This window comes from Temnothorax americanus, unplaced genomic scaffold (assembly GCF_048541705.1).
Source record: "Temnothorax americanus isolate GAGA-0224 unplaced genomic scaffold, ASM4854170v1 Scaffold141, whole genome shotgun sequence".
NCBI lineage: Eukaryota > Metazoa > Arthropoda > Insecta > Hymenoptera > Formicidae > Temnothorax > Temnothorax americanus.
The window spans coordinates 204,928-275,551 of NW_027509277.1; the positions used below are offsets into that span (position 1 = coordinate 204,928).

Below are 70,624 nucleotides of genomic sequence, written 5' to 3' on the forward strand. Positions count from 1 at the left end.
AAGCTTCCTCATTACACTTATTTAATGTTACTTTTATAGTTTCTTCAAAATCTAACTGATTATTACTTAATTTCTTTTCAAGATAATCAATATCACAAATCTTTTCTTTATAGTTTTTTTTACTTTGACGTTTTGCACGTATATAAGCTGCTTTAGCTTCTTTATCTTTCACCACTGCTAGTGGCGCCACTTTGATTGGAAGACTATGTGAATCTTGAGGGAAATGTTCAATTATATTAGTTTCTAATATTTTTATCAGATGCGAACGCATTAAGCTGTAATCATATTTTACCTTTTCTGGTTTAATATTAAATAATAGTGAAACCGCAAAAGCTATTGCAAAAACTCCGCAATCGTTATAATTTAGTTGATGTTGCACAGTAGGGAATTTGACAGGATGTTGCTCAAAGTCGTATGTTGGAAATAATCTTCTCAAGAATTTCTCATGATTTTTGTGCAATGTTCTTTTATTTTGTGAATCATAGATATATATATTTTTTATATCGTAATAGCTACATACCCAATGTCCATCTGTTTGTAATGGATTTGATGAACTGTGCAATATTTGTATATGTTTTCTATCTTGTGGTATAGGATGAATTGTTTTAGGCAATTGTATTCGCCATGTTTCGACAGGTCTATAATCTGAACAATTTCGTAGAAGATTGTGAAAATGTTCCATGTGTGTGTCCGTCAGCCATTCGCCGCGAACAATTATATTTCTATCTGTAGGTATTAAAGTAATGTATTTTTTTGTATGCAAAGACATATAATTTCTTGTATTTTCCAAATGTCCTATGTAAGATTTCCTCTTAGTCGCGCGACGTTTTTCCAACTTATTCTCATATTCTTTATTTTTAGTAATATTTTCTTCTTGTGCATTTTTTTCATATGAATAACAGCTTTTAACGCGCATAATATTATCTTCGTTGTTGAGGCAAATGGTATTTTTTTTATTACTAATTTTGCAGACAGTATCACTCTCACTATTAATTTTACAGTTAGTATTTTTTTCGCTGTCAAGGTAAACAATATTTTTCTCATAATTAGTTTTGCAGTTCTTAGTATTCATATTATATAATGTGTTATGTTGATAATCATAAGCTTCCTCATTACGCTTGTTTAATATACTTTTATAGGTTCTTCAAAATCTAACTGATTATCACTTAATTTCTTTTCAAGATAATCAATATCACAAATCTTTTCTTTATAGTTTTTTTTACATTGACGTTTTGCATGTATATAAGCTGCTTTAGCTTCTCTATCTTTCACCATTGCTAGTGACGGCACTTTGACTGGAAGACTATGTGAATCTTGAGGGAAATGTTCAATTATATTAGTTTCTAATATTTTTATCAGATGCGAACGCATTAAGCTGTAATCATATTTTACCTTTTCTGGTTTAATATTAAATAATAGTGAAATCGCAAAAGCTATTGAAAAAACTCCGCAATCGTTACAATTTAGTTGATATTGCACAGTAGGGAATTTGACAGGATGTTGCTCAAAGTCGTATGTTGGAAATAATCTTCTCAAGAATTGCTCATGATTTTTGTGCAATGTTCTTTTATTTTGTGAATCATAGATATATATATTTTTTATATCGTAATAGCTACATACCCAATGTCCATCTGTTTGTAATGGATTTGATGAACTGTGCAATATTTGTATATGTTTTCTATCTAGTGGTATAGGATAAATTGTTTCAGGCAATAGTATTCGCCATGTTTCGACAGGTCTATAATCTAAACAATTATGTAGAAGATTGTGAAAATGTTCTATGTGTGCGTCCGTCAGCCATTCGCCGCGAACAATTATATTTCTATCTTCAGGCATTAATTTTAGGTATAAATTAATGTATTTTTTTGAATACACAGACATATTATTTCTTGAAAATAGGATGTTTTTTTATAAATTAATTTTTTGCACTATGTTTATAACTGTAAAAGTGAATTTTTACAAATTCCCTGCTAATGCAGTTTATTTAAAATTATAGCCGTATAAACAGCCAAAATTTAGCGCTGATAGCAGCTAATGTTTGCCAGCGCTTATGGCAGCCGTTATACAGCGCCAGAGAGCAGCCGGATTATATATTTTTTTTGTTTTGAGATACGTGACAGGAGACGCGTCTTCAAAAGTAATCTGCAAGAAAAAAATATATTTACGTAATACAATAATTTATATAATATATTATTTACAATATATATACAATTATAAATACAATCAATTCTACAAACTACGTATTGAATATTTTTGGTTTTAAGGATGTTTTGGAGCACCGTTCCAACCAAAAATATAAATACAGAATATAATATTAAATTTTCATCAACTTCGTAGCATTTTGACAAACTATCCAGAACATCCTTAAACTAGTCTTGAACCAAGGCCGGTATTCATACTCGGTTCTTATATTTAAGACCGTCTTAAGTACAATTTTAAAACGTCATAAATCAATCAAAATTAAATTATAGCATCTTAAGACATTACTTAAGATAGTTAATAAGAATCGACTAAGAATACTGACCTAAAGCCGAAATATTAACCCTCTATGTGTATACGTGGGTCTATAGCGTTCGAATTAAAATAACATCTGCTCGTAACTGTAAAACTAACAAGTCCTTGTTTGGCTTGTCTTTCTGAAAAAAATAGGTAAGAAAAAAGACTCACGGACTCAATAGCGCGATTTTGTAACTTGTTATGCCGAATAAGTCAAATCTTGTATGGACATCTAAGACCCAGGTATGCACTAAATGTTACCTTTTTCTGTTAATAAAATTTAATCAATTATTTATGATAAATATTGTTTTTAGTCAAAACTACGTTCTCTTAAAAGATTTTGACGAATAGTTGCTTTTCCATTTAGTTATGCCAAATAGTATATTGTGCACCAAGGGGAGAAAGCAGCGTTTTTCAGATGAGTGTGAAAAAGCTTTCGACCCGAGGTGCACACGATATTTTTCACAACCTTTACGGAAATGTTCGACTTTTGAATGCCCGTAAAATGTGTGCGTTTGGTGTTCCATTCGTATCGTTAAATAGAAAGAGAAAAATAGAGTGATGTGGGGGCGAAATTCCCCACAACAAAATTAAAATGATAATGGGATTTTATTTAGGGATATTATGTAAATAGATATAATTAGTAATCTCATTATTTAGTGATATTATATTACAATTTTCAGATTGGAAGATTATTTCCTCGATTTTGTATTGCTAATTACTTTACTTTCTGCCCGCTATACGGGGCAAGAACCAATTTTCTTCCCTAGAGAGGTAAGTAAGCCCTGGCGTGAAATTGGCCACTTTTACCCCTCTTTACAGGCATGGAAAGTCGGACTTTTCGTGGAGGTATTGTGAAAATAAAATTTCGGATGGCTTACAAAGCTCAACGGACGAATTTTTTTCTACATATTCTACATATTATATTATAGAAGCTTTTACTGCATCAAATTATCAAAATGATTATAAAATCATCACTTACAATGTAGACAGGTGTTTTGTGAATTTCTTCAAATTTTTTTAAATACTTTAAAGTAAAAAAATAAAAAAAGTAATAATTATTTTCCACTAATTATTAATTTTCAACAGAAATGGGCTATATTTACTAATTTTTTATTTAAGTAATAGTAGTAGTACAGAAGTGGGAGGTACCACCAAGGTCCCTATCGGCCACTAGATCTAACTGATCCTCTGTGCCTTCCCACTCGTTTTCTTTGCTAGGTCTCGAGATACAGTCCTGAACCTTGTACCAGGTTTATCAGATCTGTAACCCTAGCATTTTCTAAATCCTGGGGGGTTAAAAACATACTCCCCCAGGTTTTGTATCTTTTGCATATAAATGCCGGGCATTGGCATATTATATGTACATTGTCTTCTTTCTCGTCTCCGCAAAGGCGACATGCCTTTTGCTCCGCAAGCCCGAGATTAAAAAGGTGTGCTCTGAGTAAGGCAGAGTGACCAGTGAGCAGTCCCAACGCCATTCTCAGTTTCTGTTTACTTAGCGCCAGTAGTTCTTTAGCCCTACCTGGTCTGCTGTCTTTCATCAAAGTCCTGGCCTGGCGGCAGGTTTTTAACTTCTCCCACCTGGCCAGATGTTCCCTTTTCAGGCGACCTTTGATGATTTCTTTGCCTACTGCAAAGGGTATTCCCGTCACCTGGCCGATTGGTGCTTCATTAGCTCCCTTCTTGGCCAGCATGTCTGCGGTTTCATTCCCGGGTATTCCTTGATGCCCAGGCACCCATACTAACGTGACTTTGTTAGATCCGCATAGTCTTTCTAATGCTAGCATGCAATCCCAAACCAATGCTGATTCAGTAGTTGTTTTTGCCAGCGCTTGTATGGCTGCTCTACTATCCGAGCAGATGTTTATCTTCTTTCCCTTTGTATCTTTGTTTAGCAGGTATTCCGTGCACTTTAGGATAGCCAGTATTTCAGCTGTAAAAACATTTGAGTGGCTTCCCACAGGAATACTTTCCCTGTGGTTTTCCTTCGGCCCGTAGAATCCTGCCCCGAAGCAATCATTAATGCCTGACCCATCAGTGAACCATAGGTCCACATTGGGATCCCCGACTCCCTTTAGGTCAGACCAGTCTTTTCTAGTTGGTATTCGTATTTTGAAGTGCTTCACCAACTGGTATTTTTTAAGAATTCTATCTTGTTTTGAAGTGAAAGGGTGTTTCTGGAACAGGTTGAGCCTTGTGTGTCCCAATCCTGTATTTCTCCATTCTCCCTGACACTTTAGTCTGTATGCTGTGTTCATTGCTGAGTTTACCACGGCCAGGTCCAGTGGAGGCACACAGAGTGCAATTTCTAGCGCCTCTGTGGGGGTAGTCCTCATAGCCCCTACTGCAGCCCTTAGGTAGCTACCTTGTAGGCTTTTCAGAAGGTTCTTTGCTTCCACTTTCTCTGTTCTGGGCCACCAGATCACAGATGCATAAAGTAGTCTCGGTAACAGTACCGCTTTGTACAACCATAGTGCTATGGGAGCTTTGATGCCCCAAGACTTTCCCATGGCTCTTCTGCACATCCACATGCATGTGTAGAATTTTTTCCTGCTCTCTGCAATGTGTACTTTCCAGTTAAGTTTGGTATCTATATGTAGTCCCAAGTATTTAACTGAGGTTGTAAAGGGGATTACCTTCCCCCAGAGCTTAAGAGGCTCAATGGGTTCTGGTTTGTATTTTCTAGTGAAGACCATTATATTTGTCTTTGATGGATTAACCATCAATCCTTTGGCCTCACACCATTTTTGGACGATCTTTAGGGCATCTTCCATGCGGTCCCTTAGGGTATCTAAGAAGGATCCTGTGATCACTATAGCTACGTCATCCGCATAGCCACAGGTCAGGAACCCCTTCTTTTGTAGTTTCACCAAAAGATCATTGACTACTAGGCACCACAGCAGAGGGGACAAAACCCCACCCTGCGGGCACCCCTTGCTTGGTTTACCAGTGATACTAATATTACTTTGCGTGACTGTTAGGTTCCTCCCCGCCAGCATATCCTCCACCCAGTCTACTAGCGGTTCCGGGACCCCATGTGCAATCATTGCTTCCTTAATGGCCTTGTTCGAGGTGCTATCAAACGCCCCTACGATGTCCAAGAAGGTTCCAATAGCGTATCCTTTCGCCTCCAGCTGCGTCTCTATCTTGCCTATCAGGTGGTGTAGGGCAGTTTCCGTAGACCTGCCCTCCCTGTAGGCATACTGAGCACTGGCTAGAGGGTGGTCCGCTAATGGTCCATCCTTGAGAAACCTATCAATTAGCCTCTCCAAGGTCTTTAATAGAAAAGAGGTCAAGCTGATGGGTCTATAATCCTTGGCTTTAATGTGTCCATTTCTGCCAGGCTTAGGTATGAAGACCACTCTAGTGGCTCTCCATGCTTGCGGGACATGTCTCAGAGCTATGCTTGCCCTAAAGATTTTAGTCAATGGGCCTACCAGCTCTTCGAGTCCCTCCTGTAGGAGCAGAGGGAGTACGCCGTCCGGTCCCGGAGCCTTATAGGGCTCAAAGGAGCGAACCGCCCACTCCACCGCTTGTGGATAAACTACCTTTGCCGCCAACGTCCAGGCCCTGGGCTTATAAACGGCCCTAGGTTGTCGTTGTTTCTCCGTGGCTGAAGAGGATTTTTGAAATCCCGGGAAGTGAACCTCCATGAGATGATTCAAAGTCTCCTCAGTTGTTTCTGTGAATTCTCCATTAGGGAGCTTGAGACAGCTCCACTGTGGGTCACTCTCTTTGCAGAGGATCTTGCAGAGTCTGGATGCTTCTGGAGCACTCTCAATCCCCTCGCAGTAACTCCTCCACCCCGTTCTTTTGGCGTTGACTATCGCTTTTTTGTAGTCTCGCTGGGCAGCCTTATGCTTTTCCCAGGCTTCCAACGTATTTACATTTTTAGCCCTATTGAAGAGCCTTCTTACCCCGGCCCTGAGCCTCGATAGCTTTGCATTCCACCATGAGGCACCGGCCGAGGCATTTCTTGGCCTCAATGGGCAATTTAGTTCAAAGGATTCCCCGATAGCGTCGCTTACGAAGCTCGCTGCGATCTCCAGGTCCTCCTTTGTATGGAATTTGGTCGGCGCATTTTTTAGCCGACTGACTAAGTCGGCTCTAAAGCCCTCCCAGTTTGTTTTCCTGGGGTTTCTTTCCCACTGTTCATCTTTCTGTAAGTTCACAAGGTCAAAGCGGATCTGTCTGTGGTCGGACCCTGAAGGTTCATTTGAGACCCTCCATCCCGCCACCAGATCCACCACACCCCTCGTGCACAACGTAATGTCTATCACTTCCTGTCTTCTAGAGTCCAGGAAAGTGGGTTCTGTTCCTCTATTTAAGATTTGTAAGTTAGTGCTCATGATGAAGTCAAGTAGGCTTTCCCCCCTTGGGTTTATGTCGGAGCTTCCCCACACCAAATGGTGTGAGTTCGCATCACAGCCCAAGAGGAGCTCTAGTCCCCTTTCCTTCGCATAAGTTACTAGCTCTATCATGTTTCTTTGGGGGGGTAGTTCCTCCGAATCGTGGGGCATGTAAACAGACCCCACTATCAGGTCCCTGACCCCTCCATCGTCTGTATTGAGTTTCAGCCTTACAGCTACTAAATCGCCGTCGCTGAATTGTGGTAATAGACAGGCATCCAGACCTTTCGCCACAATACAGGCTCTTGGTCTTTCTGTGTTGTCTGCTTTGAACAATTTACCACAACCTCCAAGGCCCTTAATGTGTCCTTTGACGAGCCACGGCTCTTGGATGAGGAATAAATGCTTTGTGTGCATCACAGCTGCGCACCTGGCTAGAACCGCCGAGGCGCTTTTGCTGTGATGCAAGTTGATTTGAGTGAAGGGGATATTAGAGCCTGCCATCGATTAGGCAGTCTCCGATCTATCCTCCTTCTTTCCTAACTCCCCCCTGCGGTCCCCCCCAGGCAACCTAACTGTCGCCTGGCTGAGTCCGCAGAAGGGTTTAAAGTTGAGCGCTTTAAGAGCACTCAACGCTCCCTCCCCAATAAGGGCAGCGAAGTGGGTGCTCGTAGCATCCCTACTTTCGCTACCCCTCGCGACCACCCAATCCGCGGCTTGGAGACCCTCATTTTGTCTGTCAAGTAGCTCTATCGCTTTTTTGACAGGCATCTTAGGGTCCTCTACATGCACTACCACTCGATGCCGCCTAGGCAGCTCATCGAGCCGCATCGCACGCAGCCGGACCCCGTTAAGGTCTATTACCGAAGTTAGGCTTCGAAGCCACCCTTCGGTTTCTACATCGGTGCAGTTAAAAATGACTGCACCGTCCCTATCTGAGGTGCCCTTGAAGGTGGGAGCTTTAGTACCCCTCGCAATGCTCAGGATACTTCCCCTCACCTTTTCCTTCAAGAGAGCAACCTCTTGTTCGTTCAGCTTTCGTTCGGGATACTCCATGGGAACCATGGCCACCCTCACTAGGCCGGATGTTATCTGGGCAAAAGTCCTCTGATCTGGAGTGATTTTAGGCCTTTTGCCCAGCTGTGCAATGCTGGGACTGGGTGTGCTCTGTTCCGATCTGGGACGTTTGCCCGTCCCAGCGGAAGCTCGCTCCCCCGTCTCCAGCGCTGCTGCAGAAGCAGAGTTCGGTTCTGGAGCGGGCTTTTCAGCGCCGCTGCTCCCCTCCATCTGCTTCTGTTTTTTGTAGCGGCGACGTGCCGCTCCACTAAATTTTTTCCGGTTTTTACCAGCTTGTGGTTGGGCCTCATTCGGCTCCTTCCCCAAGCTGCCCGGTCTATTTTCCTCAGGTCGCTCGCCACCTGCTAAGGTGGCCACGCCCTGGAGAACCTCCTCGTACTCTAAATTTAATAAATTTGGCATTTTATTCCCACAAGTACCGCGGTCGCGCGATCTCACCCGGGCAGAGCCGCGAATGCCCGGGGCTTGGCTGCCCCCGAAGGGGTTTCTCCCGGAGGTCGCCCGGTTTCCGGGAGGCACCGTTAGTGACGCAGCACCCCCTGCGCCACGCAGCCATCAGCACGGTTGCTCACACCTTGGCTTGGGGGGTTCCTTTTGGTCGGGCGCGCCCGGCTACACCCCTGAGCGGGTGATCCCCGTGCGCGCCCTTAAGCCCCCCCACCCGCCCCAGGGCGGCCACCCGCAGCCCCCGAGAACACCGGGTCCGCCGAGCGGTCCCGTCGTCCCCCGCGTCCCGCGAACCACGAACACCCGCCCCGAGGCTTCGGCAAGGTAGGAACCCATCGGGGGAGAATTTTTTATTTAAATGAATAAAAATTTATTTGTTATTCTCTGATCCATTGACTAATGAATAAAAATGTATTCATTATTCTCGTATCCATTGAATAATGAATAAATTATTCGTTATGCGATTTACTTCGAATAACGAGTGATTATTAATTTTCTACAAATTCCAAATAATAAATAAAAATTAATTTACAATTTATGTTTGTAACATATAATTTAATTAGCAATTCAAATTTGATTTTCTTATTACATTAATTTTATTAATTTAATTTGCCTTATTGATGAGATTAAGAAATATAAAAGATTAAGGTATGCAAAAGAACTATTACATTAAATTATCTATCTTTTTTTATTTTTAATATGTATCTATGTATATATATATATATATATATATATATATATATATATATGTCTACATTTTCGTATGCAACAATGCATAATTTGCCACGTTATCCGTACGATACGGGCACCCGAATTATTCAGGGGTACCCGCGAAACCGGTCCAGTATAGTGCAATTCTGTAACCCGTTATGCATCGTTATGTGTTCATAATAACAGTTGTGCAGGTTTTTAAGGCTGCGTTCCAATATACTAATAAATTAACAGATAAAAATTTTGAACGACGTGTTCTATCAGCAAGCAATATAAAAAAAGATAGTAATAATATATTACATAATATTGTCCTTATTTTGAATCATTCTTATTTTGTAATGATGTATAATATATATATACTATACTTATACTATTATAATTTTCAACCACCCTACATACATACATACATGTGTTGTAGACATATACATAGATACATATTAACATTATTCAATGGATAAAAGAATAACGAATAAATTTTTATTCGTTATTCAATAATAAGGCTCGGACACATAGAAAAACTTAAGCAGTAAAACTGAAGCAGTTAGTAAATCAGCCAATCACAATCAAGAACTTAAGGCACGGCCCTAGCGGTAGCGAATCTATACCGTTGATTTCTTACTGCTTAAGTTTTTCTATGTGCCAAGGGCCAAGGCCCTTACCCGTTGTATACGGGTCTAGACCGGTTTCGCGGATACTTAGATAATTCAAATTTAGGTTAGCTATATACCTACACGACGCGGGTATCCGTACGATACGGCCACCCGAATTATTCAGGGGTACCCACGGAACCGGTCAAGTAGTGCAATTCTGTAACTCGTTATGTGTTCATAATGACAGTTGCACAGGTACCTAAAGTTTAGGGCTGCCGATATTCACTGCCAGTACTAAAAGTTTATCTGTAAATTAATTACGTCACGCACAATATAGATTTTCAGTATTGGCAACGAATATCGGAGCGCAGCCTAGTTTTCGTGTTATAAAAAGAAATAGTTACCCTATTACGGGCCGGATACAGGAAATAGGGAGGCACGATCGCAGGCGCGACTCACCGTTCGCTGGATGTAATTCGTTATGCGGATATCCGTACGATACGGGCACCCAAATTATTCAGAGGTACCCGCGAAACCGGTCCAATAGTGCAATTCTGTAATCCGTTATGAATTGTTATGTGTTCATAATGACAGTTGTGCAGGTTTTTAGGGCTGCGTTCCAATATTAACTGCCAGTACTAAAAATCTATCTGTAAATTACGTCACGCACAATATAAATTTTTAGTATTGACAGCAAATATCGGAACGCAGCCTAATTTTCGTGTTATAAAAAGAAATAGTTACCCTATTACGGGCCGGATATAGACAGGTACGACCGCAGGCGCGACTCACCGTCCGCTGGATGTAATTTGTTATGCGGATATCCGTACGATACGGGCACCCGAATTATTCAGGGGTACCCGCGAAACCGGTCCAGTATAGTGCAATTCTGTAACCCGTTATGCATCGTTATGTGTTCATAATAACAGTTGTGCAGGTTTTTAAGGCTGCGTTCCAATATTCACTGCCAGTATAAAAGTCTATCTGTAAATTACGTCACGCATAATATAAATTTTTAGTATTGACAGCGAATATTGGAACGCTGCCTAGTTTTTGTGTTACAAAAAGAAATAGTTACCCTATTACGGGCCGGATACAGAATATAGACAGGTACGATCGCAGGTGCAACTCACCGTCCGCTGGATATTATTAGCAGACAATTTTACTGGTTTTTTCGCTCTCCCTCAGGTAAGAAGAGACAATTTTACTCACTCACAAAGGTTAATTCACTCACAGAGAAAATGTCACGATATATCGATAACTTGTTGAGTGCGAGAGAGAACTACATTTGTTTAAGAAAACCTTTGTCCGCAATGCGCAACTTGGACACAGATCATTGCATAGGCAAACCTATATACAATATATATGTGTGTGTGTGTGTGTGTGTGTGTGTGTGTGTGTGTGTGTGTGTGTGTGTGTGTGTGGGTGTGGGTGTGGGTGTGGGTGTGGGTGTGGGTGTGGGTGTGGGTGTGGGTGTGGGTGTGGGTGTGGGTGTGGGTGTGGGTGTGGGTGTGGGTGTGGGTGTGTGTGTGGGTGTGGGTGTGGGTGTGGGTGTGGGTGTGGGTGTGGGTGTGGGTGTGTGTGTGTGTGTGTGTGTGTGTGTGTGTGTGTGTGTGTGTGTGTGTGTGTGTGTGTGTGTGTGTGTGTGTGTGTGTGTGTGTGTGTGTGTGTGGGCAATAAAATTAAAACTATAATTATATAAATGCTAATTAGATTTACATAAAATACAAATTAAATACATATTATAATTAATTAATTAAAATATTGTTACCTAAAACATAGCTTGAAGATCTCTCGTTTTCATTAGTAGTAGGATCATCTGTAGTAGAATGATATAATAATATATACGATTATTTTTATTAAATAATTTGTGTGCCTTATGCTTACTCGCTCGATTAAAAATAAATATCTTTACTTGTGTCTTAGAAAAATATGTATCATAATATACACAATCACATGCACTTATTTAGATTATTAAGTATTCTTATTATACGCCCGTCTGTATTCCCGGTTCTGAGTGTCTTTGACCTTAGCAAATTTTTTGCGAATACAGCGAGAGAAGAAAACGTGTACGTATGTACGTTCGATCGCAGTGATGCTAGAGATAAGACGCGAGTCACGCGAGCGACGCGGCCCAAAATGGTCGAAATGGAGATAGAGATGGATAGAGGGGATAAAGTTGGAGGAGAGTGACGTTCAATTAAATTGTACTTTTATAAATATGTTTAACACATGTGTATTTAATATCCATGTAAAACTTACATACATTTAAAAGAGTGGGGAGGCACATAAAAAATCAGTAAGATCTAGGTGCCGTCGGGGGCCCCAGTGGAATCACTCACTTTTCTACTACTACTACATACATTTAGCGAATGTAACTAATAGATTATGCAATACGGTTTCAATAAATCAAATAATCATTTTAAAAACTATATAAAGTAACGCTGGCAACGCAGAAATTATTTTAGATAATGACATTACGGGTAAATAGAAACGACAGTATTATAGATGACGACAGTACGGGTATAAAATTAGGTTTCGTGAATCTTGCAGAGCCTCGCATTGCGTTGATGAGGAATATAAAACCGGTCTACTGTTGACATTTATGGACTGCCCATTTGGTAGTGTTATCGTCAAGGCCATTTTCTAGGTAACACACGTTGCGTCATCGCCGAAACAATAATCATCGGTTTTGCAGGTGTAATTGATTTCCGGGCATATATCGCAATCTTCAGTAATCCGTTCACAGAGCACGAGGCGTGGAGTATACAGAGGAGCGCCAGGGCGAGGAGGTTCGCCATGCCGCCGTCGCGGACGCCTTTCACCTAACGCTGCTATATCGCCCTGTGGAACGGCATCAACAATATAAAAAAACTATCTCTAATATATATATATCTTATATATATATATATATATTATTTTATATATTAATATTCAATTACACATGTATATATTACTATTTTCTTCTAACCTTTATTGTCTGTAATTTCTTCGACCTCGATTTCTTCTACCCCAATTGTAGTGAGCAGATGACAATTGATACAAAAACTGCATGAATCGTTCTTGTTGCCGGCGAACTCCACTCCTTCTTCCTCTATGTCTCTGTAAATCTTTACAATTATAAAATTCATTATATCAAGTACAAATTAAATACAATTATAAAATCATAATTAATTAATTAAAATATTATTACCTGAAACATCGCTCTCGTTTTCAACAATAGGATCATCAGTAGGATGATGAACTGCAAGACCAGAAGTTCCAGGACGATCAACAGTAGAACGAGAAGTTATATGATCAACTGCAGGACGAGAAATTCTAAAATGTTGGGCTGCAGGACGAGAAGTTCTAGCCGTTGTAGGACGATCGACTGCAGGACAAGAAATTGTAGCAAATGCAGGACGAGAAATTGTAGCAACAGCAGGACGAGAAATTGTAGCAACTGCAGGACGAGAAATTGTAGTAACTGCAGGACGAGAAATTGTAGAACGATCAACTGGTTGATTATCACCAACGGGTTGATCACCAACAGAACGGTCATCGACGGGACGATCACCAGCAGAACGGTCATCGACGGGACGATCACCAGCAGAACGGTCATCGACGGGACGATCACCAGCAGAACGGTCATCAGCAAGATCACATTGAGTCATAGGACTCAAATCAAATTTTGTGAAATCGTAGTCCAGTAATTCGTCGACTTCCATCTAAAATTAAGATATTGGTTAGGATGGATCACATTTATCAAAATTTATGTAATTTCTTTACGCGTTTAATACAAATGTACTTACATTTTTCGGTGTCTTTCGCCATCTTCGTCTTTTTATCTTTCCTGTATATATTATCTGTAATGGTAGCACCAAGGTAGCGTAATAATCCGTTTCCGTTTCGACTATAATTACGTTTGCGCGGCTCGATTTACGGTTGGTTTCCGGGCATATATCGCAATAGCACTTCAGTAATCCGTTCACAGTCTCTTAGTCTCTTCGGAGTAATCTTCCTCCTTCGAGTGTTCACTTTGCAGGATTGGATACGGCGCTTTTTCGGACTTTTCGATCTCACTTTCGGCATCGCTACCTTCTTCCGCAATCTCGTTGTCAGTGATTTCGATTTGCAGATGACAATAACTCTCTAACATCTTTTCTTTCGTCTCCGTCACGTCGCTCGTACACTCGATCTGCGTTTGAGGATTACACGTTTTAATGTCGTTTCCGTATCTGCGATCCACTCTGCATTTGGAGTAATTTCCGGAATATCAGGCGCGTGCAAGTTTAAAATGGAATCCAAATTTCCGCCATGGGCAGTACTTGCGCTGGAAATGCTCATGAGACCCAGCAATGGAAGGCATGCATTTTGATTCGACATTATTCTGCTTTGCGTTATATCCTTTGAAGACAATAAAACAGACACCAACGGCTTTGACGGCATTTTCAGGAGTTGCGCCAAAGTCTCTAAAGCTGCATTTATGACATTATGATCAGAATGCCATTTTGTATAGTACAAACACAATTCATAAATATGTAACAAGTTATCTATCTGTTGTGTCTTGCTATCTTGGGGCTCCGAGGGTTTACATATGTAAGGTAAAATCACTCTCAGGCATCCAAAGACGCCTATAACAGTAGAGGAATGATCGTCGGCGTTTCTTCCTGACGTTATTATATCTAGATAAGATAAATATTATTATTAAATGAACGTTTCTGCATCATGCAGCGCGTAATTATTTAGCGCGTACCTAACGTATATACCATCACATAATTTAAAAAGAACTGTGGCTTCCTGCAATTTATGCACGTTGTCAGAATCATATTAGCTGCCGCCCTACGAAAAGCTGCTTGAGGAGAAGAGATATTTTCAAAGAACGCCCTCAGTAAATTCTGAAACAAGATTTAATGTTTTCCCAAGCTCATGGAAGTAGCTCCGGTATAATCATACAACGTCGAGACTCTTACCTTGACATCCTTGTCTGTCATAAATGGTCCTAATACTTTGAAAATTAATGGTAACGACTGCGATAATGTTTCAATCACAGTATCCTCCGACCGATGCGCGATGATCACTATACGCGGGATCAGATTTGCCACGTAAGCTTTACCCCTCGAAGGGCGTATCATGTGACTCAGCAGGCCAAATCTCCAAAGCGCAGCCCTCAGTATGCGTGCAAGTCCGTGTCTTTTTATCTCATTGTAAAGCTCTATCTGGATCTTAACGACGTTACTGTCGACCATCGCCTGGCAAAGAACGTATCAATGATATATCTATCTGCCCAATAGATCGCTCTTAAGTGTTTAATTTCTCCGCATATGCTCGCTTTCGTGCTTCGTCCATGAACATCTACAATCTCCGGTTTAATAACAGGTACAAAATGGGAAGGCGCAAAGTGTCGTACCCTTATAATTTTGTTGAGAGACTCGTCCGCGACCATCCTGACGTCGGATTCCTCATCGTTGCAGAGTGCTGGAAACTTGGGGTTCTGCCTGACAGTTGGCAAGCATACGCCCTCGACGATGATCGCGCAACAGGAGACCTTCTCCTTCCTACTGTTCAAGAGCAAAAACTCATGTTTAAGGAACGATCTCTCTCACGTCGCCGGAGATGATGTGTTTATACCGCTCATACCTCGCGCCGGGATCCGACGGAGCATCCGATTCCCGTAGAGCGTTGAGCGTCTCCACAGCCTTCAGCACCCCGTTCAGGTGAGCCATGCCGGATCCTGGAACGGACCTTTCCTAGCTTCTTCGAGGGGGCCGCCTCAAATAACCGTGCGACCGGTGAATGACATCCTGCCGCTTTTGGCCGCTGGTCTATGACAGATCGTGACGGACACACATCGCAAATACCGCAAACTACCATGCTGCTATATCGCCCTGTGGAACAGCATCAACATATAATAACTATCTCTAATATTACACACAATTCAACACACACGCACGCACGCACGCGCGCGCGCGCACACACACACGCACACACACACACACACACACACACACACACACACACACACACACACACACACACATACACGCGCGCGCGTGTATGTGTGTGTGTACTATAATAAAAAATACTAATATATATATATATATTAGTATTTTTTATATATTAATATTAAAATACACATTTATTACTTTTTTCTTCTTACCTTTATTATCTGTAATTTCCTCAACCTTGATTTTTTCTACCTCAATTGTATTGTGCAGATGACAATTGATATAATAAGAACTGCATAAATCGTTCTTGTTGCCGACGAATTCCACTTCTTCTTCCTCTACGTCTCCATAAATCTTTAAAATTACAACATACAATGTTACTATATTATATGTGATTACATAATAATATAGAATATAATATGTATAAATCTAATTAGCTTTTATAATAATTGCCAATTGCAGTAAAAGTAATATAGTGTTAACATTGCTCTTGCTGTAATTGGTAATAAAGTTGAAACTATAATTATACAAATGCTAATTACATTTATATTACAAAATTCATTATAAAATACAATTTAAATACAATTATAAAATTATAATTAATATTCACTACGATTAATACTCACCGTGATCTTGCACTGCCAAACACTGTATGTCGCACTTCTCTAAATCGCTCATCAAAGACTCATAATATTGTTCGATGCTCTGCGTATTAAGGTTCTTGTCGCTCCAATCACGCGCGATTTCTGTTTTCTTTTTTGCGTTCAACCAAACTAATTCGCCAGTAGCCGATTGTATGAAATCGTGCAGGGTTTCCAAATCGGAAAGCCTCTTATTCGATATGGCAAAAAGCTCAGTGTAGAGCTTTTTCAAAGTACTAAGAACGAAAAGTTATAGGACGATCAACTGCAGGACGAGAAATTGTAGGACGATCAACTGGTTGATTATCAGCAGAGCAACCAACCGATCACACCAGCAGAACGGTCACCAACGGGATCACCAGCAACACAATCACCAACAGGACGATCATCAGCAGGATCACATTGAGAACCACCGCTTCCGCGGACCGCGGGCAACTTGCCGAAACTCGTGTTCTTGCTATACAGGAAAGAGTAGCGAGTTTTTCCGGACGTCAAATCTTTCGTGGAGATGTGTTGGCCGTAGCGATTAAATACGTAGATCTCATTCGAAGGCGGGAACGGAATGCGGAACTCCCCGTTCTCGTCGTGGTTCGGAAGATACGGCTGGAGAGCCAGGATATGAAGACTGCCCTGATCGGCCACGTGCAGGACACCATCCGGCGAAACCGCCAAGGCGGATATCGCGGTGAACTTTGCGTTTGACGAGAGGAGTGTCTCGGTGCTGCTGGTATCGTCCGTGCAGGTGCACGTGTCCATGTCCTTGGTGCTGGGCGTAGTATTAGGTTTGGGTTTTTTTTGCTGAACTGGCTGAAATAGGGTTTTAAAAAAGTACAATAAAGCGTTCTTTTTTTTGAGAAAATGACGTCATTGTTTCTGTTCGTTTTTGCAGTTTTGGGAACGGTACTCACAAAAGTTTTTTGTACTGCCCCCAGGTAGTACACGGGGGCCTTCAATATGGCAGCGTCGGGACGAAAAACGTGGTAGCTTTAATTATGCAATACGGTTTCAATAAATCAAATAATCATTTTAAAAACTATATAAAGTAACGCTGGCAACGCAGAAATTATTTTAGATAATGACATTACGGGTAAATAGAAACGACAGTATTATAGATGACGACAGTACGGGTATAAAATTAGGTTTCGTGAATCTTGCAGAGCCTCGCATTGCGTTGATGAGGAATATGAAACCGGTCTACTGTTGACATTTATGGACTGCCCATTTGGTAGTGCTATCGTCAACGCCATTTTCTAGGTAACACACGTTGCGTCATCGCCGCTCGACGATACTTCGAGCATGTAATGACGTGGTTTTTCAGGCTCGTACTAGCGAAACAATAATCATCGGTTTTGCAGGTGTAATTGATTTTCGGGCATATATCGCAATCTTCAGTAATCCGTTCACAGAGCACGAGGCGTGGAATATACAGAGGAGCGCCAGGGCGAGGAGGTTCGCAATGCCGCCATCGCGGATGCCTTTCACCTAACGCTGCTATATCGCCCTGTGGAACGGCATCAACAATATAAAAAAACTATCTCTAATATTAAATATATATATATATATATATATATATATATCTTATATATATATATATTAATATTTTATATATTAATATTCAATTACACATGTATATATTACTATTTTCTTCTAACCTTTATTGTCTGTAATTTATTCGACCTCGATTTCTTCTACCCCAATTGTAGTGAGCAGATGACAATTGATACAAAAACTGCATGAATCGTTCTTGTTGCCGGCGAACTCCACTCCTTCTTCCTCTATGTCTCTGTAAATCTTTACAATTATAAAATTCATTATATCAAGTACAAATTAAATACAATTATAAAATCATAATTAATTAATTAAAATATTATTACCTGAAACATCGCTCTCGTTTTCAACAATAGGATCATCAGTAGGATGATGAACTGCAAGAATCAACAGTAGAACGAGAAGTTATATGATCAACTGCAGGACGAGAAATTCTAAAATGTTGGGCTGCAGGACGAGAAGTTCTAGCCGTTGTAGGACGATCGACTGCAGGACAAGAAATTGTAGCAACTGCAGGACGAGAAATTGTAGCAACAGCAGGACGAGAAATTGTAGCAACTGCAGGACGAGAAATTGTAGCAACTGCAGGACGAGAAATTGTAGAACGATCAACTGGTTGATTATCACCAACGGGTTGATCACCAACAGAACGGTCATCGACGGGACGATCACCAGCAGAACGGTCATCGACGGGACGATCACCAGCAGAACGGTCATCGACGGGACGATCACCAGCAGAACGGTCATCAGCAAGATCACATTGAGTCATAGGACTCAAATCAAATTTTGTGAAGTCGTAGTCCAGTAATTCGTCGACTTCCATCTAAAATTAAGATATTGGTTAGAGATGGATCACATTTATCAAAATTTATGTAATTTCTTTACGCGTTTAATACAAATGTACTTACATTTTTCGGTGTATCTTTCGCCATCTTCGTCTTTTTATCTTTCCTGTATATATTATCTGTAATGGTAGCACCAAGGTAGCGTAATAATCCGTTTCCGTTTCGACTATAATTACGTTTGCACGGCTCGATTTACGGCGATGTTATAACGTCGGTGTTATATAACTACTGACATTAAAAGTAACGTTTAGACGGCATTTAACGTCAGTAGTTATTAAACATCGATGTTTATAACTTTGCCGTAAATCGGGCTGTGTAAACGTATACTACGTTTACGCGAGCATTACTTCTGTAGTAATTTACGATAATTTGCTCGTTTACGCGGAGTAAATTATCATAAGTTACTACAAAAGGCCGATATCACAGTCTCCGATTAACGTGATTCTCCGGTTTCTAATGCCGGGATTACGATGAATTTAACGTAACGGGACGCGACGGACGCGAAGTAACGTAACGTGAACTTAAGAAATTACGATCGCCGTAACGTGAAGCAGCGTGCATTTCAGAAATGATTTGACAGCTTGGTATGAATAGAAGGTTAAGGTTAAAGTTATCTTTAAATTACGGCGATCGTAATTTCTTAAGTTCACGTTACGTTACTTCGCGTCCGTCACGTCCCGTTACGTTAAATTCATCGTAATCCCGGCATAACTGTCCCCCTAGGAAGAGACGAAGAATGAGTTTAATCGGAGACTGTGATATCGGCCCAAAATCTTGATGTTTACGCGAAGGAATTATCGTAAGTTACTACAGAAGTAACGCTCGCGTAAACGTAGTAATAGTCTATGACGCACTTACAAATAATGTGATAATGTATCCGTTGCAGAAAAGAGTAAGCTGGAGGGACGTGATCACAAAACAAAATCATAAATTTAAAAGAGTGTTTTTTTTCGTAGTGATGTCACAGTTAAAATTTGAATCACGCGATGAGCGACAGTGGCGACACGCGCAACCCATTAGCACGGACGCAAACCATGCGTTACTTACGTCCACGACTACGACTGTCATATGTGCTTTGGCCCATAAAAGGCTTGCGCTATTTTTATTAATATTTAGGGCAGTATTCATAGTTGGATCTTATTTCAAGCTTCTTAAGTAATATCTTAAGTTACTAATACGGTAATTTGATTGGCTGAACGAAGCCAATCTTAAAATTGCTTTTGATCAGACTTAAGACGATCTTAGATATAAGATCCGGCTATGAATATCGCCCTAAATATTAATAAGAATAGCGCAAACCTTTTATTTTTGCGAATGCCGATCACCGCTGTATCTTCTTAAGTCTATTGGTCGCGTTCAGCAGATCAAGCCGCTCAATAGCAGTCGAACGTAATTGGCTCTTACTTTTAGAACTAACCAATCAACGCAGAGTCAACAGTTGTGTCTGCTGAACGTACCCATTGAAACGAAGATGAAGAAAATACTCAAGAGAGGAGCCACGTTTGTATACGCCCAGCGCCGCGCTGAATGGCTCTTCTTTTGTGTGAGTATCCCCTCTATCTCCGTTTCGACTGTTTCGGGCCGCGTCGCCCGCGTCGTCCGTGTCACTCGCGTTTTAACTGTGGCATCACTGCGAAAAAAAAACTTTTAAATTTGTGACGTTTTGTGATCACGTTTGTAAGTGCGTCATGTTTCCACGGCCCGATTTACGGCAAAATTATAACATCGATGTTATAACTACTGACATTAAATGCCGTGTAAACGCTCTTTTAATGTCAGTAGTTAGGCAACTCGTAGTCTTCTTTTTATAACACCCTATTACTATCGTAAGCTAACTTTCTCGACACGTCTACTCTCTACCGCGTTCGCCATGCGAATCAAAACGGACCATTACGGAGTACGGAGAGGTTAGAATCGGGAGTCTGGGCCTCGAAAACGGCGCGGCTCGAGGTCGATTCCTCCGGGAAGATGTCACACTTCGCAACAGCAGAAAGGGGAGACGGCCAATTTCCCCCCCAGTGAAAAAAATACTACGCCCCACCCCAAGACTGACACGTGCCCCTCACGGACATACCACAGCCCCGAAACCCCTCCTCCCCCCAACGCAAATTTAAAACCGCGAAAAACCCTTTTTGGTTTTTCCCGGAGGTTTCCCTTTTCAGGGGGGCCGACGGGCCCCGTTTATTCCTGGCTCCCAAAAGCCTTATCTTCCCCCACGACGAAACGGGATTCCGCTTCCCCCTTTCCCGCCTTCGAATAATTTTCTACTTTTTAAAATCGAAAAGGGCCAAACCCCACCTCCCCCCGAAAGTTTGGGGACGCCGGGGAAAAACTCGCTCCTTTTTTTCCGGGGAAACCCCAAAAACCCCGGTTTCGGCAATTTGGCCCGGGGGTCCCGGAAGCGGGGTTCAAAATTTTTTCCCTGCTGATGACGCCTTTGGGGTGATTGGGTTGGGGGTGACCCCTTTTGGTAAATTCGCTGGTGTGATTTTTGGTTGCTCTGCTGATAACAACCAGTTGACCCCCCCCCATTCCCGTCCTCGGGGAATTTTTCCTATAACTTTTTTTCTTAGTATTTAAAAAGCTCTACCAAAATTTTTTTTCCATAATCGAAAAAGGGGGTTCCCCCATTTGGAAACCCTCCGATTTCAAAAACGGCTACGGGCCCCAATTAAAATTTTGGGAACGAAAAAAAAAAACAAAATCGCGCGAAAATTGGGGGAGCGACAAAACCTTAAACCGGAGCATAAAACATTTTTTAAGTCTTTTTTACGATTTGAAATGCGCATACGGGGTTTGGGGGGGTCCCAAAAATCGGGGTTGAGTATTAACCGTGAAAATTTTTAATTAAATTTTTATTTTGTTTTAAAAATTTTTTTTTATAAAAAATTTTGTAATAAAAATAAAATTAGTTTTTGAAAAATTAAAATTTTCAACTTTATTCCCAAATTTCCCCGCAAGAAAAGGGTTAAAACACAATTACTTTTATTTGAATTTGGGGGCAATTATTTTAAAAGCAATTTTTAGATTTATCATATTATATTCTATATTTTATTAATCACATAAAATAGTAACAGGTTTTTTGTAATTTTTAAAGATTTATGGAGACGGGGGAAAAAAGGGGGAATTCTCGGCAACAAAAACGTTGCAGTTTTTATTTTTTTAATTTTTTCATCTGCACAAACAATGGGTTTTAAAAAAACAAGGTTGGGGAATTACAGATAAAAGGGAAAAAAAAAAAGTAATAAGGTTTTTTGTTAAAAATTTAAAAAAAAATATAAAAAAAAAAAAAAAAAAAATTTATATTTTTTTTTTATTATTTTTTTATTTATTTTTTCCCCCCCACCCCCAAAAAACCCCCCGGGGGTTTTTTGTTGTGTGTGTGTTTGTGTGTGTGTGTTTGGTGTGTGTGTGTTTGTTCGTGTGTGTTCCCCCGGGGCGCCGTCTTGCGTGCGTGTTTTTTAAAATTTTGTGAAAAAATAGAAAAAGTTATTATATTTGGGTGCTGTTCCCAGGCCCATAAGCACCCTGGTTTTTTTGGGGAAAATTTTCGATTTTTCCGGGGACTCTTTCCAAAAACCCCCCCAAAAAACGGATGTTCATTCACCGGTCGCACGGTTATTTGAGGGGGCCCCCTCAAAGGGTGGAAAGGGGCCTTCCGGGGGCCGGCATGGCTCCCAAAAGGTGCTAAGGGGGGGAGACCCAAAATCTACGGGGAATGGAAAAGGGGTCCTTTGGACCCGGGGGCGGGGGATAAAGGGATAAAACACATCATCCCGGGCGACGTAAAAAGAGATCTTCCTTAAAACCCTTAGTTTTTGCTCTTAAAAAAGTGGGGGGAAAAAGGGCCCCCGGGGGGCGATCAGGGGCCGGGGGAAAACTTCCCCCCCCCAACCCGTCGGGGAAACCCCAAATTTCCAAAAACTCGGGAAAAGATGAGAATCCGACCCCAGGATGGTCGCGGACGGTCTCTCAAAAAATTAAAGGGTTTTCGACCCCTTTTTTCGCCTTCCATTTTTTACCTGTTTTAAAAACCCGGGGATTTTTAGTTTTCATGACGAAGCACAAAAACGACAAGGGGAGAAAAAACATTTTTGACGATCTTTTTGGGAAAAGATATATCATTGATCTTTTTTTTGCCGGGTTTTTCGACAGTCTTCTTTTTAAAATCCAGATAGAGCTTTCCCCAAAAATAAAAAAACCCCGGAAAACCCCGCACGAAATGGGGGCTCCTTTTTGGGGGGATTTGGCCTCTGAGTCACTTTTTAAACCCCTTTTGGGGGGAAAAATTAAAGGGGGAAAAACTGACCCCCCGGAAAAAGGGGATAAAAACGCATCTTTTGGAGGATACTTTTGATTAAAAAAATTAAAACGCGGGCTTTTTCCTTAAAATTTTAAAGTATTGGCCCCCCTTTTTACAACCAGGAGGGAAGGGGAAAGGGCTCACGTTGTTAAAATTTCCCCCGGCTACTTTCCCTGAGCTTTGGGGAAAAAATTAAAAACTTGTTTCAGAATTTTCTGGGGGCCTTTTGAAAATATCTTTTTCCCCCTCAGCATTTTTCGTAGGGGGGCCGCTATATTTTCTGAAAACGTCAAAATTGGGGGGGAAGCCCAGTTTTTTTAAAAAAATGTGTGGTAAACCTTTTTGGTACGCGCTAAAAAATTACGCGCTGCCTATGCAAACGTTCTTTAATAAATTTTTTATCTAATATAAACTCAGGAAGAAACGCCGACGACCCCTTTCCCCACTTTAAAAGGGGTTTTTGGGTCCCCGGAGGATTTTCCCCTTTCAATTAAACCCCCGGACCCCCCGATAGCGGACACAAAAAGATAAAACTTGTTAAAATTTTTAAAAAGAATGTTTTTTTTACTATACACTTGGGCCTTTGGGCAAAATGTCATAATGCAGCTTTAGAGACTTTGGCGCAACCTCCTGAAAATGCCGTCAAAAGCCGTTGGTGTCTGTTTTATTGCCTTCAAAGGATATAACGCAAAGCAGAATAATGTCGAATCAAAATGCATGCCTTCCATCGCTGGGTCACATGAGCATTTCCAGCGCAAGTACTGCCCATGGCGGAAATTTGGATTCCATTTTAAACTTGCACGCGCCTGATATTCCGGAAATTACTCCAAATGCAGAGTGGATCGCAGATACGGAAACGACATTAAAACGTGTAATCCTCAAACGCAGATCGAGTGTACGAGCGACGTGACGGAGACGAAAGAAAAGATGTTAGAGAGTTATTGTCATCTGCAAATCGAAATCACTGACAACGAGATTGCGGAAGAAGGTAGCGATGCCGAAAGTGAGATCGAAAAGTCCGAAAAAGCGCCGTATCCAATCCTGCAAAGTGAACACTCGAAGGAGGAAGATTACTCCGAAGAGACTAAGAGACTGTGAACGGATTACTGAAGTGCTATTGCGATATATGCCCGGAAACCAATTATACCTACGAAACCGACGTTATAACATCGCCGTAAATCGAGCCGCGCAAACGTAATTATAGTCGAAACGGAAACGGATTATTACGCTACCTTGGTGCTACCATTACAGATAATATATACAGGAAAGATAAAAAGACGAAGATGGCGAAAGACACCGAAAAATGTAAGTACATTTGTATTAAACGCGTAAAGAAATTACATAAATTTTGATAAATGTGATCCATCCTAACCAATATCTTAATTTTAGATGGAAGTCGACGAATTACTGGACTACGATTTCACAAAATTTGATTTGAGTCCTATGACTCAATGTGATCTTGCTGATGACCGTTCTGCTGGTGATCGTCCCGTCGATGACCGTTCTGCTGGTGATCGTCCCGTCGATGACCGTTCTGCTGGTGATCGTCCCGTCGATGACCGTTCTGTTGGTGATCAACCCGTTGGTGATAATCAACCAGTTGATCGTTCTACAATTTCTCGTCCTGCAGTTACTACAATTTCTCGTCCTGCAGTTGCTACAATTTCTCGTCCTGCTGTTGCTACAATTTCTCGTCCTGCATTTGCTACAATTTCTTGTCCTGCAGTCGATCGTCCTACAACGGCTAGAACTTCTCGTCCTGCAGCCCAACATTTTAGAATTTCTCGTCCTGCAGTTGATCATATAACTTCTCGTTCTACTGTTGATCGTCATGGAACTTCTGGTCCTGCAGTTCATCATCCTACTGATGATCCTATTGTTGAAAACGAGAGCGATGTTTCAGGTAATAATATTTTAATTAATTAATTATGATTTTATAATTGTATTTAATTTGTACTTGATATAATGAATTTTATAATTGTAAAGATTTACAGAGACATAGAGGAAGAAGGAGTGGAGTTCGCCGGCAACAAGAACGATTCATGCAGTTTTTGTATCAATTGTCATCTGCTCACTACAATTGGGGTAGAAGAAATCGAGGTCGAAGAAATTACAGACAATAAAGGTTAGAAGAAAATAGTAATATATACATGTGTAATTGAATATTAATATATAAAATATTAATATATATATATATATAAGATATATATATATATATATATATATATATATAATATTAGAGATAGTTTTTTTATATTGTTGATGCCGTTCCACAGGGCGATATAGCAGCGTTAGGTGAAAGGCGTCCGCGACGGCGGCATGGCGAACCTCCTCGCCCTGGCGCTCCTCTGTATACTCCACGCCTCGTGCTCTGTGAACGGATTACTGAAGATTGCGATATATGCCCGGAAATCAATTACACCTGCAAAACCGATGATTATTGTTTCGGCGATGACGCAACGTGTGTTACCTAGAAAATGGCCTTGACGATAACACTACCAAATGGGCAGTCCATAAATGTCAACAGTAGACCGGTTTTATATTCCTCATCAACGCAATGCGAGGCTCTGCAAGATTCACGAAACCTAATTTTATACCCGTACTGTCGTCATCTATAATACTGTCGTTTCTATTTACCCGTAATGTCATTATCTAAAATAATTTCTGCGTTGCCAGCGTTACTTTATATAGTTTTTAAAATGATTATTTGATTTATTGAAACCGTATTGCATAATCTATTAGTTACATTCGCTAAATGTATGTAGTAGTAGTAGAAAAGTGAGTGATTCCACTGGGGCCCCCGACGGCACCTAGATCTTACTGATCCTTTATGTGCCTCCCCACTCTTTTAAATGTATGTAAGTTTTACATGGATATTAAATACATGTATTAAACATATTTATAAAAGTACAATTTAATTGAACGTCACTCTCCTCCAACTTTATCCCCTCTATCCATTTCTATCTCCATTTCGACCATTTCGGGCCGCGTCGCTCGCGTGACTCGCGTCTTATCTCTAGCATCACTGCGATTGAACGTACATATAATATACACGTTATCTTCTCTCGCTGTATTCGCAAGAAATTTGCTGAATACAAGAATACAGACGGGCGTATAATAAAAATACTTAATAATCTAAATAAATAAGTACATGTGATTTAAATTATGAAACATTTTTCTAAGACAAAAATATATTTATTTTTAATTAAACGAGTAAGCATAAGGCATACAAATTATACATCTAAAATAGTTAATTGTTTTTTTGCAGCAGCATTTTGCTATTTGACTATTAAAAAACTCTGATGTTGATCTGAAACAAAAATATGCAAGCAAATTTTTATTTACTGAAATACGTATGTGATAAATACAAGTATTTTTCTCGATTATTTTATTATATTACCTGTTGGTGATCATCATTTTATTGACAATCGTTCTGCAGCTCGTCCTGTAATTGATCGTGCTACAACTTCTCGTCTTGCAGTTGATCGTCCTATCCTACAACTTCTCGTCCTGCAGTTGATCATCCTACAACTTCTCGTTCTACAGTTGATCGTCCTATAACTTCTCGTCTTGCAATTGATTATTTTACAGCTTCTTGTCCTGCTGCCAATCATCCTATAAATACTAAATAAATTGTATACATGTATAATATAAATATAAATAATTTTAATTACACACACACACACACACACACACACACACACTACGTTTACGCGAACGTTACTTCTGTAGTAATTTACGATAATTCCTTCGCGTAAACGGGATTTTGTAGTAACTTACGATAAATTACTCCGCGTAAACGAGTGAATTATCGTAAGTTACTACAGAAGTAACACTCGCGTAAACGTAGTAACATACACACACACACACACACACTATCTGTCACGTATACTATGTTTACGCGAGCGTTTTACTTCCGTAGTAACTTATACGATAATTCCTCCACGTAAATGGAGATTCTGTAGCAACTTATGATAATTCATCCCGCGTAAACGAGTAATGCCGGGATTACGATGAATTTAACGTAACGGGACGCGACGGACGCGAAGTAACGTAACGTAAACTTAAGAAATTACGATCGCCGTAACGTGAAGCAGCGTGCATTTCAGAAATGATTTGACAGCTTGGTATGAATAGAAGGTTAAGATTAAGGTTATCTTTAAATTACGGCGATCGTAATTTCTTAAGTTCACGTTACGTTACTTCGCGTCCGTCGCGTCCCGTTACGTTAAATTCATCGTAATCCCGGCATAAATTATCGTAAGTTACTACAGAAGTAACGCTCGCGTAAACATACAGTTTGACAACTTTTACAAGGCAGCATATACGTACGTGTTTGTACGATTTTGTAGATACACCTTCCTTCTTAAAGATCTCTCGGCATCAGCTCTTTACGGTCAATACTTATATATATCTCACTATCTGTCACGACGCGGCAACGGTCACGACTATCACACACTTAAGGCTATTCTACAATTGCGTAAGAGTAAGGAGTAAGAGTAAGAGTAAGAAATTGACCAATCACAGTGAGAATTTGAGGAAAATAATCGACTGTGATTGATCAATTTGTTACTCTTACTCTTACTCCTTACTCTTACGCAATTGTAGAATAGCCTTTACACTTATCCTTTTCTAGGTTGTAAAAAACTGTCACGCACTGCGACAGTGCACGAGTGCACTCTCGTGTCAAAAATGGGAAAGTGACACACCAGCCGCCATTTTTGTCCGACGTGGACGTTTCTTAAAAAAAAATTTTCCACATTTGGTCTTTGCATTGCAATATCTTCGCTCGTAGGGCACGTAACGAAAAAAAAAGACTCTTATTTATAAATCAAACCCCAAGCTATCGATCGAACCTACTTAGAAGTTGATCCGTTCACTCGTTATTGAGATCTCAAAATCTCGGATACTCGCAACTCATGCGTTCGCGTAAAAGAGTCACGGTGCGTCTCGCTTCGCGCGTACTTGGCGCGAGACACTACCGTGTCTCTTGATTTTTTACATTTATTTTTATTGTTTTAAAAAATTAAGAGAAAAACGACAAAATAATATAAAATATAAAACTGAGAAATATAAGTTGAAATATATTTCAATGCGTGCATGTGTATTTATAAATTGAAATAATAACTATCATAAACTGTATATCTTTACAAATAATACAATATAATTAAAATGCACACACTACATATGTTGAATGAAGTAAAAACTTACGGTTTTAGCAATTTTAGCATTTCTATCCATGGCTAGCGTTGCGTTTGACGTCTGGATACTACTGAAACATATCACATACATTTTTCATACCCTACATTGATAGAAAAATAAAATATAATATATTTTGCAAAAATATATATATTTTAACAGCAAAATCTATTTTTGTTATTATAAAAATACGTTATTTAGATAGATAGAGATTTAGATAAGTTATTTAGATATATAGAGATTGAGAGAAGAACCTGTTTGTTTCTTCTTGTTGTTCAACAACTTCAATCACTGCTTCATCTTCCTTATCATTTCTTTCTTGTGTATGTTCTTCTGATGCTGTTATCACAAGTGTATTGCTGTAAAAGTTATATTATGGATAGTATTATTATATTTCATACATTATCAAATATTGTTTATATTATTAAATGTATATTATTATTTTATATTATCAAATGTTTTTTATCTTATCTCAAATATATAGTATCATTTTGTATTATAAAATATTGTTCATTATTAAAAAATTTAAATATTATTTAGAAAAAACAATAATGTGCAGTATAAAAAATTTATTACTTACTCTCTTCCAAAAAATATTGTAGGTACAGCATCAGGATGAAGAGAAGCTCTTTTTTGGCCTATTTTGTACCACTTTTCTTCAAAATGCAAGTGGCATAGTCGATAGTTGCGATGACCATATTTTGGGCCCATCACTTGCAAGTCGAGTCTTCCGGATGCATGTATCTATTGCAACCATCTAAAAATGTTATGCCAATTTGTTATTAACATAAAAAATATATTACATATATATAGATAGATTTTAGGGAAATATGAAAATATTGAATTATGTGTGTAGATTCAATATATCTATATAAAATTATATACATGCTTTAAAAAATGATAATTAAAACCAAATTGTACCTATCATGTTCCTTAGGAAATAAAAAAAAGTGTCTTTTCTTCGTACTATTATTGTTGCACTCTTTCGCAACACACCATAAACTTGATTTACGATTCATCTTTTTCGATATTTTTCCTGTCTTCTAAGAAGCAGCACCTGCAACAAAGCTAAGATCAAAAGTGCTTTTTGGAAGAAAATAGAAAATCTGTACAATATTATTTATATACAGATTAACTATTCTTTCTAAGACTAAATATAATTTTTCTTGGTTAACTGTCAATTTTAAGTTTTATTTTTTTCACTCTTTATGTAATTGAACACTGAACACTGAACACTTAATACTAAACACTGAATACTCCTGCTCACTTTCTCTATCTTTCACGTCTAACTTCGATTTCTCGCACACTTCACTTCTGTAAGATGTCTGTTACCGCCAATTTTAACCGCTATATAGGTAAGAGAGAAAGCGCTATAGAAGAAATAGAGAGAGGAAGTGCGACAGAAGATCAGTTCTGTGATTGGTTATCTACTTAGCTTGCGCATGTGCAGTTGAATTTCGTACACGCTGAAATCGGGAGAGTTGCGCTACTGTATATACTGTGCTACAGCGCAGGCACGGGGAACCGGCGTGATCCCGGCAGGTCATCGTTTCCGCCACTGTCGTGCCGGCGAGCAGGGGGGTCCAAACTCCCCTCTTGGAAAAGTGGGGGACACTTTCAACGCCGTCTATGGGTGCGGTCAAAGTCTCACTGCAAATGTTTTGAAGTGTTTCGAGTGCGGTCAATCGAGCACTTCAAAACATTCTAGCAAGAGGTATGACGTCATACATACGTCATAACATTTCGCTGCCAGCTCGCTTCTATCGCTGCTGCCGAAGAGGTAGTGTAGCTGAAGCGTTATGCTTCGAAGCATTGGTAGCGTCACGTTGACCGTATTCATATTTACAAGCGCGGGAAAGTTGTGCAACCTGTGTAAGTTTGTACTGAAGAACAACATGCCACAAATTACATTATACGATTCTCAAAGTCAAAGTATATACACTTTTGATGTTACTGAAGCAGATGCTGAAAGAGCTAATAACGGTAAGAAAAATATTTAATATAAAATAGTAGATATGTGTAGAGAGAGAACTTTCTAACCTATAAACCTATTATTTATTTAACTTATGTTTAATTTTATGCATATAAAAATGCCAAAATTCCTACTTAAGGTTAAAAAAAGTCAAGAAAGGAAATTATAAATTAATTGTATATAAAACTGATGTACATATATGCTTATACAGTCAAAGGTCTAGTTTACACCGCGACTGTTTAGTAGGCGTAGTTGAGAGAATTAATAGATATTTTATATATATAAAATTTGTTTTTTTTCCAGATTTGCTATTTGCAACTTATCTTTTAAAAAAATATGTAGATTCTCAAACTTCTGAGGCTTTAGAGAATCCAATCCAGATTTCTGAATCTTGCCCAAATCCTGTTGCTACAAATATAATTAGTGCAAATGTTGGTGAGTATTAATAGATATCAATTAATATTAAGTTAACATTAAATTATTATAAACTGATATAGAAATTTAGTTATTATAAGATTTACATGCATAAATTTTATGTTACAGCTTCTACTGTTTGTGATGTAGATAATGTCACAAATACAACACAAGCATCTGTACAAGATGATTCTCAAGAGAAAGGTATGACAGGTTTTTGCTATGTATATTTTGGAAATATATTTATGAAAAATGAAAACAAAAAATAATGAGTTTGAAAGTAAATACAAAATGTATTTTTATTTACAGACAGTTTCCGTTGGCTACACGGAGCAATACTTTTACTACTTACAAGTTACACAGATAACGAACATCATCTTAAAAGTGGTAAAACAACACACAAAAAATTTTGAGAACTGGTTTCTTCCGAATTAATTGCGAGTGGCTATAATGTAACTGGCATGCAGTGTAAAAGTAAATTGGCTGGATTAAAAAATACATATAAAAATATCAAAGACCACAATACTAAAAGTGGTAGTAGTAGGCAAGCATGGCGATATTTAGATGTAAGTAGAATAATTATATTTTGTGAGAAATGTCTTTTTGTATTTTTATTAAGAATATTTGTTGTATTTATCATAATTGTTTTTCATTATATAATTAATCAACATTTTTGTAATTCCAGATTATGGATGAAATGTTTACTAAAAAACCATGGGTGAAACCACTTCTTACATTAGACAGTGGAAGTTCAGCTATAGCATCTTCTGATGATGAAATAAAAGATATTGGGTGTGGAACTCGAAAATCCAGTTCACTTCCATCTGAAAACAAACCTCCTAAACGTAAGTGTTAGAAATGTAATGTTTATTTATATTGTATAATAATGTATTATTAAGATCAATGTTTATTATATTTATATATATAGGCAAGAAATATAACACGTTGGAGAAAATGATTGAACATAATGCTGCTACACGGCAAAAAATGCATGAAGAAGCAATGTCACGACAAGATAAACTACTGGATATTTTACAAAAATTTCTTCAGCAGTAATGATATCAATGATTACTTTATTACTTTTATTATATTCCATTTCTTTTAAGTTGCACTGGTACAATGGGATAGTTTTTTTACTGTATAAGTCAAATGCCTTAAAGTTTTTATTTTTCAAAAAAGCTGCAAAAGTGCAATTTGTTTACTTACAGTTTTTATTTTTAAGATATTAAGATGCTAATATCATTATAGGCATAATATATGTATAATATCATAATTTGTGTTCTTAAAGTTTATTATAATTTAATCAAAGAAATTGTGATATTAGATACATAATAATAGTACATATTGCAACTTGTTTAATTGTAATCTTCGCAATAAAAAGTTTTATATCAATAAATTATGGACAAATAAAATTAATTTTTTTAAATTTTTGTATTAATATTAGTCTTACACTAAAAATATAAATTTTTATATGCCTAAGATCCTGAAAAACAACATGCCACAAATTTCGTTATATGATTCTTAAAGTCAAAATATGTACACTCTTGATGTTACTGAAACGGATGCTGAAAAAGCTGGTAACGGTAAAAAAAATATTTGATATAAAAAGGTGTGTATAGAGAGAAAACTTTTTAACGTATAAACCTATTATTTATTAAACCTATGTTTAATTTTATGCATATAAAAATTCTAAAATTCCTACTTAAGGATCTTAATCCTGTATATACATTTATTTTTAACTAAATATAAATTTATAGATAAGAATAATAAAAAATTAAAAATTTATATTAAAAAAAAACGTTTTTTCTAAAGTCTAAAAATTTAGCTACAAATACAGATCTGAAAATATTTTAGTTAGATTAATAATTATGTCCAACGGTTGATTATTGATGACAATACTGGAAAAAGTTTTAACATTCAAGCAAGTTTGAATGTCCTACATAATTATTTTGATAGTCTAAACCATTTTTTTTCAGATCTGTATTTATAGTGTATAAATGCAATTTTTAAGGATAATACTTCATATAATATATTTCTTCTTGTGACAGTTTAAAAAAAACTGTTACTCTTGCTTGTACAATTTACTTCATATATAATACTGTATCATCTAAAAAGACACAATATATGAAAATATATATATGTCATAGTCAAAGCCCGAAACGCAGGTATTCCTAGGATTGACTAGTCAATCCTGGGGAACGACCAAGCGTCTTGGTCAAAGCCCGAAATAAGTTTTGCGTTTCGGCTTTTGACTAGTCAATCCTAGGAATAACTAATATGGCTGGTTAAAGTTAGAAACTAAAGAAAAATCACTTCGGCATTTGACTAGTCAATCCTAGGAATAACTAATACGGCTGGTCAAAGTTAGAAACTAAAGAAAAATTACTTTGGACTTTGACCAGTCAATCCTAGGTGTGGCTTAATTCGGACTGTGTGATTGTTAACAAATAAAATCAAGATTTTTTTACTAAATTAAGTTCTTATTATTAACATAATGTAGCTTTTTATTTAGTCGGGGATCATTATTTGTTAAAAAGTTATTATCAAAAAAAGTTTAAAAAATATAGCAGCTATTTTGAGTATTGAAAGAAATAACTAATATATATGTCGAAATAGTTCACGCATACATTTTTTTTGTTTAGTTTTGTTTAGTTTAGTGACGCGCTTTAAACACTTAAATACTTTTAAAGCGCGTCATCTAACCTATGTCAATTAGTGACGCGCTTTAAACAGTTAAATACTACATACATAAGTTAAATGACGCGCTTTAAAAATATTTAACTGTTTAAAACGCGTCACTAATCTACATATATTAGATGACGCGCTTTAAAAGTATTTAACTGTTTAAAGCACTTTAAATCAATATTTTGCCAAAACTACATTTTTAAACTTAAGGAGAAAAAACTATGTACAAGAGTAAAAAAGTAAATAAAAAACTACATTAAGTTAACAATAAGAACTTAATTTAGTAAAAAAAAATCTTGATTTTATTTGTTAACAGTTACACAGTCCGAATTAAGCCACACCTAGGATTCACTAGTCAAAGTCCGAAGTGATTTTTCTTTAGTTTCTAACTTTGGCTAGCCGTATTAGTTATTCCTAGGATTGACTAGTCAAAAGCCGAAACGCAAAACTTATTTCGGGCTTTGACCAAGACGCTTGGTCGTTCCCCAGGATTGACTAGTCAATCCTAGGAATGCCTGCATTTCGGGCTTTGACTATAACATATACACATGCATATTTATTATTAGAATTACAAATATGAATATACTCTCTCTCTCTCTCTCTCTCTCTCTCTCTCTCTCTCTCTCTCCCTCTGTGCTCAATATACTATATGTTTTATATGTTTAATATACTATATGAACTTATTTTTATATATTTTATATTTTGTTTATATGTGTCTATTCAAATTTGCACATATGTTATTTCTTTTTATTATTGCAGCATTTCTATTACATTCAATAACTTCTCTTGTACTTGTGCTTGTTCTCTGGCTAGAATAAGTCGATCTTCCAACTCCAATTCATCGTTCTGAAGTAAACAAATATTGTGCAGCACACAGCATGCCAATATATGGTAAGGAGCAAACTTTATGTCATTGACTGCCAAGACATGTAGTAGACTTCTCCAGCGTCCTTTTAAATAACCAAATGCTCTTTCTATTACCATTCTAGTAGAAGAATGGCAAAAATTATAATTTTTTTGTTGCTGTGTAAGATGGCCATTATTAGGATAAGGAACTAAAAGATGTTCATGTAAAGCATAAGCAGCATCTCCAATTAAATGTGTATCATTTGGAAATTTAGTTGGATTGTTGATATATTGCTGTAAAGCTAATAACCGAAAAACCCTGGAGTCATGAACTGAACCCACATTGTCAACATAGATATGTGTAAATCGCATTCTATGATCACAAACGGCCTAAAAAAATATATAAATCTTCATATACGTATTGTTAATTTACATAAATGTAATAATATCCTGCAACAAATATGATATGATAATTTCTGAACAAATAATACAATTAATACATATATGATACTTATTAATACATTCGTAATTCGATTGTACAAATTTTTGTGCATGATTTCTAAGTTGGAGTTGCATGTGTGTCACTTTCATACCGAAGTTTCGTGATATCAACGTTTTAGTTAATTTCATTACAGTTAAGAGAAACCTGCCCAGCAAACAAAAAAAGATTGAAAAGAATTAAAACGGGATTGCCAGGAATTCAATTAAGGACTTTTCGAATTCCATTGTGTCCAAAAAAGGGATTGAAATAGTTTCAATATCATGGAATTCTTTATTTTGGAAAGAATTTGTCTTTTTTGAATCTCACCCAATTCCGACACAAAAATATTATACCACTGAATGCCAGGTTAGGGATTGGAAAGTTTCGTCATGAATTCCATTGAATACCATTGATTCCGTTAACGAAATGAATGCCACTAAATGCCAGGTTAGGGATTGGAAAGTTTTGTGATGAATTCCATTGAATACCATTGATTCCGTCAACGAAATGAATACCATTGAATGCCAAACTAGGAATTAAAAATTTCCGTATTGTATTCCATTAAATTCCGTCTATTCTGACAATAAAATGAATACCATTGAATGCCAGGATAGGGATTGAAAAGTGTCCGTGTTGAACTCCATTGAATTCCGACTATTCCGACAATAAAATAAATACCATTGAATCCCAAATTTGGAAATCAATATGTATATATCGAATTTCATTGAATTCCGGCGATATTTACAATAGAACAAATTCCATTTTATTCCAAATTAAGATTGAAAAACGAGTACAATACGTTAAATTCCTAGTTCTATCCCATTGTTATTTGAGTCTATAATATATATTGAATATATCATTCCCTATCACTTACAAAATTGAAAGTCATTCTTATGAATTAATTGCAATTTTAAAAGTTCCGTATTAGTTTAATTCTTGGTAACTTTGGGATAAACAGACTAATGTAAAACATTAAATTTTTTAAATATTCAACAGTCGGTATTGTTACATTAAAATAAAACGTTTTATTTACAAAAATCATATTAGACAATTTTTATTGCAAATATATATACAATTAAGTTGACAATAAAATAAATTATATTATTTTTTGTGTTTCAGCGTACAGCGTGAGCTCGATGAGGAGAATTGTATTCTAATCTACCCTCTCCCAGATAGCACAGAGATTCGAAAAAAAATTCTTTTATATATATATGTATATATATATATATATATATATATATATATATTGTGACGTTACGGCCCGCCGCTTCGTGGCAGCGCCCCGCCGCCGTCACAACGCGCGGAAATTTGCGCCCAGGGACGAGCCAGAGAGGCGAAGACGAGATCTCCAGAGGCCAAAAAGTCGATATCGTTTCCGCGTTTTGACTATTCTCTTATTTTCATGTATAAATTGTAATGCGTGCGGCGCCGGGAGGACCAAGGACCGAGGAGGGGTGGCGAGAGCGGAAGCTACATGGATCACGGGCGGCGAGAGCAACGCGGCGGGCGTGCGGCAAAGGAGGCAGCGATGGACAAAGCCGCCGGTAACGGGGCCCCAGATACCGGGGCAAACCCGACATCAGCAATCTGCCTCCACGAAATATCGGCCCGCGGGGTGACTGATCACCGCCCCGAGGGCAACCGAAGGCACACCGGCCAGAACAAGGTCCAGTCCGCTGCCCAGGGACAAATTGAAGAAGTCGCTACGCCGCCGAGAGACCGTTGCGCGCCCCCGAAGGATCCACCTTACGACGATCCTGCTTAAGGATAACGCGCGAGCTTGCACGCTCGCTCTCGATTGGTTGGCACGCCCCTACGGAAGGGGGTGCCGCATCGACTCCGTTATCGAGCGAATCTAGCGAGACACTCTCTGGTCGTTCGTCGGCGAGTCCGAACGTTTTCTTAAACTACGCGATAGCCGCCCCGAGTCGGGAAAATCTGTTGCGCTGCGACGATCCTCCGTACGAGGTGACGGCGAGGAGCCCTACGAGGAGACATCACATCGGTGAGGTTGCCCGCAGTAATTAATCGCAAAATGTAACGCCACGACGCCGCCCCCCGGTGCACGCTCTCGTCCGGGATAACGTTGTAATATCGCGACGCGTGCGGTCCCTTGAGGCCGCGTATCGAATGGCGATCGACAGCGAGAGCGAAGGGCCTCGGGATGGTATCGTGGCCGCGGAATTGAAGTAAAGACGCGATTGCGAGCCTCTGGAGATCGCGATAGATTCGTGGCAAAATCTGTTACTGCGCGTCCGTTTCGCATAATGTCCGCGCTCGTGGTTGTGCCTCGCGTCTTCCGTGTTCCCGGCGTATCAAATTGCCAAACATTGCTCTTGTGGAATTTCGCATGCGTCGGCACATCATTCGCGTTAATCGGCCGTCTGTGAGTGGTTAATTGCCTCAGAGAATCGTGCGTGTTAGGGTAATTATGTTCGGATGCGTTGTTCGGTGATTGCGTGTTATTATTGCTCGCGGTAATTCCGCACATTTTCCTCGCGTTTCTTCCCGTATTTCGCGTTACGCCGATTGCCTCGGCGTCTCATTTTCGCGTTCGGAAATCACTGAGGACAGTATTGTTTTTGCCCGAATGACTGGCGCTACCTTTGGTCATTTCTCGCGTTAGATTAAGTCCGTATTTTCGCGTTTGTTATAGTATTTCGCGTCTCCTTGCGATCGCGCCGAAATTGATCTTGCGTTATTGTGTTGCGTTCGATCCTCATTACGTTGGGACGTGGCTTACGCCACGATTCATACTTGCGCTAGGCTTAAAATAATTGGCGACAGAATTCTCGCGCGACTCCCGGCGTTGCGTTCACGCGATCCGAGCGTGGGGTATCGCCCTTTTGCGATCTTTCCTGCGAGATCTTATTTTCTATTTCCGTGATTATTTCGCGTTTACGGTTGATGTTCCATGTTAATTGTAAGTTTTGTCATACTGTATCTCTCTGATCTCATCGCAGCGCCTTCTGCGCGTTTATTATACGATAACGCGTACTTCGTTTATTCTGGTGTCCGCGCTATTACTAATTCTTTCGTTTCATTTCTGACGCTCGCGCGACTGATGATATGATTTGTCTGACCGACCGAAGCCGACTCGGCTTTTATTGGTTCACGCGTGAATTTCTAACGAATAAATGTTATTTTGATTTGTTAATTGCTTGAGTTCGTGGCCTTATCTATGGCGTGTCACCCCGCCGAATATCGCGCCGCCCTTCATCACCCCCGCCCCAGCCCTTAGGTCGAGCTAGCCGATTCCTCGCACATCCGCACGTCTCGCTTTGCGTCTCGTGTTGGTTTTCTTTCGCGATTTCGCGGACGCGCGTTGACGCGTCTGGCGCCCAACGGTAAATTCGTTTCGCGAAGTGTCGGAGGTGCGAGGGAATCGTCGGAGAGGCCCGTCATCCCGCTCTCCTTACTCCTTTTGATCCAGCACACGTCCCGTAGCGGTCCGGGAGTAAAAAAATCGTGACAATATATATAATAGGCAGATCCATTACTTTTCAACCAAAAATTGCGGGGGTAGGTCACCGATTTTGATGCCGATTTTTTTCTCGAAAGTACACTAGAAAAGAAGATAATCTTGAAAATTTGAGCCCGATTTGATCAAATCCGGCCGCTGAAAAATTTTTTGAATTTTGAAAAAAGTCGATTTTTTAGTCATCTTCAAAAATTTATATCTCAGTTTCTATATAACTTAGAGACTCGTTTGAGGCCGCATTCTTTTCTGTAAACTTTCTACTTTTAAGGAAAAAATTGGTCATTGGTTTACACTCAAGTCCGGCTTCACGGCGAGCTGCTAACTAAACCACTGTTTTAGAGAAATTTTGCCTATCTTTGAAATGCTGTCATATCTACAGTTTTTGAAGTAGAGGGTTGATCAACAGCTGATATTTTTTGTTCAGGTATACTCTGAAGAAATCTATCCACTTTTTGCTTGATTGCTTTTATTTCGTTAAGTTATGGCCATCTAAAGCCGATCGATTTTCAAAAAAATCGCCATTTTCAGATAGCCAGAACTTTTTTCTTTCAACTCGAAATCCTTTGAAAGATAGATTTCTTCAGAGTATACCTGAACAAAAAATATCAGCTGCTGATCAACCCTCTACTTCAAAAACTGTAGATATGACTGCATTTCAAAAATAGGCAAAATTTCTCTAAAACAGTGGTTTAGTTAGCAGCTCGCCGTGAAGCCCGACTTGAATGTAAACCAATGACCAATTTTTTCCTTAAAAGTAGAGAGTTTACAGAAAAGAATGCGGCCTCAAACGAGTCTCTAAGTTATATAGAAGCTGAGATATAAATTTTTGAAAATGACTGAAAAATCGACTTTTTTCAAAATTCAAAAAATTCTCCAGCGGCCGGATTTGATCGAATCGGGCTCAAATTTTCAGGATTATCTCCTTTTCTAGTGTACTTTCGAGGAAAAAATTGTCATCGAAATCGGTGACCCACCCCCGCAATTTTTGGTTGAAAAGTACGGATCTTGCCCATATATATATATATATATATATATATATATATATATATCTATATCTATAAAGGAAGATGTCCTGACTGACTGACTGACTGACTGACTGACTGACTGACTGATTGACTGACTGACTGACTGACTCATCAACGCCCAGGCCAAACCCCTGAACCTAGAGACTTGAAATTTGGAGGGTGTATTCCTCTCATGACGTAAGCATCCACTAAGAAAGGATTTTTAGAAATTCCACCCCTAAGGGGGTGAAAAGAGGTAAAATGTGTTTTTTTCACGATTGTTTTGACTGACTGACTGACTGACTCATCAACGCCCAGCCCAAACCCCTGAACCGAATTTTTACCAAAAGTATATGAAATAGGGGTAGAATTTTCCGGGGAGTGCCACTATGTGTATAGTTTTTTGTTATCGATTTTCTGGAAACCGATTTTTTTAATTTTTCCTATTTTTCGAAAAATAATTGATCAAATCTCAACAAATTATAGATCAAACAGGGATAGAATTTTCCGAGGAGTACTATGAAATGTATAATTTTTCTACTATGAAATGTATAATTTTTCGTTACCGATCTTTTGGAAGCCGGTATCAAAATTTTTTCAATTATTTTCCGAGGAGTACTGTGAAATGTATAATTTTTCGTTACCGATTTTTGGAAGCCGGTATCGAAATTTTTTCAAATAATTTTTACCAAAAGTATGACTGTCCTGACTGACTGAAGAAATAAGGGGGTGAAAAGGGGTAAAATGTGTTTTCACGACTGTCCTGACTGACTGACTCATCAACGTCCAGAAAAAACTTTATTTTTTATGAAAATATTTTTTGATTTTAGAAAATGATCAATATGTCCAACATTAATTCCAGGAGAAAATATTTCAAAAAATTTAATATTTACACCAGAGTTCTGAGGAAAAAAAATTTAATATCAAAAGTTAAATAAATTAAATTTTATTTTATAAAAATATATCATTTCTTTAAAATCTTTTTAATTGAATATTTCGAATTTAATTAAGCAATGTATTCACTTATATAAATGGAAATAATTGATAACTCATTCTTCTGTTTTATATGTGGCATGCTTCAAATATATTTATCATCTTGCGAGGTTTGCCTCGAACACTACAAATTTAAAAAACTTAACGTAATCATTGCTGAAGAAAGTTCGAGAGAGAGAGAGAGAGAGAGAGAGAGAGAGAGAGAGAGAGAGAGAAAGAGAGGGAGAGAGTGTCTTTGTAAGGAGAAGAAGAAGACGAAAGGAAGGGAGAGAACAGAGTAAGTGGTAATATGTTTTGAAAGACAGGAAATTTATAAAAAAAACGTAATTAATGTTAGAGAGAAAAAGAGAGAGAGAGAGAGTGTGTGTGTGTGTGTTTGTGTGTATGTATGAACGTTTATTATAGCCTTTATATAGTTTTCTTTATTCTTTAAAGATATTGAGAGTCGAATTGGAAGGAAGGAAGAAGAAATAAATTATTCGAAAGTGAGATTGAAAGATAATTTTTTAAAGTAAAACTATTAGAGGAACTGTATTTTTTGAAGAAGAGAAAGACAAAGAGAAAAATTTTTTAAACAGGTAAAGTTATATACGTGGTAAATTTAAAAGATGAAAACTTAAATAATTTGGGACATTTTTATTAATGTTAACCATTAAAAAAGCATACATTTAATAAAGAGTAAAATATATTTATTTGAGATAGATTTGCATAATTAATAAAATTAATGAAAGAAAGAAAGAGAGAGAAAAATAAACAGAGAGAGAGAGAGAGAGAGAGAGAGAGTTATTACTTTTTTTTTAAATTACTTTTTTAAAAATCTATATCTATAAAGCAAAGATATTTAACGGCAGGAAAAGGGCCAATAAATCTAAACCGATAAAATAAATATAACATATATTTTAAAATTTACTTTAAAGAAATCATAAATTATTATCTGTATTATTTTAAGCAATGAAAATGGATATAGATATAGATAGATTAATTTGTGAATTTCTATTCCTTTAATTATTATGTTTCAACATACTATATTTAATTCAGTAACTTACTATCATAACAACATAATATTGAAAATCATGAAATTATTACGTTTTAATAAGAAGGTTATTTTGTTGATACCTAGCCATTGTTGGTTGGTGCACCTAGAGGGTATTTCGTTTGTGAATTTTTATTTATGTAAATATTATGATTCAACATACTATATTTAATTATTAGAATTGTTGTCATAGCTTAACATAATATTTACATTCCTGAAATTATTATGTTTTAATAATCGTTATCTGTTTAATTTAGACAGACAGAAAAAGAAAGAGAGAAAGACAGAGAGAGAGAGAGAGAGAGAGAGAGAGAGAGAGAGAGAGAGAGAGAGGGAGAAAGAGAAAGAGAAAGAGAGAGAAGGAGAAAACTGTAAAGTATCTTTTACGTTAATTTCGTGTTTGCAGTTAATCAGGTAATTAGTTAGTTTCTAATAAAGAAGGAAAGGCAATAGTATCGATTTAGATTTATTGACCCTTTTCCTGCCGTTAAATATCTTTTCTTTATAGATATAGATTTAAGGAAAAATAATTTAATTTTTGAGAGCGCTTTTGTCACTTTTAATTATTTAATTTTTGAGAGCGCTTTGTCACTTTTAATTAAATCGGGATGGCAATCGATTTTTTAAATGTTAATGGGGAGATGGTACCTTACACTATTGTCCCCATTATAGGGGATGGAGCTTGCCTTTTCCGGGCCCTCTCCTATCTCATGTATAACACACAGTTAATGGCGAGGGATGTGCGTGAGATAATCGTGAGTCATGTGGTGGATAATTGGGAGGAATTTTCAATTATGTCCCACGACAGCTTGGGGAACAATTACAATAGTTCTAGCGAGTATCTCGATGAAATGTCGAAACCCTTTACTTATGGTGGTTTATGCGAGTTGGTGGCGGCTGGGCAACTTTTCGGGTTTGTTTTTGAGGTTTACCGTAATGGTAAGCTCTATGAGAGTTTCGGTGAGGAAGGTAACCCTGTTAGGAGAATACGTTTCACACAAGATATTTCTAAGGGACATTTTGATGCGTACGAACAACGTAAACCTGATGAAGAGAACAACAAACCGTCCTTCTCTCAGCCTGACTCAAACTCACACCTCTCAAAGCATATACTTATTCCTATTCCTAATGAGGCTCATGTAAAACGACGAAAGAGATACACTAATGTCAAAAGGAGGAAGCAACTTATAAATGCGTCCAAAAAATATGCACAGAATAACCCTGAGGTGCACAGAACAGCAGTGACTAGGTACCAACAAAAAAATCCAGAAATGCACAGAACAGCGGTGACTAGGTATCAACAAAAAAATCCAGAAATGCACAGAACAGCAGTGACTAGGTATCAACAAAAAAATCCAGAAATGCACAGAACAGCAGTGACTAGGTACCAACAAAAAAATCCAGAAATGCACAGAACAGCAGTGACTAGGTACCAACAAAAAAATCCAGAAATGCACAGAACAGCAGTGACTAGGTATCAACAAAAAATCCAGAAATGCACAGAACAGCAGTGACTAGGTATCAACAAAAAAATCCAGAAATGCACAGAACAGCAGTGACTAGGTACCAACAAAAAAATCCAGAAATGCACAGAACAGCAGTGACTAGGTATCAACAAAAAAATCCAGAAATGCACAGAACAGCAGTGACTAGGTACCAACAAAAAAATCCAGAAATGCACAGAACAGCAGTGACTAGGTATCAACAAAAAAATCCAGAAATGCACAGAACAGCAGTGACTAGGTACCAACAAAAAAATCCAGAAATGCACAGAATAGCAGTGACTAGGTACCAACAAAAAAATCCAGAAATGCACAGAACAGCAGTGACTAGGTACCAAAAAAATAATCCTGAGGTGCACAGAGAGGCAGAGTCTCGATATGAACAAAGTAATCCTGGAAGAAGAGTAGAAAGGCGAATACTTCCGTGGACGGTTAAAGCTCATTCAGGTATGGCATATGATCCAGACGTGGCTTATGAGACAGAGAGCACTATAGCTTTGGGAACCATGAGTCACAAGTGCAAATATTGCAATGCTCTTAAATGGCAGGAAGAATCCCCTGGCATGTGTTGCAGCGCTGGAAAGGTGCAACTTGCACCCTTAGAACCTCTGCCCGAGCCTCTATATAGTTTGGTAATGGGCAGACATCCAGAGCACGTTCACTTTATGAACAATATTAGAAAGTACAATGGTTGCTTTAGTATGACATCATTCGGCGGTAAGCAGGTTCTACAAGATGGCTTTATACCGACCTTTAAAGTTCAGGGGCAGGTATATCACTTGGTAGGAAGTCTGCTGCCATTACCTGAACAGGAAGCTCAATTTCTTCAAATTTATTTTGTGGGAGAGGATGACAGGGAAGTGCGTTTAAGATGTAGCAATTTTTCAGATGTCAAACAGGGATTAGTCAAAGAACTACAGAGAATGCTACATGACGTCAACACCTATATAAAGGACCTGAAAACCACTTTGGATAAGGTATCTCCAAATTGCAAAAAGTTTGAAGTTGTTATCCATGCAGACAGAAAACCAGATGACGCTCATAGAGGTTGCTTTAACGCACCAATAGCAAATGAGGTAGCTCTGGTGATTGTGGGTCAGGAATTCAACAAGCGAGACATCGTGCTGCAGAGCCACGATAACAAACTGCGGCGCATCAGCGAGGTCCACCGGTCGTACGACGCCTTGCAGTACCCGCTCATGTTTTGCCGTGGCGAGGATGGATACACGATTGCCATTCCTCAGCGAGACCATCAGACCAAGTTGCAACATAAGAATTTAGTTTCCGCAGCGAGCTTTTACTCATATCGAATTATGATTAGAGAAGGGGAAGTTAACCACTTAGTGTACTTCCGTTCTCTTTTTAGTCAGTTTCTGGTTGACATGTACGCCAAAATAGAGACAGAAAGGTTGAACTATATTAGGAACAACCAGGCGCAGCTTAGGGCAGAAAGCTACATTCACCTGAGGGATGCCGTGGGAAGGCAGGATGCTGACGTTTCTCAGCTGGGTAAAATGGTGGTGCTTCCGTCATCTTTCACTGGAGGACCTCGCTACATGCATGAGCGGACACAAGACGCAATGACATACGTTCGCTACCACGGCCGTCCTGATTTGTTTATCACTTTTACCTGTAATCCAAAGTGGAAGGATATAACAGATGCATTATTGCCTGGGCAAAAAACTCACGATCGACACGACATTATAGCAAGGGTATTTCATCTTAAGGTGAAGAAAATGATGGCTCTATTGAATAAAGGTAGTCTGTTTGGAAAAGTGTGTTGCTATATGTACTCTGTGGAGTGGCAAAAGCGAGGTCTGCCTCACATACACATATTGCTGTGGCTAGAGCAGCGCATCTTCTCTGATATGATCGACAAAGTCATCTGTGCGGAAATACCTAATCCTTTAAAAGACTCTCTTCTACACAATATCGTTAAAGCCAACATGATTCATGGTCCATGCGGGGGCTTAAACCACAATTCGCCTTGCATGAAAGATGGTAGCTGCAGTAAGAGGTATCCGCGAATATTTCAAAATGACACTCAGACAGGAGGCGATGGATACCCACAGTATCGGAGGAGGTCTTCAGCTAATGGTGGATACACCGTAGAAATCAATGGAATAAAACTGGACAATCGTTGGGTGGTGCCGTACAACCCTGTATTGTTACGTATTTTTAATGCTCATATTAATGTGGAATTATGCAATTCTGTAAAGTCTATTAAATACATTTGCAAGTACGTGAACAAGGGAAGTGACCAGGCGGTTTTTGCCCTGGAGAGTGAGAAGGATGAGGTGAAGATGTACGAGAGTGGGCGGTACATCAGTAGCTCAGAGGCGGTTTGGAGAATCTTGGCGTTCCCAATACATGAGAGGTACCCCTCTGTCTTCCATCTCAATGTTCACCTTGAAAATGGTCAGCGTGTGTACTTCAACTCTACAAACTTAATTGAGAGGATGAATAACCCACCTCAGACAACACTATTGGCTTTTTTTGAACTTTGCAAAACTGACGAATTTGCAAAAACTCTCCTGTACTATGAGGTTCCTTCATACTATGTGTGGAAAAATAATAAGTTCGAGAGAAGAAAGAGGGGGAAAGATGTGGATGGTTGGTCAGGAATAAAGAAGGACCACGTACTGGGAAGAGTGTATACCATCCATCCAAACAACACTGAGTGTTATTATCTGCGTTTGTTGCTACATGAGATTCGAGGTCCAACGTCTTTTTTAGATCTGAGGACTGTGAATGGTGTCCTCTGTTCCACATTCCAGTCTACATGCAAGGCATTAGGTTTATTGGAAGATGACAAGCAATGGGACAATACCTTGGAGGAAGCTGCATTATGTGATTCACCTTTAAAGCTGAGGGAGCTTTTCACAGTGATGTTGGCATTTTGCCAACTTTGTGAACCTCTGAGTCTTTGGGAAAAGTACAAAGACAGCTTCTCAGAGGATATTATGCGACAAGTAGAGAGAGAGTTGAAAGGTAGTGCGCAGAACATGATAGATGAGGTGTACAACAGATGCCTGGTAATGATTGAGGACGCAGTGATGTCTTTGGGAGGACAGGAGTTGGAACAGTATGGCCTGCCTCAGCCAAAAAGGTTTGGAGAGGTATTGGGGAACAGAGACTATTTGAGGGAGACAAACTACGATGTAAATGCCTTGGAAGAAGTGGTATTGAATAACGAGGGTTTATTAACAGATGAGCAACTCGCTGTCTATCGGCAGGTTCTTAGTAGCGTAGAGTCAGGAGATGGTCAGGTATTTTTCTTAGATGCTCCAGGTGGTACTGGGAAAACCTTCCTCATCAACTTACTTCTGGCGAGGGTAAGGAGAGAACGTGGAATTGCCTTGGCTGTTGCATCGTCAGGTATCGCTGCTACTTTGTTGGAGGGAGGGAGGACCGCTCACGCTGCTTTTAAGCTTCCTCTGAATTTAATTCAAACAGAAATACCTCTGTGCAATATTTCAAAACAAAGTAACATGGCTAAAGTACTACGGGATTGTAAGCTCATTGTTTGGGATGAAAGTACCATGGCACATAAGGGGGGTTTTGAGGCATTGAGCACAACCCTCAAAGATATTAGGGGTAACGATGGAGTAATGGGGGGAGTGACCGTGCTGCTTGCTGGAGATTTCAGACAGACTTTGCCAGTAGTGCCAAGGGGAACTCGAGCAGACGAAGTTAAGGCGTGTGTAAAGAAATCACATTTGTGGTCCCTTATCAGGAAAATCTCTATCAGGAAAAACATGAGGGTACACTTGAAAGGTGATGTTTTTGCAGGGCAATTTTCAAAACTACTATTAAAAATTGGAGATGGAGAGTATCCTGAGATGGAAGGAAAAGTGATTATTCCTGCAAATCTAGGTTTAGTAGTAAAAAGCCTAGAGAGTCTTATTAATAAGATATACCCTGATATTGCGGATATCAAAGAAAAATCTATGGATTGGCTGTGCGAGCGTGCCATTCTGACCCCTAGGAATGATAAAGCTGGTGTCATTAATAACATTCTTCTTAAATCATTCGAGGAAGGAGAAATGAATTACAGATCTGTGGACTCGGTGGTAGATACGGATGACGCGGTCAACTACCCAGTAGAGTTTCTTAACACAATGAACCCTCCTGGCTTACCAGCCCATAAGCTTTTTCTTAAAGTGGGGGCACCAGTGATGTTGTTGAGAAATTTGAATCCGCCAAAACTTTGCAATGGCACAAGGCTTCAAGTGAAGGCTCTACATAGAAATGTTATCGAGGCCACAATATTCACCGGATGTGCACGGGGAGAGACGGTATTTATACCACGCATACCACTAATATCGTCAGAGTATCTTTTTGAGTTTAAGAGGTTGCAGTTTCCTATCAAAGTTTGTTTTGCGATGACTATCAACAAGTCCCAGGGACAGTCGTTAAAAGTAGCAGGAATTGATTTAAGTGAAGACTGTTTCTCACATGGGCAGTTCTATGTGGCATGTTCGAGAGTGAGCTCACCAAACAGTCTTGTGATACTAGCGCCTGAGGGGAGAACCACTAATGTGGTATACAAAGAAGTTCTAAAATAGAAAAAAAAGGTTGTAGATATTTTTGGAGCATTTTTAAAAAAAAATTATGATAAAAAATATAATGTTCGCATGAGAGAGAAAAACATGTATGTGAAAGACATCATGCCTGTTTGAGAAAACAAATAAGGAGAAAAACATGTGTGAAAGAGGTTTATATAATTTTGCTAATTTTTATGGAAAAAATGACCTAATTTTAAAAAAGGTGAGAGAGTAAAAGACACCATGTCTGTAAGAAACACCATATCTGTAAGAGACACCATGTCTGTAAGAGATACCATGTCTGTGAGAGACATGTATTTAAAGTAATTAAATACGGGAAGAAAGCACGGATTTCTTTACAGTGGAATAGGCCTACTGGGGAAACCACTAAAAAAAAAACGCATTTATAATAGTACCTCAAGGGTGATGCGGAAATCTATTGGCGTTAAATGTAAATATACGCTATCATCTATTTGCGTGTCTCATTAAATATGTCTTTCAGGGCGTGTCCTCCGGGGCGAAGCCCGGGTAACCAGCTAGTATATATATATATATATATATATATATATATATATATAAGTCTACTATAATATAAATAAATTAATGAAAAATTTTGTCAAAAGGCTGAAAGATGGATGTTAATAAGAACAATAATCATTATTTGATAATTACTCTCTTGTATTAAAGTACTAAACAAAAGAATCTTTTACGATTATTCGTTAAATTAAACAGTTTAGTATATTTATATATTAATTTTATACATTATATTGTATACATATTATTTTATATATTATTTATTTTTACTGATTAATTTATATTATTTATTTATTTATATTATTTTCTTCTTTTTTTGGAATAATTCTTAATTTTGGAAAGTTGGAAATAAATAAATATAAGTTTACTTACCTTGAACAACTTCATACAGCGCCAGCTTTTCAAAACATTTTTTGGATACATTTTTACCAGCTTTCAAAGTAAACTGTGCTGCCAATGTGTTCGAAATAAGTTTTTTCAGCACTTTATATACAGCTTCCTTAACATTGTCTTTAGGACCAATCAAGAGACACGGTAGTGTCTCGCGCCAAGTACACGCGGAGCGAGACCGACCGTGACTCTTTTACGCGACGCGACGGGATGCGAGTACCCGAGATGTTGAGATCTCGACAACAAGTGAACGGATCAAGTCCTAAGTAGGCTTGATCGATAGCTTGGGGTCCAATTAGGGGGGGGGGGTTTCTCTCATAATATTCCGCTACGTGCCCTACGAGCGGAGATATTGCGACGCAAAGTCCAAATGTGAAAATTTTTTATTAAGATACTTCTTCTACTTCTAACGCCGACGTCTGATATGATGACGTCATAATCAGAAACGTCACTTTCACTTTTTCGACGCTGGCGGCGCAGGTATCGCCAGTTTCGATATCGCGCGCGTATTTCGAAATTAGGTCGATAGACTTATCGGTCAGAAGGAAGATTTCTATTTAGGTAAAAAAATTAGGTATATATATAAATAATATATATTGAGTTAACGGAAAAGAAGATTCTCTACGCTTGGCAGAAAATGCCGCTAGGGAATTTTTAAGTCGATTCTTATGAATTAAGCTTGAATTCGATGTCTAGGTATCCCAGGTTGCCGATGACGAGGTCCACATAGTGCGCTCCGTAGTTTTCGGTGTCTACGTGTATTAATACCTTGAATTCGATGTCCACGTGTCCCAGGTTGCCGATGACGGGACCCAGATAGTGCGCTTCATAGTTTTCGGTGTCCAGGTATAATCGTACGTTGAATTCGATGTCTAGGTGTCCCAGGTTGCCGATGACGAGGTCCACATAGTGCGCTTCGTAGTTTTCGGTGTCCAGGTGTAATAATACGTTGAATGCGATGTCTAAGTGTTCCAGGTTACCGATGACGAAGTCCACATAGTGCGCTTCATAGTTTTCGGTGTCCAGGTGTAAGAATACGTTGAATTCAATGTCTACGTGTCTCAGGTTGCCGATGACGAGGTCCACATAGTGCGCTTCGTAGTTTTCGGTGTCCAGGTGTAATAATACGTTGAATGCGATGTCTAAGTGTTCCAGGTTGCCGATGACGATGTCTAGATAGTGAGCTCCGTAGTTTTCGGTGTCTACGTGTATTAATACCTTGAATTCGATGTTTAGGTGTCCCAGGTTGCTGATGACGAGGTCCAGATAGCGCGCTCGGTAGTTTTCGGTGTCCAGGTGTAATCGAACGTTGAATTCGATGTCTAGGTGTCCCAGGTTGCCGATGACGAGGTCCACATAGTGCGCTTCGTAGTTTTCGGTGTCCAGGTGTAATAATACGTTGAATGCGATGTCTACGTGTCTCAGGTTGCCGATGACGAAGTCCACATAATGCGCTTCATAGTTTTCGGTGTCCAGGTGTAAGAATACGTTGAATTCAATGTCTACGTGTCTCAGGTTGCCGATGACGAGGTCCACATAGTGCGCTTCGTAGTTTTCGGTGTCCAAGTGTAATAATACGTTGAATGCGATGTCTAAGTGCTCCAGGTTACCGATGACGATGTCTAGATAGTGAGCTCTGTAGTTTTCGGTGTCTACGTGTATTAATACCTTGAATTCGATGTTTAGGTGTCCCAGGTTGCTGATGACGAGGTCCAGATAGCGCGCTCGGTAGTTTTCGGTGTCCAGGTGTAATCGTACGTTGAATTCGATGTCTAGGTGTCCCAGGTTGCCGATGATGAGGTCCACATAGTGCGCTTCATAGTTTTCGGTGTCCAGGTGTAAGAATACGTTGAATTCAATGTCTACGTGTCTCAGGTTGCCGATGACGAGGTCCACATAGTGCGCTTCGTAGTTTTCGGTGTCCAGGTGTAATAATACGTTGAATGCGATGTCTAAGTGTTCCAGGTTGCCGATGACGATGTCTAGATAGTGAGCTCCGTAGTTTTCGGTGTTTACGTGCATTAGTACCTTAATTTATGTCTAGGTGTCCCAGGTTGCTGATGACGAGGTCCAAATATCGCGCTCCGTAGTTTTCGGTGTCTAGGTGTAATAATACCTCGAATTCGATGTTCACGTGTCCCAGGTTGCCGATGACGAGATCCAGATAGTGCGCCTCATAGTTTTCGGTGTCCAGGTGTAATCGTACGTTGAATTCGATGTCTAGGTGTCCCAGGTTGCCGATGACAAGGTCCACATAGTGCGCTTTGTAGTTTTTGGTGTCCAGGTGTAATAATACGTTGAATGCGATGTCTAAGTGTTCCAGGTTGCCGATGACAATGTCTAGATAGTGAGCTCTGTGGTTTTCGGTGTCTACGTGTATTAATACCTTGAATTCGATGTTTAGGTGTCCCAGGTTGCCGATGACGAGGTCCACATAGTGCGCTCCGTAGTTTTCGGTGTCTACGTGTATTAATATTTTGAAATTTATGTCTAGGTGTCCCAGGTTGCTGATGACGAGGTCCAGATAGCGCGCTCTGTAGTTTTCGGTGTCTAGGTGTAATAATACCTCGAATTTGATGTCTACGTGTTCCGGGTTGCCGATGACGAGGTCCACATACTGCGCTTCATAGTTTTTGGTGTCTAGGTGTATTAATAACTTTAAATCTAAATGGGTGCGTTCAGCCGATACTCCGCTAGCCTAGCAATCGTGAGCAGTCGCTCGTTTTCGCTCGTTTCCTCTCCTTTTAATCCATTAGGTCAAAAGAAGGGTAACGAGCGAAAACGAGCGACTGCTCACGATTGTTAGGCTAGCGGAGTATCGGCTAAACGCACCCAATGTAGGACACGTAGATATCGAACTCGAGGTATTAATACATGTAGACACCGAAAACTACGAAGCGCACTATGTGGACCTTGTCATCGGCAACCTGGGACACCTAGACATTAAATTCAAGCTTGATTCATAAGAATCGACTTAAAATTTCCCTAGCGGCAGAATTAAAATTGTCATGACATAATAAAAATCGCTAAATTAAAATTATGTCTAGACATAATAAAAATTAGACGAAAATTATGTCTAGACATAATAAAAATTGAATGAATTAAAATTATGTCTGATGTAAAAATAATTATCAAAAATATCGATACCTAAAGATATCGGTACATATACAGTTGCGAACAACATTCAGTAAGACACGCAAATAAAAATAAATAAAGAATTTTACAGTTAACGACTTATTAACATTAATCATGCTTTATTGCGATTATGTTTTATGTTGAAATTAAAAAATATATACAAGGTGTACAACTAAAAAGGTTACAAATTATTATTTAAAAAAAACTAAGCAAAATATTAAATTGTTGTTTTCTTTAGAAATAATAGTCCGTAACACTTTTAGCTTCATATCTTGTATTATATACTGTTTATAAGATTATAAGATATATTGTTTATAAGATTAAAATGCGTAACACTACAAAAAGGCGTGATATCCGTGCAAAATTACCTTTTTAAAAAAAAAGGTAAAAAAGAGCGCCAAGTACACGCATAGTAGTGTATATGTATTATGTTGTTACCCTGTTATGTTGTTACCTCGAAAAAAAAACAAAGTGGTAGTATTATACCTCCAAATAGCTTTATCCTGTACATACTGTTTATAAAATGCGTAATATACTACAAAAAGGCGTGATATCCGCACAAAATTACCTTTTTTAAAAAAAGGTAAAAAAAAGCGCCAAGTACACGTATAGTAGTGTATAAGTTGTTACCTAAAAAAAAAGAAAGTGGTAGTATTATACCTCGAAAAAACCTAAGTAACAAGTGGTAGGTCTTTATATCTCGAAAAATCTCGAAAAAATCTAAGCAGTTAGTATCTTTATTTCCGAAAAATTATAACCCAAGTGATACACGTCACAAAATTATGTTACCTTATCAAAAAGAAGAGTCGCGCTTCAAGTGATCTATTACCATTACAAAAAAGAAATGATATCTTTTTAAATTAGAGCGCCAATTACAGAGAGAACATGTATATTGCCTCAAAAAATAATTGTTGCACTACTTTGAAAAATCTTTACATTGTGTCAATTAGAAAAGAATGTATGATAACAATTTTATAAGATTAAAAAATTTTATTTAAATTTTTAACAAGGGAATACAAGATATTTAAATACAAAGTTTACATGTGTATTTTTTAATGGTCACAAAGAATTACAGAGGTAACAGTACAAAATACAAATATTTTATTAAAATATTTAATCCAACGAGGGAATACAATTTGTATTTAAATATAAAGTTTATATATGTATTTTTCAATAGAATAAAAGATTTAATCACAAAGAATTACAGAGGTAACAGTACAAAATACAAATATTTTATTAAAATACATAAATTTTTCTTGTAAAAAAACTTGGCGCTGTTAGACCTCGAAATTTTAAATAAATAAGAACAACAATAAATAAAAATAATTCAGAGAAGAATGCGATGGGAGTAATATTAAATGATTATCAGCGTGGATGTGGGAGTGAATGATATGGGTGTGCGTGACGACGCGGACGGCAAATATAATGCGGCTTATAATTAAATATAGAATAAGTTTATTTATTTATTTAAAATTTCGAGGTCTAACAGCGCCAAGTTTTTTTACAAGAAAAATTTATGTATTTTAATAAAATATTTGTATTTTGTACTGTTACCTCTGTAATTCTTTGTGACCATTAAAAAATACACATGTAAACTTTGTATTTAAATATCTTGTATTCCCTTGTTAAAAATTTAAATAAAATTTTTTAATCTTATAAAATTGTTATCATACATTCTTTTCTAATTGACACAATGTAAAGATTTTTCAAAGTAGTGCAACAATTATTTTTTGAGGCAATATACATGTTCTCTCTGTAATTGGCGCTCTAATTTAAAGAGATATCATTTCTTTTTTGTAATGGTAATAGATCACTTGAAGCGCGACTCTTCTTTTTGATAAGGTAACATAATTTTGTGACGTGTATCACTTGGGTTATAATTTTTCGGAAATAAAGATACTAACTGCTTAGATTTTTTCGAGATTTTTCGAGATATAAAGATCTACCACTTGTTACTTAGGTTTTTTCGAGGTATAATACTACCACTTTCTTTTTTTTTAGGTATTTGACTTACGTAACATATCTGAAAAAATATCAGTATTTAAGCAAAAAAATGAATGTTAAAAAATAAACACATAACAAAAAGAATAATATACTTACAGTTGCTCCTGCATTATCATCTTTTAATAAATATTTTTCAAATTTTTTAATTCTTCCTCTGTTGTCAATGGAAGTGCTGGAAAATGTGCTGGCCTTACTATTCTGTTTTCATGTGGAAGAAGAAAGCGATTTAATCTGCATACGTTCGTAATAAGCATATCTAATTTGCTACTAATTTCTTGGTTGGACACATATCGCGTAAAAGATGAGTCACGGTCTCTTGATATCTTTTCTTTAAAAGCTTTCTTATCATAGGTCGCTCCAGACACACCTAATACACTACCTGTGAGATAATTAGAACTTAATACCCAATAATTTAAAAAAAAAATTAAAAAATATTTTACCTGATTGACGAGATGAACGGGGTGTAGAATAAGGAGAAGAAGTAAGTGCTGTTATATGAGAAGTAACTGGACTCATTTGACGTAATTCTGATGGAGAATATGCTTTACATATTGAAGATGATGATTTTTCACCAGACGTATCCGATCCATAAGTAGAATTATCCTTTGATGTACCAGGTGTCTTTATATTTATTGATCTTGCACTTGTCTTTTGAGATACGTTATTATCTGCAGATAACACTTTTTTCTTCTCCTGAACTTCCGTTGAAAAATCTTTTCGCATAACATTAGGATCAAGATTTTCTTCATCTGTAGCATCAGATACTATTTTTGTCTGCAAACATTTCAAAAGATTTAAACTTTATATTGTATTATTAAACTTATATAAATAAAATTATGATTTATATATACATATCATGTTGCATATGCGACGTATAGAAATACTTACATCGTCTTCTATCATACATTTGTGTTTTTGTCTTGCTGTCTCTATGATTTTCGATTTGTTATCCATAGCTGATGTTACCTTCTTTGCTTGACTTATTTTTGTAAGTAGAAAATCCTTTCTAGCTTTGTGACTTTGACGAGACGTCAACATTGCGTCATTCTTTTCTTCCATTAAAAAATCTTTTCGCATAACATTAGGATCAAGATTTTCCTCATCTGTAGCATCAGATACTATTTTTGTCTGCAAACATTTCAAAAAATTTAAACTTTATATTATTAAACTTATATAAATAAAATTTTTTATGACTTATATATACATATCATGTTGCATATGCGACGTATAGAAACACTTACATCGTCTTCTATCATACATTTGTGTATTTGTCTTGCTGTCTCTATGATTTTCGATTTGTTATCCATAGCTGAAGTTACCTTCTTTGCTTGACTTATTTTTGTAAGTAGGAAATCCTTTCTAGCTTCGTGATTTTGACGAAACGTCAACATTGCGTCATTCTTTTCTTCTAATTTATTATAATTTTTTTGTAATAATTTGTTTTTTGTTTTACTACCTTTGGTATTTTTCTTAGCTTTATTTTTGTTTGATTGAAAGGAAATAACTGGTGAAGAAGAAGCACTTTGTTTACATTTTTTCTGTGTAACACCATCATCAAAATCTGACTCTTCAGAAGTTGAAGTATTTTTCTTATTTTGTGTCACTTTTGTTAAAATTTTTTTACGTTTGCCACGACCAAATTCACACATTCTGTTTCATAATTTGAAGATATAATATATCCATTCCGTGCATTCCGTGCAGCCAAAAGTAAATCTATAAGAAATGCAAAGAACAATTAATAACTTTACAGACAAAATTAAACACATAATAAGGAACAATATACCATAAGATTTTAAAACAATAACATTATATATCGGCCATGAAGGAAGTGCATCTGTTTGTTTTTTAATTGCAGTACTCTGTTCAGATTTAGGAGGCCAAGAAATTTTTGCATTCTTCTCATTATCTAATTCCTTTAGCCATTTAGTAAGACCAACTTCAAATAAAGAATCATCTTCCTCATCGCAATCAACATCTTCGTTTACAAATTTCACAACGACAAACTGGAAAATAATAATGTGTAGTGATTTAAAATTTTTCTGAAATATATACATATAACACATAAAAAAAACTTACAATAGATACACAATAATATAAACGGGATATATGTCACAATTTCATGTTTATAATACTGAATAAAACAAAATTTTGGCATTCTATTTGTAAAACGACATAGTATGAAGTAAAGGTATGCAAACATATTTATCTCCTATAGGAATAAGCCAACACACACATTTGGCAATAATATTATTTAAAGAAAATACCAATCTTTCTTCATTTAAATCAGATACCTTGACAATATCAAGTTCGGACGAATGTAAAGGATATGTATAAAAATCTGTAATATTTGTAAAAATATTGCCAACAAAAATTACATTATCCTGTCTGCGAATTATATTTCTCAGGACTACAATTTCATCTCTACTTGTTTTGAAACATGAATCTCTACCATTCACTTCAAAAATAACATTATTTGCTAAAACTTTTCTGAACTGTTCACCATAAATATCTTTATTAATATCTCTGTGTTCTTTTGAAAGAATAACTTTATTTACTTCAAAATCTAGTACAACTTTTTTTGCCTCGTTCTATCTCACGTTTTGCTGCTTGTTGAAGGGGTTGAAAACCAGATTTGAGGTTACTTTTAATTGTTTTCAATTTGTTTTCATAACGAAAGGCACTGAATGTATGTAAACAACCATGATCATTACATTCCGTTGCCAAATGGCTAAGAGAGTGAACATTAAAGACTACAAATAATTGTCCAAATAGTGTGACAGAATGTTCGATAAAAGTTCTGAGTAGAGTATTTGCACAATCGTTCAAAATTTTATAAAGAATTGGACTCGTAAGAATATAAATTCCGCAATGCAATAATAGAAAGTGCTTATAAATATTTATATCAGGATGCAAAGCAAAAGCTACAATGCCATCATATAATAATAAACGACGGAATTCCGTTGCCTTGTAAAATGATAATTCATTTAAAGATCTTGGCCTTCGAGCGAAATCCTGAGGACAAGAAGGAGCTAGTAGAACCAGCCTATCAGATATTCTATTTACAACAGTCCAGTGTAGTTTCCATGGACTTATCCAATTCTTCCACGCTTCCAATACTCTCTTAAATACGCCTTCATATACCAAATGCATGGGCTCTAATCGAAACTGAGAGATCATTTTGGTATTGAGTTGAAGAAGAGGTGATATTCCTTTGTGATGACGAGGCTGCATTTGATTTTCAAAACTTTCGTCAGTTCTTAAAGGAGCATGTAGATCAACATACGTTTGTCTATGATCAAATCGTTCGCCCCATACCGTACATTTCTCACAAGAAGCATATCCATTGTGACCTATACAACATTTTATTAATTCTTTAGCTAGAGCATCAAGAACATAATGTCTAATTAAAAAGTCATAAGTTCTTTTATTTCGTATATAACCATTAGTAATTAGATTATCAGCTTCATTTACAAAATCTTGTAAAAACTCTTGTACATTATTCGGATCAGAATTTCCAAAATAAATAGCAATAACGAAGGGTACATTTTTAGTTCCTACAAGATGTCTAAAATATTGGCCAAAACTTTTTCTTTGAACTCCGAAAAAGGGGAAGTCCGTCAGTATTAATATCTATTTCAATTTTTTCTTTCACTTGCAAGTAATTTTCTAAAGTAAGTCCATCCAAATAATTTTTTATTCCTCGATACCAAAATTGTCCTCCATTTTCAAAGTGAGTAATATGTACATCATCAGTTTTCAGTAAAGTTTTATAACTTTTAGGCAGATTATTAAATACAGGTCGAAGCTTCGCAAGTAATTCATCTATTTTAGACATGGAAATAACACCACCTGATAAAGCCCATTTACGTAAAGCTAATAAAACATAATTTTCCTTCTGCTGATCATTTTCAAAAACTATATTAACATTCTCATTTTCACTTTCATCTGTATTTTTACTTTCATTTATATTTTCATTTTCGTCTGTATTTTCACTCTCATCTATACTTTCATTTTCATCTCTATTTTCACTTTCATTTATATTTTCATCTGTATTTTCACTCTCATCTATACTTTCATTTTCAACTCTATTTTCACTTTCATCTATATTTTCAACAGAACTCATGACATTTGGAAGTCTTTCAAAAGCTATATCTTCTTGAATCTCAAGCTCACTTTGAGAATGCTGATTAAAATCTATTAATTCATTAAGTTGCAAGTTTTCCTCTTCATCAGATTTTATTGAAACTGACAAATTGCTGTTGCTCGAACTATTGCATTTTGGTTCTAGTAATATATGGACTCTTTTCGAAACATAATTTTGTTGCTTTTCAACTTTCAATTTTTTTATAACTTTTCTCTCAGCCTTCTCCTTCCAACTACGTTTATAGCGCTACAAAAAAACGAGAATCGATATACATGATAAAAAATAAAACCGAAAACTATTTTCTTTGTTTATAAGAACAATATAACACAACTGATTATATATATATATATGTATATTCACTTTGCTATTCAAAGCAAAAATACTTTTTCACACAAAAAGTATAACGTATACATAGATATTTAGATTGCCACAAAATGAAAAAAAGAATATATTGCATACACATGCTGTGCGTGTTCTAATCTTTAGTGCCAGTACTGCAAATCTATAGTACATATTATGTGCAAATTATAGATTTTCAGTATTGCCAGTGAATATTGAAATGCAGCTACCAGGCTGCTGCATACAGGATGCAGTAAAACGTTTGTCGCGTTCTGTGTGCAGGAGTCATAAAACAGTGATAATCTTTAATTAAACTGTGGCGATTATCGCCATATACCTGGCCGGCGAAACAGTCGAATTGAAAGTAATAACGAGATTGAAAAATAGCGAAAGACGTTAGATGGGAGAAACATAAATACAGGCAACAATAAGCGGGAACGTTACAGGCATGACACAAATGATAACTAATAACATCAAACCGAGCGAAATATGACGAGCGACTTTTCGAAGGGCACGAAGTCCGGAGAGGAGGAAACGATTGCGAGACCCCGGGCACAGAGAGACAGGGACTCGACATCGCGACACTGCGACTCGTGAGAAAGACGATGATATTAAGAAATAAATTAAAATGAACTTCAATAAACATATCCTTTCACGCACGATCTATTCCCAAAAAACAATTATATATAAATCATATAATATGTTGTCAACAAGATATCGCAGGGAAAACGTTTGTTAGCTATAGGTTATGTACTTACAAAAGCTTAATAACCGTACGTCTAAATTATCTACCCTACTATTATTATTTTACATAAAAATAAAAACAATCAACTATAAGAAAAATAGTACTTACCCGCTTAGTATTGTCAATGTCCATTATATAAATTGTAACCATCAAAAACACTTCAATATTCACACCGTGCCGATCGTGCAGCGCGGACCATCCAACGTGAACGTGCAAGTCGTGCGGCGCGTTAACACATGTTCCGGACGTTCCGGTCGGGTATCCTACATCCCCTCCACTTGATCTACGATCACAGCAACGCCGCTTATGGCGCGCTATTCAACCGCGGGCCCGTAAGAATTTTTTACAAGCGGTTATTGAATGCGGACACCGATAAGCTTGCATGTCAATCATATGATTAAATAAATCATTTTAATGTTGCATTATATATACTGTGACGTTGCGGCTCGCCGCCTCGTCGCGGCGCCCCGCCGTCGTCACCAGACGCGGAATTTCGCGCCCAGGGACGGACCAAGGAGGCAACGGCGAGATCTCCAGGGGTCGTAATTAATTGCGTTTCCACATTCTGATGACTTTCTTTTTTTTATGCAATGTAATACGCGCGGCACCTCACCCACACTACGGCAAACCTTCGAGGGAGTACTTGGCAAAGGAAATTAAGGACAATCGATGACCCGGGAAGGGTGGCAAACGCGGAAGCAGCAGAGATCGCGGGCTGGCGAGAGCAACGCGGCAGGCGGGCGGCACGTGCGGCAGCGACGGACGAGGCCGCCGATGGCGGTGCCCCAAGCGCTTGGGTGAACACCCGGCTCCAGCAAATGATCTCTACAAAACATCGACCTACGGGGTGACTGATCACCGCCCCAGGGTCAAACCGGAGGCACATCGGCGAGAACCGAATTTCGTCCGCTGCTAAGGACCGAATTGAGGAGTCGCACGCCGCCGAGGGATCGCTGCACGCCCCCGAAGGATCTCGTATCGACAGCACTGCGCCGGGACACCGCGGGCTTGCAAGCTCGCGCCCGATTGGCTCGCGCGCCCCTCAGGAAGGGGTACCGTATCGATTCCGCAATCGAGCGGGTCCAGCGTTTTCACTCTCTGGTCGTCCGTCGGCGAGATACGTTTCGTAAGATACGCGATAGCCACCCCGAGTCGGGTATTTCGATACTTGTCTGGAGGATCGAGGATCGTGGTGAAGGGCGACGGCGAGGAGCCCAGGAGGAGGCGTATTCCCGGTGAGGTAGCCCGTAAATCGCGATATGTAAAGCCACGACACCACCCTACGGTACACGCTCTCGCTCGGGATAACGTACGTTAAGATTGAGTGTAATTTCGCGATCGATAACGAGAGCGAAGGGCCTCGGGATGGTATCGTGGCCGCGGAACCGTGGTACAAGCGTTGTGGCGAATCCCTGGAGATCGCGATAGGCGTTAAGGCGTTCGATATCGCGAGTATATTGCGTGTCCTCGCGACCTGGGTGTACGGCCGCATATGGGCCGGTAGTTCGTCAATTGCGTTCCGTTTCTTCGCGTCGGGAAATTCTGGTGTTCGAGCGTCGGTGCTAGCGTATCGATTTGTGTTCGGATCTCGCTATTACGGGTTGATAATTGTGCTCTCGCGTTGAGAAACTTTGCGTCCGGTATTACTTGCGTGGCGTCCTATACTCGCGCTAAGAAATTACCGGCGTTCACACGCTTCGTGCGTTTAGATGTTAATTGCGTAGTTCTTCCTGGCGTTCCGTGGATATTAGATACGCACTTCGAGTCAACGGTGGTGTGGCCTTCTCCACACCTGGCGCCCAACATTATTAGCGATATCGCGACTTGCTTGGTTAAATGACTCGGCGCCTCCCCGTTGCGCCCGAGCCGAATATCTCGCGTTAAGTTAAGATATTATTGCAACAGAGTTTTCGTACGGTTCCGGATGTGGTTTTCACGCAATCCAAGCGTGACGTGCCCTTCTCTCGCGACATTTTGCGTTGAACCTCACTCTCGTGAGCGATGCTAAGTGTAGTATTCTTGCGTGTTATAATTTCCGACTCAAATTATTAATTGTTTGAGAATAAAACCTTCAGCGTGTTTATTAGAGACCCAATTAATACTCCGTGGGTGTCTCGCGTCCGCATTAATATTATTTTTGTTAAATGAATCTCGACACCCCGCCACCGGCTATTCTTGATTTATTTGTCGAATTTATCTTGTGTTTGATCGAAGCCGGATGGATAAACGTTGTTATTTTCTCGACAACCAGTACTCAATAAATGTTATATTCTTTGTTATCTGACTGAGTATGCAATTAACGTGTCACCCCGCCGAGTATCGCGCCGCCCTTCATTAACCCCGCCCGTGATTAGGTCAAGCTAGCCGATTCCACGCACCTCCACACTTCGTCTTGCGTCTCGTTTAGGTTTTCGCGATTTCGTGGACGCGAAGGTACGCGTCTGGCGCCCAACATTCGGAACATTTCGTGGAGTATCGGAGGTGCGAGGAAATCACTGGAGAGGCCAACCATCCCGCTCTCCTAAGTCCTTTTGATCCGGCTCACGTCCCGGAACGGTCCGGGAGTGCAAAAAGTTGTGACAATACGTAAACTCGTTTATAATTCGCAAGTCGTAATTTTTGCAGATTTCACACAGTATGGCCTCCAGGGTCAATCAAGATTTTGCATAACTGCATATAACCATATATATACATAAAGAAAATTATCCATTCTTATTTTACGCGCGTGATTGTAAAATTCAATTGGATATAATTTATTTACTTTATGGACATATGCAGTGTTTGTCTGGATAGGTCCTAAATATAAAATTTATATATATTATTCATACATATATGTGATTGATCGCGCAATTACGCCATTTTTTAAACGTCCATAAAATTATTTTGTACAATTTACATAAACAATGTCGTAATATTTTTTAGGATTAAAATCTAAATTGATCGAATTTTATAAGTGCGCACTCAAAACAGCGCTAGTAATCGCTTTGACGTTGAATCAACCTTGAATCGACACTGGACATGATCGATATTGCAGGAATATCGACTTTCTTATCGACTCAACCAGCTGTCAACCATATCGACGTTGAATTAACCTTGAATCAAGGTTACATTTCTGACTGGGCATGTAATAAATTATTTTCTTGAATAAAGTATGACTTTTGTGGGTTATAACGTTTCCTTTTCTTAATGACAAAATTTTACTTTTTTGAAGAAAATTACTTCTTAGATGGCTTCTATCAAAAAAATATTCTTTTAAACCAATGTGGCGGTACGCTCTACCAGTGATACACGCCCGCGCGGAAAATGGGTAGTTCGCATCAACGCCGCTTGGCGTCGCATCGCCCGCACATTCTCTCAAGTTCAAAATTCCGCACCGACCGATATATAGGGAGACTCCCTACGGGACCGAATAAGATATTTTTGGATATTTTCAGGCACTAGTCGCCTAGGGCAAGAGTTCCCAAGCTCTAAGCCCACACGGCGCCAGTCGTCTGACTACAAAAATAAACGTTTATTTAAAAGCATTGATCCTTTCCTATTTTCATAAAAATGTGTGTGTGTGGTCATTACGGGAGGAATTAAAAAAATTTTCTTAAACCATCTAATGCCATGCAATTCCATAACCTTTACGGATTTCATAGGATTGGATAGAATTAAAAATTTCTTTTTTGGATTCTATGGGATTGGACCATCTCATTTCGAATCCCATCTAATTTCATCTATTTCCGCCAAAAAAGGAATTCAAAGGTATTAAAAAATTTTAATATTTTTAAATTTTTTTGGTTTGCTGGGTGATACTGTGCCTGATAGTATCAAACTGCTCTTAACCTTGATGAAGTAAAATTTAATGTTTAACGGAATGGCGATATTGAAAATAAGACAAACGTAGTTCTAATGAGAAAGTGAGCACAAGATAGAATGCTTCTATTTAGTGACACAAGTCGACACAAACGTTATTCCGTCTTTACATGTAGGGAGCTTTTCAACTAACGACACAAGTCGACCCAAGTATCATTCTTTCTTCAATATTCAATGAGTAATAAAGACAGAATAATACTTGTGTGTCGATTTGTGTCGCTAGATGGAAAGCTCCTATGATGAGTAACAAAGGCAGAACGACACTTGTGTAGACTTGTGTCAGTACATAGAAAGCACCCATAAATAATTAGTATAAATAAAAGTATGAGAACATTACCTGGAGTTGCATCGAATGACGACCCTTTCGATTTATATATGCTTCTGGACTTTCTTTTGGTGCAAGAATATTTATATGCGTACCATCTATGGCCCCTATAGTACCAGGAAAACCACGTGCACAAGAAAAGCCATAAACAATATCCTCAAAGTCATCTTCATTAGGCCACAATATGTATGTTTGTAAGAGTTCACATAGTGCTTTAGCAACACGGCGTACAGCTGTTATTCCTGTACCTTTACTAATATTAAACCTTTGAATTATTGATCTGAAAAAGGAAAGAATATTGTTATATATATAATATTAACATTCAATGGGGCAATAACTATAAAAATAAATATATACTCACTTGGTATGAATCTGGTGTCGCAAAACGCCATAGAGCTACTAAGAACTGCTTTTCTGGTGATACTATTTCAATTCCATTACCTGGGCCATGAAGCCTTTCTCCAATTTCATTTAAAATATACTCAAATGTTGAAGGTCGAATAATAGTAACATTCCATTTTAAAGTATCATTGTAAACATTTTAGAATTTAAGTATTTTATTTGATAGTATATATACATAAAACAAATTAGCCACTGAGCATGCGCGTGTAGCCGCAGGGCATGGTCGTAGTCGCTGCATCTCGTCGGTATGACAGGAATCATAACCTGATTCCTGTCAACTTTAACGATTAATATCTCGCGTCGCGGGGCAGAGCGACACTTTTTTCTGCCAGATTCAGTCGTTTCGTGCAAAAACGCGTCGAATGAGCCTAAATTCATCGTTTTTTGTGCTGCTGTAGCTAAACTGAAGAATTACCCAAATTAGATATAATAATAATAATAATAATAATAATGAAAGTGGTTTAAAAAATTCATTAACGCACATTAATATTATTATCTTCTTTCTTCTATCCATTTTTTATTTATTATTAGTCTATTACAATGTAGTATTGTTATTCCAACAGTTAACTTTGGGAGCGTTTGTAGCGCCACTTTGACCGTATCCCTCGGTTAGCGTTTGTAACTTTAATAGTATTCATTGACCGGTCCTATGAAAGTGTTGGAATAAAAGCGATTGAAGCGTTTAGTAAGGTCGGCTTGACAGCACCCTATGACATGCACCCAGAGATATGAACTAAAATAAGTAGTGGGGGAATTGGCGGTACTTTAAACTGTATATATGCGTGCATATACCTTATAGCAAGTAAGTATTACCTTAAGTTGTAATTAATTATATATAATATTATTAAATTGTTGAAATAAAAAATAATTTAAAGTAATCTGCATAAATTATTAAATATGTATAATACTAAAATTATTTAAAACAAGTAATATAAATTATTAATATTAATAATACATGTATGTTACTTTAAATTTTTACTAAAATAAATTGTATTATATTAAATATTAAATATACGTACATTAATATATTTTATTTAAAATTTCATATATAAAACATATATACACATATTTCATATACAATTTTATAATATATATAAAATTTAATGCAAATGTAATTAATAACTAATATTATTTCATTATTATATTGTATCGATTTATTGTGTGTCCCCGTAGGGTTTACAAGGCGTTTTTTACGAGGAATGTACCCAAACCTCTTATACAAAATTTGTAATTCCCTTTTGTTCATTCCCTGGCCATGTGCGACCTCACACTTAATCTTTTTCCCTTCCCTTAACCCTCTCCTCTTCTTTCACGTCTTCGTTCGTCTCCTTCCATATTGTCCTGTCTCAGTTCTTCCTTCCTGTCTACTTCCTGCCCTGGGTCTGTTGATCATCGTCCGCGCTCCTGCGGAGTTTCTCCTCCAACTCTCTCGTGATCTCCTCCTCCTCCGACCTCCTCTCACCCCTTCTCTCCTCCACTCTCTCTCCTAATCTCCCTTCCCACTCCGCTCTCTCTCTTATCCTCTCCTTCACCGATCTGTCCTCAACTATCTTTACCCTTAACCTATTTCCCGCTTTCCTTCTTGCCTCTAGAACCCTCCACTTCTCCTCCTCATTCCCCAGCCTAACCAACAACGTTATCCAATCCCACTCAGACCTCCTCCCATTTTCCCTCATCCTCCTTCCATTCCATCTCCCTTCTATCACCCTCACTCTCCTTTAACCCCTGAGTGTGTTATCTGTGTGTGTGTGTGTGCGCCCGTCCAATCTTTGTCCTCCCCCTTCTTCTCCCTGCTTACTTTGCTCTCTCTTTAACTTCACCTGCTCTTACTTTCCCTCTCTTCTGCTTTCTTCTACGCCTTTCTGCAATTCTCCGGAATTCCCTCTTCACTTTTCTGCTTTCCGCTTTCCGGCCTCTCCGTCATACGTTCTCTTCGCCATACTGCTACCTGCAATACCTGCATGCCATCTACGGACGTTGGACGTTCACCTCCTCGATCGACTCATCCTCTCGATTCATCGATTTCACCCGCTCCATCTCATTGGCCGTCGTGCTGTGCTCTTGTGCGCTCGCCTTAAACCGTTCGTCTCTTGCGCCATCTCCTCCGTCTCCGATATCACCTCTCTCTTCCTTACCGGCCTGCTCTGCCCGCAGCGCACTCCAGCGCATCGCGTCCTACCGCCCCGCAGTGGTGCCAACATACTCTTTCGGAGCCGTCGACTCCCCGCGCCGGCTCTGACCGATGCCTCCCCCGCACTTCCTTCTCGCCGACAGCCAACCAGCGGGTCACACGTATCCTCTTCCGTTCGCCGCCTCTCACCTCTTCCGTCTCTGGCGTCCTCCCCCCACTTCTTCATCGTCATCCTCACTCTCAGCACTCTTCTTCTCTCTCGATTTCCGACCGCATTTCCTCGAATTCGCCCTCACCTCCAATGCCTCCGCTTTTTCTCAACCTCCTTCACATCTTCCTTTACTCCTACCCTCCACCCCTTCACACACCCCCGTCTACAGCACCCTTTCCGCCTCCTCAAACTTTCCACCTGTTCACCCGCCGAGAGCTAACGGGTGACCCCTTATTATTTCATTATTATTTTACCTATATATATTGATATTTTAAACATATTTTTTTCCATAAATACATACATGCAATGCATTACATTTTTCCGTCCCACTTTAAACAGACTGCGGACTGTCGGATATCAAAATATCAAGAAATATTAAATATCCGGTGTGGTTAAAAAAAAGTGGTGTAATACACATATGTGTCCCACACATCACTTATACACAAGCACACACAGATTCATACATTACAATTGAAATATACAATGAAATAAACATTATGAATAATACATATAAAACGCAAATACAATAAAACACAAAATAAATACATGCATATACATACATAAATATTAAACACTCTATATTCTTCATTCATTCCACTACATTTCTTCTCAGATGCTACCATTTTGCTTTCGCTAAAACGTCACATCTTTCTTCCGATCTTATCTCCACCCCTAGCCACCCACTACCTGAAGGCATGCCTTCCTGTAGGGAAAACATAACTTCTTCAGGTAGATAATTGATCGGAATAGAAGGACCTACCTATGTTAAATTAAACTACTCATATTCGCTCTCACTATACAATAATAATTATTAAGTAATACATTGTTTTTGTTTCACAAATTTTTAACATTTTTAAAATAAACTTTTTTTATATTTTTATTATTTTTATTATTTTTATTATTTGTACGCACACATTCGCCTACTTTCTAATATATAATTTAGAACATCGCGTTGTACAATTTCGATATCAAAATTATTTAATAATCTATTCTTCTTATCACACCACAATACAATAGTTTTCAATGTAATTATACGCATTGCAATTTTTGATATATCATTATAATGTTCAATACATACGTGCCAATCTGTATTTAAAGTACATGTTTCCAAATAATTTAATATAATTTGCAAAATATTTCGTTGATGACTTCTCGTTCTTAATAACTTATTAACTAAACATATTACTTGTCAAACATATAAACTGGAAATTCACTAATTCTTAAATCATATTCACATTTGGTACAAAAATTAACTTCTTTCAAAATTAATTGGATAATTTCTTCCCGATTATCTAATGACGATGCAATAATAGAGTCATCGCATACATTTATATTTGAAATTAATTCTGATTCTTCATTTTCAAATGTATTACAAATATTATGTTTTTCTTGTAAATATTTTTCTAATGTAGATAATATTCCACTATCAGATACTTCGCAATTACCACGTGTTAAGGAAACTGATTTCATGTTATTAACTAATAAAGTGAGAAATAACTCTTGAAATTGTTTAGGTGTCGGATTAACATTACGTATAGCATGGCTTCTAATTAGTCCAAAAAAATTTTTCAACGGATCTTGATTACAATAACGCGTATTTAATTTATGAAAATTATATTGATCATGAAGTACTTTCCAAAGTTTTTCAAAACCATTAACCGTAAATAACCAGTTTTTTAAAAACGGTACTAATGTAATAATTTTATGTGACACTTTTTCTACATATACCATATTATGTAATTTATTTTTCGCACTCACCCGGAACTCGTGATGTTTACTGTTTTCGGTTACTGGACGTCGCAGTTCATTGCTGTTGTCATTTTTGGCATCTCCATTCACAGAATCAAAAAGATTATTAAAGAAATTGATGGCTTCCAACGTTGCTAATCCTTCTTCTTCTTTGATGTTAATATCCGCATTATCTATATTCACAGTTACTGCACATATACAAACACATGTATTTACATATAATTTGCATATAATTGTTATTACGTTATTTGTGACAAAATAAATATATTTATAAATATATATTATTATAAAAATACATTTTTTAATCTACTATGCATTTTTCCCATGCAACAAGAAAAAGCTGTATATTTGTATACTGTACACACAGCATACTTCATGTAAGGAGGGTTCTACATTAAGTTGTAAATGTCTTATCGCTAATTGCTAATAACATAATTAACGAATCACATCACCGTATCACGACTGACGTTTGCGACTGGCAACAAGGCATTTGCAACTCATTGTAGAACTCTTTAGGAACATTATATGGATGTAACGACATCTATATACGTCATCACATCCTTGCAACATTTTTAGAATGAAATATACTATGTAGATTCGTGTTATATTTTCAAGGAAAACAGAAAAGTCAAAACAATGTCAATTTGACCTCATATTGATCAAATTTTTTATCACGATTTGATCAATATAAGATCAAATTAACATATTTTGACTTTTCTGTTTTCCTTGGATATGTATTTTGTGTATACCTTCTTGATAATTTAAATATGTATTTATTATAAAAATACTAACATTTTGATCTTACAAACGTTTCAATGACGCTGGCCATTGTACCGCTTAGAACTTGTACTGCGTGTGTTTTACACGCATTTTTTAAATTTTATTTTCAATAATGTGTTCCGGTGTGATTTTCCTTAAATGTGGACGGGTTACATGTAACACTTTATCCATAATCCATGCAGTTTTTATTATACTAGACACTACAGACGCGCGCTTCGCGCACGCTATTTAGCTTAAACATTATGCTATTACTATTACACTATTAACCCTTGATACACACAACTGTCAAAATATACAATGACAGCTGCAAATGAAGTAAGCGCAGCAAGAGAACCAATCGGCATCGCGGAAAAGTGACAACAATACCTACGACATGCTCTTTTTAGAAGAGGATCCCACGATGCTATAATATTTCTCTCGCATTATTATTTGTAACTTTCATAGCCAGGTCTTTCGTTAACAAATTATTTCTAATGCCTTTGATGAGATGCGGTGGGTCGAATAACGGTATAATTTCATTATTCCCTATTTCAAAAGTTTCACCTAGTAACAAAGTAAACATTTATAGAAATGCATTTTAATTTTGCTAACATAATTACTGTTTATCCATATGACTACGTGCATGTATGTGTGTGTATTATACTTACGCTCTGATCTATTTTCCAATTTTTGCTTTTTATTGCTAATAGATATTAATTTTTTTATCGCTGCTATATTGGAAGATCCTTGGTCACAGACACTAGCAACAATGAAGAAGCCTGCTTGTTTTAATTTTAATATGTGTTCTTTGATACATCTAACTAATTGTGCGGTATTTGTCTGCTTATCACAAAAATTAAATGAAACCGGCATTTTCCAACCTGAATATAATCCTCGTAGCATAAAAACTAAAGAATGATCCGCAAATTTTTGCGTACGATTGTTACCCCAATCCTCAAAACCACATATGATATCTTTTCGGCGATCATAAGTAAGTTTGGGTTGGATAGATACCTCGTCCCACATAAGAATGCACACTTTCTCCTTCTTTGACATTTTTGGAGCTAAACTCTTCAAATGTCTCAGGATAAAAGGGTTCAATCCAGGAATCAAAGGTATTTTATGTAGCACCATTCTGCAAAGTTTGAATAAATGGAATTTGTTTAAGAATTGTTCTTAAAGAGGTATAAGCATGCTTCCCTATTGTCTTGTATAACGTTAATGCAAACGCTTTGTGTTTAGCATTATATCGTTGTCCCTAAAAAATATTCAACATTATTAATTGCTAAATACTCAAATTAATACATGTAAGTGCAAGATAAAATAAAAATGATTAGAAATTAGTATTTTTAAATTCACACTTAAATCAAATCTTTAGAAATTAAAATTTAATCCGTCATATTTTGGTGTCTGTTTTAATTTCTGTCCTTACGCGTATTATATAAATACGATTGAATTATTAAAATTTTAGACTATATACAATAGCCTTAATTATATAAGCACAAGCTAAAAATACAAAATATTAAGCACGAGTGTATGTACGTAATTTAGCGTGCACATGCATTATTGCCAGTGAAGAGGCGCGGATGTATTATATGTAAGTTTAAAATTTTGTAGATTCAGAAAAACCATCCAAACTATTCAAAAGGATATTTTTATAAAGAAAATGCACTACTTTGTTTTAATCATTATTAGTTACAAGTAATGTCTTTTTGTTTTTTTCGATTATATAATCACACCAGTAATAGAATAGTAGAGTAAAGAAAGATTCATATACATATGTAATATGCATATGTATTATACATATGTACATGCAATATAAAATCCTGTATAAAATATAAAAACTTGCAAAAAAATCTTGGCAGCAATCACATCCCATTTCATTGTACATCATATGTACTGTCAACTTACTTGAACTGTCATATCACATATATTAATGTTATATGTGATTATATAACTGCTATTTTTCTTTGTATTTCCTGTGATATACTCTTTTTCCTGAGTTTGACTTCCCTTGAAATTCAATATTGGCCTTTATATCAATTTAAAAGTAATAAATAAACAAAATAAAAATAAGAAATAAATTACCAAATAATACTAAAAAGTGACAAAAATAAAAAACTTAATTATTTACATGTAACACAAGTAGCATTACTTTTTTAAACTTATATATGATTACACCTAAAAGTATATGTATGTGTGCGCGTGCGCACGTATCTGAAAAAATGATGACAAAAATATAGAATAAACAGAATGATAAATTTATTTTGCCAGTGAATAGAATAACAATTAAGGGGATCCTATAGCGAAGGCCGAACTTCCTCGACGTCGGTAATGAAGCGGAACTAAAAATGTCGATAATATCAACATTTCTAATCCGTTTTCTACATTACCCTTCTATCTTATATGTGTAGATAATACATGAGACATCGCACACATGCAATGTGTCGACGGCCTCGATAGCACGTGTGTGACAGCTAGATGACTCTCGTGCCGCACACAAGTGCGTGGCGTGTATGTCACGCACCGTCAGGAACGATGTCCCGCGGCATACACGTGTATAAGCTAGATTCGGGGAGTGCGCTATTAGCGCCATTTGCTTATTCTATCTTTGTTGTACACCTGATGAGTGATCAAAATAGAATGATGCAATAGCGCTAATAGCAAACTCCTCGAACGCAGCCATTGATACACGCATACATAATCGTCTGATTTGCGCTAAAGAGTTTCCCGTGTACTATTTTTCTTATATATATATATATATATATATATATATATATATAAGAAAAAAAAAAATATATATA

The 70,624-nt window shown here is 37.8% G+C and overlaps 5 protein-coding genes, 2 long non-coding RNA genes and 1 pseudogene across 11 annotated transcripts; 2 read left to right on the forward strand and 6 right to left on the reverse strand.

Annotated features, from left to right (window-relative positions):
* Positions 1 to 11,893: 11,893 nt before the first annotated feature.
* LOC143894787 (uncharacterized) lies at positions 11,894 to 18,753 on the reverse strand. The gene is made up of 9 exons (XM_077401419.1): positions 18,698 to 18,753; positions 18,181 to 18,612; positions 16,561 to 17,048; positions 16,227 to 16,477; positions 15,813 to 15,938; positions 13,465 to 13,649; positions 12,867 to 13,380; positions 12,645 to 12,783; positions 11,894 to 12,517 (listed from the first exon to the last, which is right to left on the reverse strand). Exons 1-8 carry the CDS (start codon positions 18,719 to 18,721, stop codon positions 12,647 to 12,649), a joined length of 2,157 nt encoding a protein of 718 aa, XP_077257545.1. The 5' UTR covers positions 18,722 to 18,753; the 3' UTR covers positions 11,894 to 12,517; positions 12,645 to 12,646.
* On the reverse strand, positions 13,648 to 15,393 carry LOC143894762 (huntingtin-like). The gene is made up of 5 exons (XM_077401385.1): positions 15,293 to 15,393; positions 15,063 to 15,213; positions 14,626 to 14,904; positions 14,409 to 14,550; positions 13,648 to 14,337 (listed from the first exon to the last, which is right to left on the reverse strand). The coding sequence occupies exons 1-5, from the start codon at positions 15,376 to 15,378 to the stop codon at positions 13,829 to 13,831; spliced, it is 1,167 nt and encodes a 388-aa protein (XP_077257511.1). The 5' UTR covers positions 15,379 to 15,393; the 3' UTR covers positions 13,648 to 13,828.
* LOC143894767 (uncharacterized) lies at positions 17,238 to 18,177 on the reverse strand. Its single transcript, XR_013256152.1, has 3 exons — positions 18,116 to 18,177; positions 17,894 to 18,032; positions 17,238 to 17,742 (listed from the first exon to the last, which is right to left on the reverse strand). It is a non-coding gene; the product is annotated as an uncharacterized LOC143894767 (long non-coding RNA).
* Positions 18,754 to 23,609: 4,856 nt separating the features above from the next.
* LOC143894763 (uncharacterized) lies at positions 23,610 to 25,580 on the forward strand. 2 transcript variants are annotated; one of them, XM_077401386.1, is made up of 4 exons: positions 23,610 to 24,242; positions 24,327 to 24,840; positions 24,924 to 25,062; positions 25,214 to 25,580. In XM_077401386.1, the coding sequence occupies exons 2-3, from the start codon at positions 24,327 to 24,329 to the stop codon at positions 25,058 to 25,060; spliced, it is 651 nt and encodes a 216-aa protein (XP_077257512.1). In that variant the 5' UTR covers positions 23,610 to 24,242; the 3' UTR covers positions 25,061 to 25,062; positions 25,214 to 25,580. The 2 variants fall into 2 exon arrangements, with proteins under 2 accessions (XP_077257512.1, XP_077257513.1); XM_077401387.1 differs by having other exon boundaries at positions 24,097 to 24,840.
* Positions 25,581 to 26,110: 530 nt separating this feature from the next.
* On the reverse strand, positions 26,111 to 27,522 carry LOC143894766 (uncharacterized). 2 transcript variants are annotated; one of them, XR_013256151.1, is made up of 3 exons: positions 27,270 to 27,522; positions 26,338 to 26,552; positions 26,111 to 26,247 (listed from the first exon to the last, which is right to left on the reverse strand). It is a non-coding gene; the product is annotated as an uncharacterized LOC143894766 (long non-coding RNA). The 2 variants fall into 2 exon arrangements; XR_013256150.1 differs by having other exon boundaries at positions 26,338 to 26,561; positions 27,270 to 27,519.
* Positions 27,523 to 28,067: 545 nt separating this feature from the next.
* Positions 28,068 to 29,155, reverse strand: LOC143894788 (uncharacterized; annotated as a pseudogene). The gene is made up of 5 exons (XR_013256159.1): positions 29,058 to 29,155; positions 28,717 to 28,893; positions 28,391 to 28,495; positions 28,149 to 28,206; positions 28,068 to 28,082 (listed from the first exon to the last, which is right to left on the reverse strand). The product of XR_013256159.1 is annotated as an uncharacterized LOC143894788 (transcript).
* Positions 29,156 to 29,243: 88 nt separating this feature from the next.
* On the forward strand, positions 29,244 to 32,278 carry LOC143894765 (uncharacterized). 2 transcript variants are annotated; one of them, XM_077401388.1, is made up of 5 exons: positions 29,244 to 30,119; positions 30,652 to 30,726; positions 30,832 to 31,088; positions 31,208 to 31,367; positions 31,451 to 32,278. In XM_077401388.1, the coding sequence occupies exons 3-5, from the start codon at positions 30,984 to 30,986 to the stop codon at positions 31,576 to 31,578; spliced, it is 393 nt and encodes a 130-aa protein (XP_077257514.1). In that variant the 5' UTR covers positions 29,244 to 30,119; positions 30,652 to 30,726; positions 30,832 to 30,983; the 3' UTR covers positions 31,579 to 32,278. The 2 variants fall into 2 exon arrangements, with proteins under 2 accessions (XP_077257514.1, XP_077257515.1); XM_077401389.1 differs by lacking the exon at positions 29,244 to 30,119 and adding an exon at positions 30,425 to 30,543.
* A 20,998-nt stretch (positions 32,279 to 53,276) lies between these two features.
* Positions 53,277 to 57,280, reverse strand: LOC143894773 (uncharacterized). The gene is made up of 6 exons (XM_077401401.1): positions 56,903 to 57,280; positions 55,016 to 55,160; positions 54,399 to 54,565; positions 54,046 to 54,285; positions 53,598 to 53,931; positions 53,277 to 53,536 (listed from the first exon to the last, which is right to left on the reverse strand). The coding sequence occupies exons 1-6, from the start codon at positions 57,278 to 57,280 to the stop codon at positions 53,277 to 53,279; spliced, it is 1,524 nt and encodes a 507-aa protein (XP_077257527.1).
* Positions 57,281 to 70,624: the final 13,344 nt, after the last annotated feature.

Bases quoted from the DNA above. Each gene is read 5' to 3' on its own strand.
- LOC143894763 (XM_077401386.1), top strand. From the start codon at position 24,327: ATGGAAGTCGACGAATTACTGGACTACGATTTCACAAAATTTGATTTG. The intron at 24,841-24,923 runs GTAATAATATTT...ATAATTGTAAAG, and splicing joins AAACGAGAGCGATGTTTCAG to ATTTACAGAGACATAGAGGA.
- LOC143894765 (XM_077401388.1), top strand. From the start codon at position 30,984: ATGCAGTGTAAAAGTAAATTGGCTGGATTAAAAAATACATATAAAAAT. The intron at 31,089-31,207 runs GTAAGTAGAATA...TTGTAATTCCAG, and splicing joins AAGCATGGCGATATTTAGAT to ATTATGGATGAAATGTTTAC. The intron at 31,368-31,450 runs GTAAGTGTTAGA...TTATATATATAG, and splicing joins TGAAAACAAACCTCCTAAAC to GCAAGAAATATAACACGTTG.
- LOC143894773 (XM_077401401.1), bottom strand. From the start codon at position 57,280: ATGAGTTCTGTTGAAAATATAGATGAAAGTGAAAATAGAGTTGAAAAT. The intron at 55,161-56,902 runs GTACATATTACT...ATTATTTTCCAG, and splicing joins CTTTACTGAAAACTGATGAT to TTTGTCGTTGTGAAATTTGT. The intron at 53,537-53,597 runs GTAAAATATTTT...ATTATCTCACAG, and splicing joins CCGTTCATCTCGTCAATCAG to GTAGTGTATTAGGTGTGTCT.
- LOC143894787 (XM_077401419.1), bottom strand. From the start codon at position 18,721: ATGGCGAAAGATACACCGAAAAAT. The intron at 17,049-18,180 runs GTTGATTCTTGC...ACCCTATTTCAG, and splicing joins ATATAACTTCTCGTTCTACT to CCAGTTCAGCAAAAAAAACC. The intron at 15,939-16,226 runs GTGAGTATTAAT...ATGGAGACGTAG, and splicing joins TTTGGCAGTGCAAGATCACG to AGGAAGAAGAAGTGGAATTC.
- LOC143894762 (XM_077401385.1), bottom strand. From the start codon at position 15,378: ATGGCTCACCTGAACGGGGTGCTGAAGGCTGTGGAGACGCTCAACGCT. The intron at 14,551-14,625 runs GTAAGAGTCTCG...ATCTTGTTTCAG, and splicing joins TGACAGACAAGGATGTCAAG to AATTTACTGAGGGCGTTCTT. The intron at 14,338-14,408 runs GTACGCGCTAAA...TATCTTATCTAG, and splicing joins TGTGATGGTATATACGTTAG to ATATAATAACGTCAGGAAGA.